This window comes from Chlorocebus sabaeus, chromosome 6 (genome assembly GCF_047675955.1).
Source record: "Chlorocebus sabaeus isolate Y175 chromosome 6, mChlSab1.0.hap1, whole genome shotgun sequence".
Classification (NCBI taxonomy): domain Eukaryota; kingdom Metazoa; phylum Chordata; class Mammalia; order Primates; family Cercopithecidae; genus Chlorocebus; species Chlorocebus sabaeus.
Window position 1 is genome coordinate 3,594,579 of NC_132909.1, and position 67,026 is coordinate 3,661,604.

Sequence of the window (67,026 nt, forward strand, 5' to 3'; positions counted from 1 at the left end):
ACTTGTTCATCTCATTCACGATCCTTGGAACCTCCTATGTGCTGCATTTTTGGATGAAATTGGAGTCCTGGAGACGAATCAGGCTCCACCTGCTTCCAGAAGCTCAGAGTCCAGGGGTGAGAACCCAGTGGAGAACAGATGGGGTTACATGGACACAGTAATGATAACACCGGAAACTTCCGGCAAGAAAAGAGTCACATTACTGAAATCATGAGGGTAGACATGTTTATTTGAAGAAGAGGCAACTACATTGAAATTATTTTTAAAAATTTGTAAGTTTCACTGCTGACAGAAGGCTGAAAGATAGTCTGGGGGGAGGTGGAACAGCATGAGGGAAGGTGGAACAGCATGAGGGAAGGTGGAACAGCATGAGTCTAAGTGCCGTGTTAAGAGGGAGCCTCTCGTATGTTTGGAATTGTGAGTTCCTCAGTGTGACTGCAGCCTCCAGTAGGACTAGGAAGTAAGCCAGTAGGTTGGAGAGGTGGGCAGGGGTCAAGTGAAGTGGAGAATTGTGGGCTTAGCAAAGGAGTGTGTTTTCTCTGCAGCAGGCAGTGGGGACCTTAGACATTGGAAAGCAAGAGAGAGGCATGTTCAGATTCGTGGTGTGAGGAAGAGCGATGCCCTAAGATGCAGAGTCACGCCTTAAGATTCCTGCTGCTTGTACATTGGAACTGGCAAGCTGGGTTTGAGACAGGGCTGTTGTCTCCCTGGAGGACCCCCTCAAGGCCTGACTGTGGTCAACTTTAGATCTGGGCTCAGCATCTGGAAGCTCTATGTACACTCTGGTATCTGTTGGGGGTGTCTTGGGCCTCTGAGAAGGGCGAGTGATTTTTTCCTGTGTGGAAACGCAGTGATCCAACTGTGCGTATGTCACCTCCTGAGGGTCTGGTTCATCAGAGTCCTGGAGAGAGGGAAATGTTGAGTGAGGGAGAGGCTCACATTCTTCAGGACTATTAGGGAATAAGACTATATCCATGAGGCTGGGGTGAGGAGGACCTACCTCCCTGTTCACTGTTCTTTCCACTCCAGGCTCTTGGTCCATTACAGCAGCATCTGTAGGAGACAAAAGTCATCAAAACAGCTGGGAGGGCACTTCTGGGTCCTCGTTTCATGTTCAGACTCCAACACACAGGGGGAGGCCATAGGTGCCCGAGGTCCCTCAGTTGCCAACAGCCAGACTCAGACATTCTATCTCTCTGAGTTCAAGGACCCATCTCATGAATAGCTCTCAATTTCCATCCCAGTGATTCTGCCTCCCACTTTCTGCCTGTCATGGAACCTTCTCCTGGATGTCAGTGGCTGCAGGGACATGAGGATACAGTTGAGAATCAGGCAATGGTCTGTGAGCTGAAGGCAGGGACAGGGTGTCTGGTGCTCTCTCTAGAAAGCCCTGCATCTGTGGCTCCTGCCTTGGGCCAGAGACCATCCTGCCGGTGAGGAACACACACCTACGTGCTCCCATCCTGATTCCCCACTCGGCCCGGAGGTCTGTGGCCTCTGCTTCGTGAGACTTACCCTTTTCGTTGGAGCACCAGCGATGTAGGAGAAAGAAGAAGAGGATGGTGAAGAGGATCATGACCACTGAGGTCCCAATCAGAACATGCAGGTGTCTGGGGATACCTGGAGGAAGACGAGGCACCAACAAGTAGCTAATCATAGCAGTTCCTCTCTATGGATTGTCTTGCATTTCTTGATTGACAGGTAGCCATATACAACGTCTCTTTAGGACATGCACCCACATGGTGGGAGACCCCGCTTTCTCCTGCTTTCTCAGTTATAGCTCTCATAGTAACCATAGAATGTGCTGAAGATACAACTGCTTTAGTTTAGATGTTTGACCCCTTCAAACAGCACATTGAAATTTAACCCCCAATGTGGGAGGTTGGGGCTATTGGGACATATTTGGGTCATGGAGGTGGATCCATCATGAATAGATTAATGCTGTCCCATACGACGGGGTTAGCAAGTTCTCCCTCTATTAGTTCCTGGAGAGCTGGTTGTTAAACAGAGCTTGGAAGCTCCATTGCGCCCCTTCCCCTTGCTCCCTCTCTTGCCGTGTGATCTCTCTGGTCTCTGCACACACAGACCCTCCTTCCCTTCTGCCAGAATGGGAGCAGCCTGAGGTCATTACAAGAAATAGATGCTGGTGCCATGCTTCTAGTACAGCCTGCGGAACTGTGAGGCAAATAAATCGCTTATCTTTAGAAGTTACCCAGGCTCAAGTGTTCTTTTATAGCAACAAAAATGGACTAAGACATTAGCGTCGTGAGATCAGGAGGAACGTCCCAGAACAGCCTGGGCTGTCTTCCTGTTCTTCCTAGAGGAGGACGTCATGCAGTGCTTTAGCTCAGTGCTTCCTGTGGCTCCAGGGGACAAAATCCAGGCTGGGCTGATTTTCGGGTTCCCCCAGATACACTGCATATGGGGTGATTCTATATGTCCTGAGCAGCTTTTCTGAGCCTTGGGGGACTGGCTCACATTGAAATATACCCTTCAGTTGTCACTTGCTGCTTTTGTGTTAGTAATGAACCTGCTTATGTCACATATTCTCTGTGTGTTCTGTCTCCCTGGAGTGACGGTGAGTGATAGGAATTGGCACAGCCCCAGGTGCAGTACAGGATGTGTTAAGAGTCTTCTCTGGGAAGACTGAACTCGGATTCATGCACAGTGAATGTGCTTTAGGATTTCTACATGCACAGCACTCTTGACTCAAACAACTTACATTCTCCAAGAAAAGGAAAGAAAAGTGAAATCAAGATCAAAAACGCGAAGCAGAATTCTCTTACGTCAAACAGCCAGGAAATAGCGTTGAAGCCCATTGGAAACGTGCTACTCTTTGTGATCTCGGGAGTCATATATTAGGTTGCTCTTCTACACGAGAGGCTGGGGGAAGGATAATACCCTCCACCATCTATTGCTTCAAAACAACCTGTCCTTCCATGGATTAGTAGGAAAGGGGACCAGGAGCTAGTGCTGGTGCTGATCTCTGATTCCAAGATCTGAACTCACTCTAAGGAGTATTAGTGTTTACTTCCCCATGGTCTATCTGAATCTCCACAGGTGATATTGGAAGTAGGGGTGAGGTGGGGGATTTGGGTGAGGGGGCCAGCATTTTGCGATGAGCAGAGCACTTCCTCTATTCCAGGACCTGTGCTGGTGGGTTCAGGGAGCTTTCATATTTTCTATATGATCTCACGCTCACAGAAAGCAAATGGGGAAGAGGTTTTAGGTTGATTGCCTAATGGATAAGATAAAGGATCAAAGAAGTAATTATAGAGAAATAGAAAAATGATGATGGTAATCCAGGTGCCATTGTCATTCATGTATGTTACATTATATTTATGCATTTCTTAATTTTATTCTTTGAGACAGAGTCTCCTTGAGTCACCCAGGTTGGAGTGCAGTGATGTGATCTCAACTCACTGCAACCTCCACCTCCTGGGTTGAAGTCATTCTCCTGCTTCCTCCTCCAGAGTAGGAGCTGGGATTACAGGCATGCACCACCATGCTCAGCTAATATTTGTATTTTTATTAGAGATAGGGTTTCACCATGTTGGCCAGTCTGGTCTTGAACTCGTGACTTCATGGAATCCACCTGCCTTGGCCTCCTGCAGTGCTGGGTTAGAGGCATGAGCAACCGTTCACAGCCTTGTATATTATGTTGTAATTAGGTCCCTTCATTTCCACCACCCCTCATCTATCTGTCACTCCTCTGCCAGGTATTGATTTACATGCAGGAGGAATAAATCTCAGAAAGAATTTAATTAAGCAAGGATTAAACAACTAGGAAAATCAAACCCAGCGAGTCCTCCCTGCAAATGATTCTACCTCACAAACATATCTTATATCCATGTCCTTCATTCATTTAGTGTCTAAATCAGCACCACGTTTCACCAGTGGGGCGGGAATCGCGTTTTCCACGGTCTCCTAGATTCCAGTTACGCACCTGGGCCTCCCTTATGTTCATGTCAGTCACTATTAATCATGTAGGGATTCCTAGTTACGCTGAGGTGAATATAATGGCTGTGAGTGTAAAACACACACTCCTTGTCCTCCTTAGTTTCCTGTGTGCCCAGTGTGCTCTTCTCTCTCTCCAGTGGTCTTGTAATTCTCCCCATCTCATTCCCAGCGTTTCAGGCAGGGCCTCTTCCTTCCACATAAGATTGTTTTCACCTTTGTGCCTTCAAGGCTGACAGCTGTGTGTGGAAAATCCTTCTGCCAGTCTTTCAGGGATTCAATCCATTTTTTTCATTAATGTCACAAATATCCGATTAGAGAGACCTCTGTCACCCAAAATTATATACTCAGCATTATCTATTATTTATTTTAAATTCTGGCTGGGCACAGTGGCTCACACCTGTAATCCCAGTACTTTGGGAGGCTGAGACGGTCAGATCACTTGAGGTTGGGAGTTTCAGACAAGCTTGGCCAACATGGTAAAACATCCTCTCTACAAAAAATATGCAAACAGAATTAGCCGGGTGTGGTAGTGGTTGCCTGTAATCCCATCTACTCGAGAGGCTGAGGCAGGAGAATCACTTGAATCCAGGAGGCACAGGTTGCAGTGAGCCGAGATCTTGCCACTGCACTGTAGCCTGGAAGACAGAGGGAGACTCCGTCTCGATAAACAAACGAACAAGCAAATAGATTTCTTGCACAGATGCTTTCCAATGGATCATTCATTTATTGGTCCACTTGTGCCTTCATTTTCTGCCCTCCCATTTGACCATCTGCAATATCAGTGTCCCAAGAGCAGAGGCCAAATGCATCTTGTTTCCTGTTTATGGAAGGCAGGAGAATGCTGTCCCACTCCAAAATGTCCCTGTCCTAGCCTCCATAGCTTGTGAATACGTTATTTTACACGGAAAGGAGGAATGACGATTGCAGACAGAATTACGGTTGCTAATCAGCTGAACTTAAGACAAGGGTATCCTGGATGATTTCAGGGAGATTATGATGGATTTTCATCTTGGTGAACCCAATAGAATTCCCAAGTTTTCCAAAGATGAAGAAGAAGGAAGAGCAGCATTCACGGAAAGAAGTCTGGTAAGGAAGAAGGGTCTGAGTGATGCCATGTGAGATGTGACCAGTCTTTGTGAGTTTTGAGGAAGGAGGAAGGGCACCAGGAGCCAAGGAATGTGGGAGCCTTTAGAAGCTGGGACAAGTGAGAAGCAAATTCTTGCCTGGAACCTTCAGAAGGAAGGCAGCCTTGCTGTCACCTGATTTTGGCCCAGTGAGATGCATTTCATTCTTTGAGCTACAGCACTGTAAGATAGTTAAAAAACCATTTTGTTTTCACCCACGAATCTTGTGGAAATTTGTTATGGCAACAGTAGGAAAGGATTCCAACTGCAGAGCCTGAGCATGGGGCCATGACTGAATGAGTCAGTGAGTTGAAGTGTGCATGCATGAGCTCTGTTCTCTGTTACTGCAAGGCTCTTGCTCTGCTGAGTCAGCCAGGGTTGCCTCATGACCAACAGGAGCTCATTCCTTGACAAGTGGAGCTTCTCTAAAACCCCTTGCCCTCATCAGATGTTCCCTTCCCTTCCCTCTGTCAAGCCCCAGGAATTTATCCTCCAGTTAGGAATGCAGGGAGAACAAGCACTGCATTTTTCCTGAGAAGGATGTCAGATTGGTAGTCATTCTTCTAACTTGTAGGAGGGCTCATCTCCATAAAACTAGAGATTAAGAGATTTAACTGAGCCCTGTGTTGGGCCCAGATCCCTTTCACTGTTGGAGTATCTGCAGTTCGGAGATAGTGGAAGACAGGCGCACAATGTCAGAGTTGCGAGATGCTGAGTCAACGCCTGAATCCAAGGCTTCCAACTCCCCAGGTTCCCAAAAGCAGATATAAGAGGGTTCTGTACTCACCAGTTTTGGAACTTGGTTCAGTGGGTGAAGGCCAACCATTTGAAGGGTTTCCTAGAACACGAGAAAGGAGAGAGGTGAGGAAATGAGGCTACATGTCCTCTACTCAAGGGAAATCTTTGAGGTTGGTTCATGGCCAACACTCTGTTATTTAATATTGGGCCCTGGGAATCCTGGGATCCTTTTCTCCATAATGATTGTATGTGACGCCCACTGTCTTGAGAGTTCAAGGTATAAAAAGAACACAGGAGCGTCACTCTACCTGATCTAAAAATATGTTACAGAGCTATAGTAAGCAAAACAGCATGGCATTGGCATAAAGAAAGGCACATAGAACAACGGAGCAGAATGAAGAACACAGATATAATCCATACATTTACATCCAATGGTTTTTTTTTTTTTTTCTCTTTTGAGATAGAATCTCGCTCTGTCACCCGGGCTGGAGTACAGAGGTGCAATCTCAGTTCACTGCAACCTCAGCCTCCTGGGTTCAATCAATTCTTTTGCCTCAAACTCCTGAGTAGTGGTATTACAGGCGCCGACCACCATGCTCAGCTAATTTTTGTATTTTTAGTACAGACGATGTTTCACCATGATGGCCAGGCTGATCTTGAACTCCAGGCCTCAGGTGATCCACCTGCCTCAGCCTCCCAAAGTGCTGGAATTGCAGGTGTGAACCACCATGCCCAGTCCATCTGATGGACTTTGACAAAGGTGCCAAGAACTTACAATCAGGAAAGGACAGACTTTTTAATAAACTGTGCAGGGAAAACTGGATATCTACATGCAGAGGAATGAAACTGCACCTCTACCTCTCACCATACACAAAAATAGGGATTGCATTGGGAGTTACACCTGATGTAAATGACGAGTTAATGGGTGCTGACGAGTTGATGGGTGCAGCACACCAACATGGCACAAGTATACATATGTAACAAACCTGCACGTTATGCACATGTACCCTAGAACTTAAAGTATAATAATAATAAAAAAAATGGATTAAAGATGTGAGTCTAAGGCTGAACCTATGAAACACGTAGAAGAAAGTCTTGGGGAAATGCTCCAGGACATTTGTCTGAGGAAAGACATTTTGTTTAAAACCTTAAAAACACAAGTAATCAAAGCAAAAAACAGACCAACCATTATGCAGAAAGTATGGAAGTTCTTTAAGAAACTAAAAAGAGGCTGGGCATGGTGGCTCATGCCTGTAATCCCAACACTTTGGGAGAGCGAGACGGGCACCTCGCTTGAGGTCATGAGTTTGAGAGCAGCCTGGCCAACATGGGGAAACCCCATCTGTACTAAAAAGTACAAAAAGTAGCCAGGCATAGTGGCATGCACCTGTAATCTCAGCTACTAGGGAGGCTGAGGCAGGAAAATCGTTTGAACCCAGGAGGTGGAGGTTGCAAGATCGCATCACGTGAACTCCAGCCTGGGCACAGAGGGAAACGGTCTCAAAAACCAAGGCAAAAACAACAAACGAAAAACTAAAAAGAGAACTTTCATAGTATCCAGCAATTTCACTACTGGGTTTATATCCAAAGGAAAGGAAATCAGTACATCGAAGTGATATCTGCACTCGTATGATTGGTCCAGCACAGTTCACAGTAGCCAAGATGTGGAGACAACCTACCTGCCCCTCAGTGGGTGAATGGATAGAGAGAATGTAGTACATACACACAGTGGAGACTACTCATCTATAGAGACAATAACATCCTGACATTTGCAGCCACATGGATGGAACTGGAGCTCATTACAAACATTTCCATTTCTCACCCATAGGCGGGAGCTAAAAGGTGGATCTCATGAAGGTAGAGAGTAGAATGGTGGCTACCAGAGGCCAGGAAGAAAAGGGAGGAAGGTTAAAAAATATATATATACACACACACACATATATATACACACATATATATACACACACACACACATAAATGTATAAATGTATTTATGACCACTAGACTTTACACTTAAAAATGGTAAAGGTGGCTTGGCATGGTGGCTTACACCTGTAATCCCAGCACTTCGGGAGGCTGAGGCAGGCGGATCACGTGGTCAGGAGTTCGAGACCAACCCGACCAATATAGTGAAACCCTGTCTCTACTAAAAATACAAAAATTAGCCTGGCGTGGTGGTGCATGCCTGTAGTACCGGCTACTCAGGTGGCTGAGGCAGGATAATTGCTTGAACCCAGGAGGCGGAGGTTGCAGTGAGCCGAGATTGCACCACTGTACTCCAGCATAGGGGACAGAGCAAGAGACTCCGCCTCAAAAAAAAAAAAAAAAATGTTAAAAGTGGTAAACTATATAGGTATATTTAACCTCAATAAATAATTTTTCAAACAAAGAGAAAATGGCCCTAGGGGTTGCTGGTGATGACATCTCTCTGTGGGTGAGAGGCCAGGAAGGGCTTCTGGGAAATGGGTAAGGTTGAGGGGCTGAGGGAACCTCTGATCTCCCCAAACTGAGCCCAGTCTCCCTCCTCTGGGTCTGTCCTGACCAGTTTCTCCATCTGCCTGGGTGCCTCGAGCCCTGACCGTGGACCACCACGCCGGCCATGCAGGAGGGTTTGGAGGTGCCCTCTCTGCCATCCTGCGTCCTGATCCCACCCTCACACTGAGGCTTGGTCTTCTCTCTGAACCTGTCCATGCTTCTCTCCATCATCAGCAGGAAGCTCCTCAGCTATGGCTCTGGGATCATAAGACATGGGACAGGCATGGCGTTTCCTCAGCTGTGAAAGAAATGGGCAGTGGGTCACTCGGGTCTGACCACTTGAAGGGTGGGGCACAGAAAGAGCTGAAGCATCTGTAGGTCCCTCCATGGGTCCCAGAGGGAAGTTGGCCTGGAACGTTCCATGGACACTGGGCACTGCAAGGAGCCTAAGTTCACGGGTCTCCCCCTCCCTGGACAGATGGTACATGTCAAATGAGCTCTGGGAACTGCAGGACAAGGTCACGTTCTCTCCTGCGCGAACCGTGGGGCCCGGCTGGGCTGAGAGAGAAGGTTTCCTATATAGACCTGGAAGGAGAAGAGGCAGTTTCCTCAGGGAGGTTCTTCCTTGTCACTGCTCCCTTCACATCTGAGCTGAGAACTCACTGCACCTGCTCTATGACCTAATGCTCTCTCTGTCTCTCATCCTCCACCCCGTCTCCCTTCATGTCTGTTTCCTCCTTCCACCTTCTCTGTGTCTCTAGGTCTCTGACCTCACTTCCCCAGCCCGAGGTGTGGTTTCCCTTTTTGTATTGTTTTCTTCTCTCTGACTCTCCTTGGATTTGTTGACTTGATGTTACTTTTTATTAATTCTAAGTTTCTCACTTTGTGTCCTGTTCATAACTTTCTGTATATTTCTATATGTTATCTACTGATCTATTGATCTATTCAGGGTCTATCTATAAATTATCTGTCATCTATATCTATGTATCATCTATTTATCTCTCTATCAATTGTCTATCTATCCATCCATCACCTGTTATCTGTATCAATGTACCATCTCTCTCTCTCTGATTTCTCTCTCTGTCTGCCTCTCTCTCTCTCTCGATGTATCATATATTTATCTATCTATCTTGATCATCATCATCTCTATGTATCATCTATTAATCAATGAAACAAGCAATCATCATCTATGTATCTATAACCTATCTATTATCTATCACCTAACTATTTATCATCTCTCTATATCTATCTATCCATCTATCATCTGTCTTTCTCTGCCTCTTGGTCTCTCTAGTTCTCTTTGGAATCTCTGTAATTCATCCCCACATCTCCAGCTTTCTCTGTCCTTGTGCCTCTCCCTCAGGACTCTAATTTTGGAGCTTTTCTCTGCTCCCTTCCATCATTCTCTCCACTTCTCTGCCCTCTTTTCTCTTTATGTGTCTGTGAGTCTCTCAATCCCCTTCTACTGGCTCATTCTGTGTGTTTACACCTTTGCTTTTTGATGTCCCTGATTTCTCTCTATGTCTCTCAGCAATCCTATCATATGTGGGGTTATTTGGAATATGAGCCTCAGAATCCAGTGTGGGGACCCCAAGTTCACACAGCATACAGGGGTTGGTGTTCTGGGGCCATGATATCCTGGAATGATGACTCTCTCCTGCACACAAGGCAGAGGTGTCAGAATCAACACGGCATCTGTAGGTGCCACAAGGCCTGAGGCCACAGGGGCTGACTCAGGTCAGAAATGTGGGTGTCTTTGGGTTCTCCTGGTAGAGAACACATTGTGGAGGTAACACAGAAATGAAACTTCTAACCTGTGCCAGGTCTCTGAACAAAGTCAGCACGGAAGGACGCCTCTCTCTGGGACATGTCTGTCTGTCTGGGTGTCCCCTTTAACTCTTTCTCTGTTTTCTACCTCCCTGTATGGCCCCTGTGTCTGTCCTCTGTTACGACACCTGGTCTGTGCTTGTGTCTCCTGCTTCTCTGTCTCTGTTGGTACAGACCTCACCAAGTCAGTCTCTCTCCATAAGAATCCCATGCACATTTTCCTTACAACCACCTGGGCCTCCAAGTCCAGGATCATTCACTCTGTGTCCCAGTGACAATGAGAAGAAGGTCCGGACACTCTCACCTGTGATCACGATGTCCAGGGGGTCACTGGGGGCTGACCATTCATAGGGGGAGTGAGTAAAAGAACCGTAGCATTGGTAGGTCCCTGCCAGGGCAGGTGTCACTGGACTGATGGAGACATTGGCCTTGGAGCCCCCGTCATGGAGCTCTCCGATGAGACGCAAGGGCTCCTCAAGCTTCCCCACTCGGTGCAGAAGGAAGTGCTCAAACTTGATATCTGACCAGCACTGCAGGATGACTGTCTCTTCTGATTTCACCAGGGGACCTGGGAGGGCCAGGAGGGAAGGTTTTCTGTGGACTCCTAGAAAGAGAATTTGTGAGTTTAGAAGGCGTCTCTCTTTTTTTATCTCATCCACAGGATCCAGAATGAGGGAGGGTTCCCCTCCCTGGTGTCTGTCTCTCTCCTTCCTCTCTGTGTCTCCATGTTCTTTTCTGTGCCCTTAACTCCCGGTGCAGGTCCTTCCATCTGTCTCCCTCCCTCTTCTCTGTCTCTCTGTCTCTAGTAGCCCATGATTCCCTTCCCACTGGGCTCAGCCTCATCTCTTGGGCTGCTGTATCTATTTCGCACTAATCTCTTTCCGGCTGTCTACGTGGGGGTGGAAGAGGAACCAAGACAGGCTGCATGTCCAGGCTCTTAGCAGCCCGGTTCAATCTCTTTTGGACACATTGGAGTCCTTGGCAGGAAGTATGAACTGATCAGTAAGGCAGGCACCAGTGTCCACACTCCCTGTTTCTGGTGGGGATTGGGAGCCGCTCTTGCCATCTCTGTGCCTTCTCCATGGTGACAGCTTCCATAGGGTGGTTCCTGGTGCTGGTTCGAGGACTATCAGCCCCTCCCTATGTGGATCGAACCTGGTGATGGTATCAGCGTCCTGCCCTTGCTGATCTCGGGGTTGAAAACCTTTTCCTTGTTTGGCTTCTTTAATTAATTAATTTTGGAGACAGAGTCACTCCTTTGCCCAGGCTGGAGTGAAGAGGTGTGGTCTCGGTTTACTGCAACCTCTGCCTCCTGGGTTTAAGCGATTCTCCTGCCTCAGCCTCCCGAGTCACTAGGATTACATGTGCCTGCGACCACGCCCGGCTATCCTTGGGCCACTTCTTAACTTGTCCATGACCTGGATTCCAGTGTTGGTTTCCTGTTGCCGCTGTAGAAAATTATCAGAAGCAAGGCAGCAGGAGAGAACACACTGACCCCTTCCACTTCTGGAGACAGAAATCGGACCCTGTTTTTCCTGGGCTAAAATCAAGGCATCTGCAGGGCTGCGTTCCCTCTGGAGTCTCAGGGGAGAATCAGTTCCTTGACTTTTTCAGCCTCTATAGGTCACCTGCATTGGTGGCCCATGGGCTTCCTACACCTTCAGAGCAGATGGAGTCTCCCACTATGCTGCTCTAATCCCCACTGCCCTCCTCCTTCTCCTCTCGTGTGGTCCCTTGTGATTCCACTGAGCCCAGCGGGACAGTTCAGGCCATCTCCCCATCTCAAGGTTAACTCATCAACAACCAGAGCTCCGTCTTCTCCTTCAGTCCCCTGCCCTATAGCATAAATAGTCACAGGCTCCAGGGATTAGAATGTAGCCATCATTGGGGACAGTTATTCTTCCCATCACAGCACCGATCTCCATGTATTCAATCCCCCTTCACCCCAAATAAAGTCAGGGCCTGGGTGACCAAATCCTGACGGACACCCCCAGCAGAAGCTCTGGGGTTCGGGAGGTGGGACAAGGAGAAGCCCAGACAGGAGCCCTCTGACCTGTGACCATGATCACCAGGGGGTTGCTGGGAGGCGACCACCCTTTGGGGGATTGTGGGTGTGAACCCGGACATCTGTAGGTCCCTGCATGTGTGGGATCAAAGTGCCCATGAGGAAGCTGTTCCAGAATATTCTGTTGTAGGGCTCAGGAACAGGCACCCCATCTTCCTTGTACAGACTGACGTTGTTAAACCCAAGATAAGAGTGACACCAAAGAGTCACGTCCTGGAGACATCACAGGGCTGGTCCAGGCCAACAGCAAGGGCTTGTCCTGACCACCTTGGGGAGAAGGAGGTGCCACCTTAGAGAGGAGGAGCCGCCCCACCCTCCGTGTGCTCAGAAGATTCTCCTCGCTTTCCACGTTTCTATGGCTCCTACCTCACCTGGGTGCCCAGGGCTAAAGGAAGGACCCATCCCGCAAAGACATGGCATCTCCCTGCAACAAACTGTTAGCTGAGAACTTTGAGCAAGTGCTGAGTAAGCGACTCTTAGATTTTAATACTGCAAGATCACTCACATAAAACAACACAAGGCAGACACGGGGTGGAGGGCATGTCCTTTGTGAATGGAATATCAGCCGATTCCTGAACGAAAATAAACAGCTGAGCCCCCATCAGCAGATTTGGAATGTCAGGGCCATGGCTGTGGTTTCCCCACCTCTTCTGGTAGAATGGCAGCAGCCACACTGCAGGCCCTACCGTCATGGAAACACTCAAGTGTGTGAGTAACACCTATGTCCTCAGAGGTCCTGCTGTTCCTAGCACTTCCCCCCTCCACACCCCAGCTTTGAGCACCCCAGTCTCACCCTGGTCCCCACAGAACTTGACTCTGCCAAGGGAAAGAAAGGCTGGGGAGGGCGAGGTCAGAACTGTGGGCTGAGTATCCGAGCGTCCCCTCTTCCTAATTGATGAGAGACTCCTGGACAGGACTTCCCTCCTGTTTCAGGAAAATCTTCTTACATGGAGAGAGGACACCCTAACGTTTGGGTAAGGACTCACCCTCATGTGGACAGGCCCTCTGCAGCAAGAAGAACCCTGGAAAGAAAGATCATGATGGACGATCCATCTGCAGGAAAACTAAGCCTCCCTTGCTGCCCCCACTGGGCTGTGAGTCTTGGCAGCCAGGCTTTTCCTGGGCTGAAGGTAAACTCACACTCACTGCCTACCTGTCCCCAAGAACAGGGCTCTCAGCTGTGCAGAGACCCAGCCTCCAGGCCCATATCTCCACTCCAGGCCTATATCTCCACTCCAGGCCCATACCTCCACCTCTAGACCCATACCTCCACCTCTAGGCCCATATCTCCACCTCTAGACCCATATCTCCACCTCTAGGCCCTTATCTCCACGTCTAGGCCCATATCTCCACTTCAGGCCCATATCTCCACCTCTAGACCCATATCTCCACTCCAGGCCCAGATCTCCACTCCAGGCCCATATCTCCACTCCAGGCCCATACCTCCACCTCTAGACCCATATCTCCACCTCTAGGCCCATATCTCCACCTCTAGGCCCATATCTCAACTCCGGGCCCATATCTCCACTCCAGGCCCATATCTCCACTCCAGACCCATATCTCCACTCCAGGCCCAGATCTCCACTCCAGGCCGAGATCTCCACTCCAGGCCCATATCTCCACTCCAGGCCCGTACCTCCACCTCTAGACCCATATCTCCACCTCTAGGCCCATATCTCAACTCCGGGCCCATATCTCCACTCCAGGCCCAGATCTCCACTCCAGGCCCAGATCTCCACTCCAGGCCCATATCTCCACTCCAGGCCCATATCTCCACCTCTAGGCCCATATCTCCACCTCTAGACCCATATCTCCACCTCTAGGCCCATATCTCCACCTCTAGGCCCATATCTCAACTCCGGGCCCAGATCTCCACTCAGCGCTCCCTCTGTGAATTCCCTTCCAGGACTCACCAACACACGCCACGCTGATGACCATGAGCGGCATGGTGCTGCCGGTGCAGACAGGCGGCCGCGCCCCAGCTCAGCTCAGCAGCGCACAGGATGTTATCTGGCGCCCTGCCCATGCAGTTGACGTGCTGACCACATCATGGGAGGGTGACGTACACAGGCTCTTCCTACCTTGCATGACGCCCAGCGGGCCTCCAGCCAAGAGCAGAAAATGGCTTCCTGGAAATTGTTGTGACTACAATTGCCACCTTGCTTCATTCACTATGACCAGCTCAAAACACGTCTCAGATCCAATCTTTCCAACACAAGATGATGGAATTCTGGGTTACATTAAAGACTTTTGATGTATTTTTGTTGTTTTTATCTGAGATTCAAACTCTTCTTCATGTGTAATGTGCAAAATATCTAACAGATACTATTAACATTATCAGAGTAATTGCGACAAAAAGTCAGTCTAATCTTCCTTCTTGAATTTCTAGTACTAAACCAGAAAGAGTGAAAATGATTTAAATTCCCAGTGAAGGATTATGCAGTTATTTATGCTCTTAGAATCCTACTTTATTAGCAAAAAACACAACATGTAAATTCTGGATTTTGTCGTTTTATCTAGAATTTGCCTCATGACCCAAGATTCCAGATTCCAGACTCATGGTTTGCTCTCTCTCTGTCTCTCTCCCTCCCTGGTTCGCTCTCTCTCTGTCTCTCTCCCTCCCTGGTTCGCTCTCTCTCTGTCTCTCTCCCTCTCTCATTTTAAATTTTACAGGAATATCCAGTAACAATACGATAGAAAATCAAGTTTCCCCCAGCACTTTGGGAGGCTGAGGTGGGTGGATCACTTGAGGTCGTCAGTTCAAGACCAGCCTGGCCAACATGGTGCAACCCTGTCTCTGCTAAAAATACAAAAGTTAGTGGGGCTCAGTGGCGGGCATCTGTACTCCCAGCTACTCAAGAGGCCTAGGCACGAGAATTGCTTGAACCTGGGATGCGGAGGTTGCAGTGAGCTGAGCTTGTGCCACTGAAATCCAGCTTGGGTGACAGAGGAAGAGTCTGTCTCAAGGAAAAAAAAAAAAAAAAAAAAAAAAGCAAACTAAGTAACCTATAATAACAAATCAGAGGGCTTAGGTTACCAAATTTTAAGGGGTTGTATAAGGTTACATAAAGTGTAGCATCCTCATCAGAGGGGATACAGAGAACCACTGGGCAGAAAAGAGTGTCTAAAATACACCCGTGGATGCACAGTCCCTTTACAGTTGACACAGGCTGCCATGTGGTTTAAGGTGGAATAAAATTCTCAACGAATAACACAGGGCCACAGGCTTACATCTAAATTATCCTCACACTATAAAAACACTTCTCATTTTTTATTTTATTGTTGTAAATTGTTTATGCTTTATTTTTAAAATTGACAAATAAGAATTATATACAGTCGTCCTTCACTATTCCTGGGTGATTGGTTCCAGGATCCCCATTCAGAGGCCAAAATCTGCAGATCCTCAAGCCTCTTGCATGAAATGGCACAGTGAAGCTGGGCGCAGTGGCTCATGCCTGTAATCCCAGCACTCTGTGAGGCTGAGTTGGGTGGATCACGAGGTCAGGAGTTCGAGACCAGCTTGTCCAACATACGGAAACCACGTCTCTACTAAAAATACAAAAAAGATTATCTGTGCATGGTGGCACATGCCTGTAATCCTAGCTACTGGGGAGGCTGAGGCAAAAGAATCGCTTGAACCTGGGAGGCGGAGGTTGCAGTGAGCTGAGATTGCGCCACTGCACTCCAGCCTGGGTGACAGAGTGAGATTCTGTCTTTAAAAAAAAAAAAAAAAAAAAAGGGCATCCTAATTGCATATAACCCATGCACATCCTCCTGTATACATGAAATCATCTCTGGATTACTTATAATTCCTGACACAGCCTACACCCCACTCCATTTGTGTCCATTCAACATGGTTTTTTGGTTTTTGAACTTCGGGGATTTTTTTTCTCAAAATGTTTTTGATTTATAGTTGGTTCAATAAACACCTGTAAACCCCACAGGTCTGGAGAAGCGACTGTGTATTTATAGTATGAAGATGATGTGTGGACATGTGTCCCTGTGGAGATGAGACTAACAAGGCCTATGACTCTACAAATGTGTCATCTTGAAATGGCTCTGCCAGCTTTCCAGGTCTGCAGAGAGTAAGAATATCACTTGTTCCTCTGATTCACGATCCTTGCAACCTCCTATGAGCTGCATCTGTGGATGGAAATTGGAGTCCCAGAGACAAATCAGGCTCCACCTGCTTCCAGAAGCTCAGAGTCTAGGGGTGAGAATCCAGTGGAGAACATATGGGGTTACATGGACATAGTAATGATAACACCGGAAACTTTCAGCAAGAAAAGAGTCACATTACTGAAACCATGAGGATAGACATGTTTATTTGAAGAAGAGGTAACTACATTGAAATTATTTTTAAAAATTTATAAGTTTTACTGCTGACAGAAGGCTGAAAGATAGTCTGAGGGGAGGTGGAACAACATGAGGGAAGGTGGAACAGCACATGTCTAAGTGCTGTGTTAAGAGGGAGTCTCTTGTATGTTTGGAATTGTGAGTTCCTCAGTGTGACTGCAGCCTCCAGTAGGACTAGGAAGTAAGCCAGTAGGTTGGAGAGGTGGGCAGGGGTCAAGTGAAATGGAGAATTGTGGGCTAAGCAAAGGAGTGTGTTTTCTCTGCAGCAGGCAGTGGGGACCTTAGACATTTGTAAGCAAGAGAGAGGCACGTTCAGATTCGTGGTGTGAGGAAGAGCGATGCCCTAAGATGCAGACTCACACCTTCGGATTCCTGCTGCTGGTACATTGGAGCTGTCAAGCCAGTTTTGAGACAGGACTGTTGTCTCCATAGAAGACCCCTGCAAGGCCTGACGGTGGTGCTCATGGGTAGAAGACAACTTTCGATCTGGATTCAGCATTTGGAAGTTCCGTGTACACGCTGGTATCTGTTGGGGGTGTCTTGGGCCTCTGAGAAGGGCGAGTGATTTTTCCCTGTGTGAGAACGCAGTGATCCAACTGTGCGTATGTCACCTCCTGAGGGTCTGGTTCATCAGAGTCCTGGAGAGAGGGAAATGTTAGTGAGGGAGGGGGTTCCTATTTTTCAGGCCTCTTAGGGAATAAGACTATCCACGAGACTGGGGCGAGGAGGACCTACCTCCCTGTTCACTGTTCTGTCCCCTGCAGGCTCTTGGTCCATTACAGCAGCATCTGTAGGAGACAAAAGTCATCAAAACAGCTGGGAAGGCACTTCTGGGTCCTCATTTCATAAGCAGATACCAAGATACAGGGGAGGCCATAGGTGCCTGAGGTCCCTCAGTTGCCAACAGCCAGACTCAGACATTCTATCTCTCTGAGCTCAAGGACTCATCCGATGAATAGCTCTGAGTTCCCATCCCATTGATTCTGTCTCCCACTTTCTGCCTGTCATGGAACCTTCTCCTGGATGTCAGTGGCTGCAGGGACATGAGGATACAGTTGAGAATCAGGCAATGGTCTGTGAGCTGAAGGCAGGGACAGGGTGTCTGGTGCTCTCTCTAGAAAGCCCTGCCTCTGTGGCTCCTGCCTTGGGCCAGAGACCATCCTGCCGGTGAGGAACACACACCTGCGTGCTCCCATCCCGCTTCCCCACAGGGCCCTGAGGTCTCTGGCCTCTGCTTCGTGAGACTTACTCTTTTTTTTGGAGCACCAGCGATGAAGGAGAAAGAAGAGGAGGATGGTGAAGGGGATGATGACCACTGAGGACACAATCAGAACATGCGAGTGTCTGGGGTTACCTGGGGGAAGACGAGACACCAATAAGAAGCTAATCACAGCAGTTCCTCCTTATGGATTGTCTCGAATTTCTTGATTGACAGGTAGCCATATACAACGTCTCTTTAGGACAAACAGCCAGATGGCGGGAGACCCAGCTTTCTCCTCCTCTCTCAGTTATAGCTCTCATAGTAACCATAGAACGTGCTGAGGATACCACTGCTTTAGTTTAGATGTTTGACCCCTTGAAACCTCACATTGAAATTTAACCCCCAGTGTGGGAGGTTGGGCCTCTTGGGAGGTGTTGGGGTCATGGAGGTGGATCCATCGTGAATAGATCAATGCTGTCCCAAGGAGACAGGGTTAGCAAGTTCTCCCTCTATCAGTTCCTGGAGAGCTGGTTGTTAAAAAGAGCTTGGAAGCTCCATTGCTCCCCCTCCCCCTTGCTCCCTCTCTTGCCGTGTGATCTCTGTGGTCTCTGCACACACAGACCCCCCTTCCTTTCTGCCAGAATGGGAGCAGCCTGAGGCCATCACAAGAAATAGATGCTGGTTCCGTGCTTCCAGTACAGCCTGCAGAACTGTGAGGCAAACAAATCTCGTTTCTTTAGAAGTTACCCAGGCTCAAGTGTTCTTTTATAGCCTCAAAAAGGGACTAAGACGGCAACATCCTGAGATCAGGAGGAACGTCCCAGAACAGCCTGGGCTGTCTTCCTATTCTTCCTAGAGGAGGACGTCATGCAGTGCTTTAGCTCAGTGTTTCCTGTGGCTCCAGGGTACAAAACCCAGGCCGGGCTGCTTTGTGGGTTCCCCCAGCTGCACTGCAAATGGGGTGACTCCATATGTCCCAAGCAGCTTTTCTGAGCCTTGGGGGACTGGCTCACATAGAAATATAGGCTTCTGTTGTCACTTGCTGGTTATCTGTTAGTAATGAACCTGCCTATGTCATGTATTCTCTGTGTGTTCTGTCTCCCTGAAATGATGGTGAGTGACAGAAACTGGCATAGCCCCAGGTGCAGTACAGGAGGTGTTTAGAGTCTTCTCTGGGAAGACTGGACTGGGATTGATGCACAGTGAATGTGCTTTACAATTTCTACAGCCACAACCCTCTTGACTCAAAAGAATTACATTCTCCAAGAAAAGAAATAAAGAGTGAAATCAAGATCAAAAAAGGTGAAGTAAACCTGACTTAAATCAAACAACCATGAAATAATGATGCAGCCCAGGAGCAACGTGCTACTTTTTGTGATCTCCCGAGACACATATTAAGCTGTTGTTCTACCTAAGAGTCCGGGGGAAGCACAACCACCTCCATCATCTATTGTTTCAATACACCCTGTTCTTCTGTGAGTTAGTACGAAATGTGATCAGGAGATAGTGCTAGCACTGGTCTCTGAGTCCAAGATCTGAGCTCACTCCAAAGAGTATTGGTTTTTATCTCCCCATGATCTATCTGTATCTCCACAGGTGATTGGAAGTAGGAGTGAGGTGGGGGATTTGGGTGACAGGGCAAGTTTTATACCATGAACAGAGCACATTCTCTATTCCAGAGCCTGCGTTGGTGGGTTCAAGGGGCTTCCACATTTTCCGTATGATCTCAAGCTCACAGAAAGCCAAATAAGAAAGAGGTTTTAGCCTGATTGTTTAATGGATAAGATAAAGGGTCAAAGAATTAAAAGACAGAGAAGTAGAAAAATGATGGTTGGTATTCAGGTGCCTTTGTAATTTGTGTGTGTTATATCATACTTACGTATTTTTTATTTTTATTTTTTGAGAGAGTCCCCCTGTGTTGCCCAGGCTGGAGTGCAGTGGCGCCATCTCAGCTCACTGAAACCTCTGCCTCCAGGGTTGAAGCCATTCTCCTGCTTCAGCCTCCCTAGTAACTGTGATTACAGGCACGTGCCAATGCACCGGGCTAATTTTTGTATTTTTAGTACACACGGGGTTTCACCATGTTGGCCAGGCTGGTCTCAAGCTCCTACCCTCAAGGGATGCACCCGCCTTGGCATCCAAAAGTGTTGGGTTACAGGTGTGAGCCCCCATGCACAGTCTCACATATTATGTTATTATACTAGGTCCTTTCATTTACACCACCTCTCGTGTGTCCATTGCTCCTCTGCCAGGTATTGATTTAGATGTAGAAAAAAAGTACATCTCAGAAAGAAATTAATGAAACAAGGATTAAACTACTAGGAAAAATCAAACCCAGCAAGACCTCCCTGCAAATGATTCTACCTCACAAACACATCTTATATCCATCTTTCATTCATTTAGTGTGTAAATCAACTCTACATTTCACCAGTGGGATGTGAATTGCCTTTTCGACAATCTTCTAGATTCCAGTTACGCACCGGGGCCCCCCTTATTTTCACATCAGTCACTATTAATCACTTAGGGATTCCTAGTTAGCCCTGAGTTGAATCCAAGGGCGGCGAGTATAAAACACATACTCCTTGTTCCTTCTTAGTTTCCTGTGTGCCCAGTGTGCTCTTCTTTCTCTCCAGTGGTCTTGTAATTCTCGCCATCTCATTCCCAGCATTTTGGGCAGAGCCTCTTCCTTGAACATAAGAATGTTTCCACCTTTTTGCCTTCACGGCTGAGGGCTCAGTGTGGAAAATCTTTCTGCCAATCTTCCAAGGGTTGAATCCATTTTTTTCATTAAGGTCACAAATATTATCTGATCAGTGAGACCTTCTCTGTCACCTGAAATTATACACTCAGCATTATCTATTATTTATTTTAAATCCTGACTGGGCACAGTGGCTCACGCCTATAATCCTTGCACTTAGGGAGGCCAAGGCGGTCAGATTACTCGAGATTGGGAGTTTGAGACAGACTGCACAACACGGTGAAACCTCATCTCTACTAAAAAATATACCAAAAAAAATTAGCCGAGTGTGGTGGTGCGCGGCTGTAATCCCAGCTACTCGGTAGGCTGAGGCAGAAGAATTGCATGAACCCAGGAGGCAGAGGTTGCAGTGAGTTGAGATTGTGTCACTGCACTCCAGCCTGTGGGACAGAGTGAGACTCTACCTCAAAACAAAACACAAACCAAAAAAACAGATTTGGTGCACAGATGCTTCCCAATGGATCATTCATTTGTGGATCCACTTGTGCATTCATTTTCTGCCCTCGTTTTTAACCATCTGCAATATCAGTGTCCCAAGAGCAGAGGCCAAATGCACCCTGTTTACCATTTGTGGAAGGCAGGAGAATGCTGCCCCACCCCAAAATGTCCCTGTCCTAGCCTCCATGGCTTGTGACTATGTCATTTTACATGAAAGGAGGAATGAAGATTGCAGATGGAATTACGGTTGCTAATCAGCTGAACTGAAAAGGAGGGTATCCTAGATGATTTTAGGGAGATTATGATGGATTATCTTGATGACCCCAATAGAATCCCAAAGTCCCTAAAGATGAGGAAGAAGGCAGAGTAGCATTCAGAGAAAGAGGTGTGGGTGAAGAAGAAGAGTCTGAATGATGCCATGTGAGACGTGACCAGCCTTTGTGGGCTTTGAGGAAGGAGGAAGGGGACCAGGGGCCAAAGAACGTGGGAGCCTCTAGGAGTTGGGAAATGTAAGGAGCAGATTCTTACTTGGAACCTTAAAAAGAAGCTCAGCCTTGTTGTCCCTTTGATATCAGCCCAGTGAGATGCATTTCATACTTCTGAGCTACAGCACTGTGAGATAATTAAGAAAAACATGCTTTCATCCACAAAGCTTGTGGCAATTTGTTATGGCAACAATAGGAAAAGATTCCACACTGCACAGCCAGAGCATGGGGCATTGGCTGAACAAGTGAGTGTCATGTGCATAAATGAACTAAATTCTCTGTTACTACAAGTTTCTTGCTCTGCTGAGTCAACCAGGGTTGCGTCATGAGAGACAGGAGCTCATTCCTTGGCAAGTAGAACTTTTCTAAAAACATCCCACCCTCATCAGATGTTCTTTTCACTTCCCTTTCTCAAGCCCCAGGCATTTATCCTGTAGTTAGGAATGCAGGCAGAAAAAATACTGCATTTTTTTTTTTTTTTTTCTGAGAAGGGTGTCAGATTTGCACTCATCCTTCTGGCTTGGAGGTCTCAGGTGCAGAAAATTAGAGATTAAGAGACTTCACTGAGCCTTGTGTTGGCCCCAGATCCCTTGTGCTGTTGGAGTGTCTAGAGTTCAGAGACAGCAGAAGACAGGCCCACAATCCCAGAAGGAGCTGAGCTAATGCTTGAATCCAAGGCTTCCACCTCTCCAGGTTTCCAAAAGCAGAGACAAGAGGGGTTCTTTACTCACCAATGTTGGAGCTTGGTTCTGTGGGTGAAGACCAAGTACTTGAAGAGTTTCCTAGAACACAGGACAAGAGAGAGGTGTGGAAATGAAGATGCCTGTCTTCTACTCAATGGAAACCTTTAAGGTTGGTTCATGCCCAAACATTCTGTTATCTGATGTTGGGCCCTGGAAGTCCTGGTGTACCCTTCTCCATAATCATTGTATGTGATGCTCACTGTCTTGAGACTTCAAGGTATGAGGAGAAAACAGGAGCATCACACTACCTGACTTAAAAATATGTTACAGAGCTGTAGTAAGCAAAACAGCATGACATTGGCATAAAGAAAGACCCATAGAACAATGGAGCAAAATGAAGAACACAGATGTAATCCACCCATTTATATCCAATAGAGTTTGACAAAGGCTCTAAAGGTCTAAAATCAGGAAGGGACTGTCATTTCAAAAAATGGTGCAGGGAAAACTGTACATCTACATGCAGAGGGATGAAACTGCACCTCTAACTCTCACCATACACAAAAATCAAATGAAAATGAATTAAAGACTTAAGGCCTAAACCCATCAAACGTTTAAAAGGAAACATTGGGGAAATGCTCCAGGACATTTGTCTGAGGAAAGACATTTTGTTTAAAATCTCAAAAACACAAACAATCAAAACAAAAATAGACGATTGGGATTACACCAAACTAAGCAGCTTCTGCACCGCAAAGGAAGCAACAAACAAAGTGAAGAGACAACCCACAGAATATTTGTAAAGTATGCACTTGGAGGGGATTAACAACTAGAATATATAAGAAGCTTAAACACCTCAATAAAACAAATAATTTAATTATAAAATTAATAAAAGATCTGAACAGACATTTCTCAACGAACAAAACATGCAAATGGATATTGTATATATGAAAAAATGCTTAGTATCAACTAATCAGAGAAATGCAAACTGAATTCACAGTGAGCTATCATCTTACCCCATTACAATGGCTTTTTATCAGAAAGACAGACAAAACAAATGCTGGTAAGGTGGTAGAGAAAGGAGAGCAGCAAGAATGTTCTCATCCAAGAAGCTTCTGGAAATTTGTTATGGCAACAATAGGAAAAGATTCCACACTGCACAGCCAGAGCATGGGGTATTGGCTGAACGAGTCAGTGAGTGGAAGTGTCGTGTGCATAAATGAACTAAATTCTCTCTGACTGCAAGTCTCTTGCTCTGCTGTGTCAACCAGGGTTTCATCTGGTACACTGTTGATATAAATGTAAATTAGTACAACCATTACAGAGGAGAAGAGTATGGAAGTTCCTCAAAAAATAAAATGAGGTTGGGCACGGTGGTTCATGCCTGTAATCCCAGCACATTGGGAGGCCGAGGTGGGTAGATCACTTGAGGTCAGGACTTGAAGAGCAGCCTGGCCAATATAGAGAAACCCCGTCTCTACTAAAAATATTAGCCAAGTGTGGTGGTGGGAGCCAGAAATCTCAGCTACTCGGGAGGCTGAGGCTGGGAAATCTCTTGAATCCTAGAGGTGCAAGTTGCAGTGAGCCCAGATGGTGCCACGGCACTCCAGGCTGGGCAACAAGAATGAAACTCTGTCTTAAAAAAAAACAAAAACCATAAAACAAAACGTAAAAAGTCAACTTACCCAGGATCTAGCAATTCCACGACTGGGTGTAAACCAAAAGGAAAGGACTTCAGTGTATTGAAGTGACATCTGCACTCCCATGATTGTTCTAGCACAGTTCACAGTAGCCAAGATGTGGAGACAACCTACCTGCCCCTCAGTGGATGACTGGATAGAGAGAATGTAGTACATACACACAGTGGAGACTACTCATCCATAGAGACAATAACATCCTGACATTTGCAGCCACATGGATGGAACTGGAGGTCATTACAAGTATTTCCATTTCTCACTCATATGCAGGAGCTAAAAGGTGGATCTCATGAAGGTAGAGAGTAGAATGGTGGCTACCAGAGGCCAGGAAGGGAAGCGTGGAGGGTAAAAAAAAGAATACTAATTAATTAATTTTGAGAGAGTGTCTCTCTCTGTCTCCCAGGCTCTAGTGCAGTGGCATGATCTTGGCTCACTGCAACCTCTGCCTCCTGCAACTAAGTGCATCTCCTGCCTAACCCTTCCAAGTAGCTGAGACTACAGGCATGTGCCACCACGCTCGGCTAATTATTATTATTATTATTATTATTATTATTATTTTGTATTTTTAGTACAGATGGATTTTCCCCACGTTGGCCAGGGTGGTCTTGAGTCCCTGATCTCAAAAGATCCACCTGCCTTAGCCTCTCAAAGTGTTGGGATTACAACCGTGAGTCACAGTGCCCGGCCTATAAATGTATTTATGAACAGTAGACTTCACACTTAAAAATGGTAAAGGTGGTAAATTATATAGGTATATTTCACCTCAATAAATACTTTTCCAAATGAAAAGAAAAGGGTGTAGGGGTTGCTGGTGATGACATCTCTCTGTGGGTGAGAGGCCGGGATGGGCTTCTGGGAAATGAGTAAGGTTGAGGGGCTGAGGGAACCTCTGATCTCCCCAAACTGAGCCCAGTCTGCCCTCCTCTGGGTCTGTCCTGACAGCTTTCTCCATCTGCCTGGGTGCCGACAGCCCTGAACGCGGGCCTCCATGTGGGCCGTGAAGGAGGATTTGGAGGTGCCCTGTCTGCCATCCTGTGCCATGACCCCACCCTCACACCCAGGCTTTGTCTTCTCTCTGCATCTGTTCACGCTTCTCTCCATCATCAAAAGGAAGTTCCTCAGCTATGGCTCTAGGATTACAAGACGTGGAACAGGCATGGACTTTCCTCACCTGTGACAGAAACGGGCAGTGGGTCACTCGGGTCTGACCACTCGTAGGGTGCGGTACGGAAAGAACCGAAGCATCTGTAGTTCCCTCCGTTGGTCGCAGGGCCCAGAGGGAAGTCGGCCTGGAATGTTCCACTGACCCTCGGCACTGCAGGGAGCCTAAGTCTATGGGCCTCCCCATCCCTGGATAGATGGTAAATGTCAAACGAGCTCTGGGAGCTGCAGGACAAGGTCACGTTCTCGCCTGCCTGAACCATGGGGCCTGGCTGGACTGAGAGACAAGGTTTCCCATATAGACCTGGAAGGAGAAGAGGCAGTTTCCTCAGGGAGGTTCTTCCTTGTCACAGCTCCCCTCACACCTGAGCTGAGAGCTCACTCCCCTGCTCTATGACCTAATGCTCTCTCTGCCTCTCACCCTCCACCCCATCTCTCTTCATGTCTGTTTCCTCCTTCCACCTTCTCTGTCTCTCTAGGTCTCTGACCTCACTTCCCCATCGCAAGCTATGTTTTCTTTTTTGTACCATTTTATTATTTCTGACCCTACTTGGATTGGTTGACTTGATCTTCCTCTTTCTTTAATTCTGAGTCTCTCATTTTCTGTCTTATTCATAACTTTCTGCATATTTCTATCTATTATCTATTGATCGATCTATCAATTATCTATGTATGTATGTATCTATCATCTATCATCATCTGTGTATCTATGACCTCTCTCTCTGTTATCTATCATCTATCAATCAATGTATGTATGTATCTATCCATCTATCTATCATCACGTGTCTATCCGTCTTTCTGTCTCACTATGTCTATTTATGTATCATCTATCTACTTATCTATCTATATCATCTATCAGTCATTCATCATTTATCTATCACCTATCTCTCTGTTATCTATCATCTATCTCTTATCTTTCATCCATTTATATCTATCGCTCATCTGTCTTTCTCCATCTCCTTTTCTCTGCCTCTCAGTCTCTCTAGTTCTCTTTTGGCATCTCTGCAATCCATTCCCACATCTTTATCTTTCCCTGTTTTTGTGCCTCTCCTTCAGGGCTCTGATTTTAGGGCATTTCTCTGCTCCCTTCCGTCATATGCTTACTGCTCTGCCCTCTTTTTCTATCTCTTTATATGTCTGTGAGTCTCTCAATTCCCTTCTTGTGGCTCATTCTGTGTGTGTGTTCATGTCTTCGCTTTTTGGTTTCCCTGATTTCACTCCGTGTCTCTCTGTGGGCTTTTGTTCTCAGTAATCCTATCACGTGTGGTGTTATTTGAATATGAGCCTCAGAATCCAGTCTGGGGACTCCAGGAACTCACAGCATACAGGGGTTGGTGTTCTGCTCCCTCACCTGGGGCCATGGTGTCCTGGGACGATGACAGCTCCACTGCATGGAAGGCAGAGGTTTAAGAATAAACACGGCATCTGTAGGTGCCACAAGCCTGGGGCCACAGGGCCCAACTCAGGCCAGATAGACGTGTCTCTTTGGGTTCTCCTGGTAGAGAACACTTTGTGGAGGTAAAACAGAATGGAACCTTCTAACCTGTGCCTGGTCTCTGAACAAAGTCAGCATGGAAGGACATCTCTCTCTGGGACATGTCTGTCTCTCTGTGCGTCTTCTTTTACCTCTTTATCTCTTTTCCTAACACCCTGTATGGCCCCTGTGTCTGCCTTCTATGTTATGACGTGCAGTCTGTACCTATGTCTCCTGTTTCTCTACCTCTGTTGGTACAGACCTCATGAAGTCACTTTCTCTCCATGAGAATCCCACACTCATCTTCCTCATGACCACCTGGGGCTTCCAGTCCTAGATCATTCACTCCCTGTCCCTGCAAGGTGAGAGGCAGGTCTGGATTCTCTCACCTATGATCACGATGTCCAGAGGGTCACTGGGAGCCGACCACTCATAGGGGGAGTAAGCGACAGAACCAAAACATCTGTAGGTCCCTGCAAGGGCAGGTATCATGGGACCCACGGAATAGTTGGCCTGGGAACCCCCATCATGGAGCTGTCCAACGAGGTGCAAGGGGTCCTTAGTGATCCCCTCTCTGTGCAGAAGGAAACGCTCAAACCTCATATCTGACCAACATTGCAGGATGACCGTCTCTCCTGATTTCACCAGGGGACCTGGGTGGGCCAGGAGGGAAGGTTTTCTGTAGACTCCTAAGAAGAGAGGTTGTGAGTTCAGATGGCGTCTCCCTTTCTCATCCCATTCATGGGAACTGGAATAAGTGAGGCTTCCCCTCCATGGTGTCTATCTCTCTCCTCCCTGTCTGTGTCTCCGTGTTCTTTTCTGTGCCCATAACCCCTGGTGCAGGTCCCTCCATCTGTCTCCCTCCCTCTTCCCTGTCTCTCTGTCTCTAGGACCCCTGATTCCCTTCCCACTGGGCTCAGTGTCATCTCTTAGGCTGTTGTATCTGTTTTCCACTAATCTCTTTGCTGGTGTTTATGTGGGGCTGGAAGAGGAACCATGACAGGCTGCACGTCCAGGCTCTCAGCAGCCTGACTCAATCTCTTTTGGACAAATTGGAATGGCTGGCGGGAGGTGTGAACTCATCAGTAAGGCAGGCATCAATGTCCCTGTTCCTGATGGGGGTTGGGATCCTCTCCTGCCATGTCTGTGCCTTTTCCATGGTCCCAGCTGCCATAGGGTGGCCCCTGGTGCTGGTTCCAGGAGAATCAACCCCTCCCTGTGTGGATCGAGCCTGGTGGTAGCATCAGTATTCCGCCTGTGCTGAAATCAGTGTAGCCAACCTTCTCCTTGTTTGGTTTCTTAACTTGTCCTTGACTTGAGTTCCTGTGTTGGTTTCCTGTTGCTGCTGTAGAAAATTATCACAAACACGGTGGCAGGAGAGAATACAATAACCCCTTCCACTAAAGGAGAACAGAAATCTGACCCAGTTCTCTCTGGGCTAAAATCAAGGAATCTGCAGGGCTGTGCTTCCACTGGAGACTCAGGGAGAATCAGTTCCCTTGAATTCTCTAGCCCTTAGAGGCCACCTGCCTTCATGGCTCGTGGCCTTCCTTCACCTTCAAAGCCTGTAGTGAGTCTCCCTCCCACTGTGCTGCTCTAATCCCCACTCTCCTCATCCTCCTCCTCTCATGTGGTCCCTTGTGATTCCACTGAGCCCAGCGGGACAGTCCAGGCCGTCTCCCCATCTCAAGGTCAACTTATCAACAACCTGAGCTCCATCTTCCCCTTTAGTCCTCTGCCCTATAACATAAATAGTCATAGGGTCCACGGATTACCATGTAGCCATAACTAGGGACAATTATTCTTCCCATCACAGTACCTATTTCTCTGTACTGAATCCCCCTTTACCCCAAATACAGTCAGGTCCTGGGTGATGGGACCCTGGTGGATACCCCCAGCAGAAGCTCTGGGATTCAGGAGATGGGACAAGGAGAAGCCCAGACAGGAGCCCTCTGACCTGTGACCGTGATCACCAGGGGGTTGCTGGGAGCCGACCACTCAGTGGGGGAGTTCAGGTGTGAACCCTGACATCTGTAGGTCCCTGCGTGTGCTGGGGTCACAGGGCCCAGGAGGATGTCCTTCCAGAATCTTCTGTTGTAGAGCTCAGGGGCAGGCACCCCATCTTCCTTGTACAGACTGAAGATGGTAAACCCAAGATGAGAGTGACACTGAAGACTCACGTGTTCTCCTTGAGGCACCACAGCACTGGGCCAGGCAGAGAGGAAGGGCTTGTCCTGACCATCTGGGGGAGAAGGAGTCACCGCCTTTAGAGAGGAGGATGTGGAGCAGCCCCTCCCTCCCTGTGCTCAGAAGATTCTCCCCACTTTCCACATTTCTAAGGCTCCTACCACACCTGGGTGCCCAGGGCTACAGGAAGAACCCATCCCACATAGACATGGCGTCTCCCTATAAGAAAAGTGTCAGCTGAGAACTTTGAGCAAGTGCTAAATAAGCCACTCTTACTAGATTTTAATACTGCAAGATTACTCACATAAAACAACACAAAGTAGACACAGGATGGAGGGCATGACCTTTGTGAATGGAATATCAGCTAATGCACGAACCATAATAAACAACTGAGCCCTCATTAGAAGATCTGAAATGTCAGGGTCATGACTGTGGTTCCCCACCCCGCTTCTGGTAGAATGACAGCGGCAACACTGCAGCCCCGACCATCATGGAAACGCTGGAGGGTGTGAGTTACGCTCTTGTCCTCAGAGGCCTGCTGTTCTTGCACTGCTTCCCTCCCTTCCTCTGCCGGTGACATCACTTCTTCCCCGCACACCGCTGCTTTGAGCACTCCAGTCTCCCCCAGGGTCCCCACAGACTCGGCCAAGGGAAAGAAAGAACAAGGAGGGCTAGGACAGAACTGTGGGCCAAGCTTCCCATGGCTTCCTTTTCCTAGTTCATGAGAGATTCCCACATAGCTTCCCATCGTCATCCCATCAGTCAACCCCTTGTGCTGCCTGCCTCGTGTTTCAAGAAAATCATCTTATGTGGGGAGATGACAACCTAAGGTTTGTGGAAGGACTCACCCACATGTGACCAGGCCCTCTGCAGCAAGAAGAACCCTATAAAGAAAGATCATGATGGATGATCCATCTGTACATCACCTCCAGGCCCATATCTCCACTCCAGACCCATATCTACAGTTCCAGGCCCATATCTATACTCTAGGCCCATATCTCCACCTCCAGGCCCATATCTACAGTTCCAGGCCCATATCTCCACTCCAGGCCCATATCTACAGTTCCAGGCCCATATCTCCACCTCCAGGCCCGTATCTCCATTCCAGGTACATATTTGCACTCCAAGACAATATCTCCACTCCAGGCCCATATCTCTATCTCCAGGCCCATATCTCCATTCCAGGCCCATATCTAAAGCTCCAGGCCCATGTCTCCACTCCAGGCTCATATCTCCACCCCAGGCCCATATCTCCACTCCAGGCCTATATCTCCACCTCAGGCCTATACCTTTACCTCCAGGCCCAGATATCCACCCCAGTGCTCCCTCCCTCGATTCCCTTCCGGGACTCACCAACACACGCCATGCTGATGACCATGAGCGACATGGTGCTGCCGGTGCAGACAGGCGGCCGCGCCCCAGCTCAGCTCAGCAGCACACAGGATGTTGTGAGGGGCTCATGCAGTTGACATGCTGACCACATCATGAGAGGATGACGTACACAGGCTCTTTCTGCCTTGCACGAGGCCCAGTGGGTGTTTGCTCAAGAGTGGAACATGGCTTCCTGGAAATTGTTCCGACTAGAATTGACACCTTGCATCCTTCACTATTACCAACTCAAAACACGTCTCAGATCCAATCTCTCATACAGGAGAGGATTGAATTTTGTGCTGACATGAAAGACTTTTGACGTATTTTTGTTGTTTTCTTCTGAGATTCAAACTCTTCTCCATGTGCTATTTTTTGCCCATTCAATATGATGTTGGCTGTGGATTTGTCATAGATGGCTCTTCATATTCACTTGGAAACAAGTTGTTAAATTTCCATGTTTTTCTGTCGTTTTGAGAGATGATCTTGGTATTTTTTCCCATTTTTATTGTGTGCCTTGTTATGATTTCGATTCTTTGAATTTATTGAGACTTGCTTTGTGGCCAATCTTAGAATATGATATTTTTTGTGTGTGTGCAGATAAGAAGAATCTATATTCTGCAGTTGTTGGGTGGAATACTCTGTAGATATCTCTTAGGTTCAGTTGGTCAAGTGTTGTCTTTAAGACCAGAATTTCTTTGTTAGTTTTCTGTTTTAGTGATCCATCTTATGTTGTCAGTGGGATGTTGAAGTCCCTTACTATTATTATGTGGCTGTCTAACTCTTTTCATAGGTGAAGAATAACTTGTTTTAGGAATCTGCGTGCTCCAAAGTTGGGCACATATATATTTAGAATAGTTAAGTCTTCTTGTCAAATTGAACCCTGTATCATTTTGTAATGCCCTTCTTTGTCCTTCCTGATTGCTGTTGATTTAAAGTGTGTTTCATGTGATATAAGGATAGGAATGCCTTCTCTTTTTTTGTTTCCTGGTTGCCTAGTAAATATGTCTCCATCCTTCTACTTTGAGCTGCCTGTGGGTGTCATTTCATGTGAGATGTGTCTCTTGAAGACAGCAGGCAGTTGGCTCTTGGCTTTTTATCCATGTTGCCACTCTATGCCTTTTACGTGGGGAATTTAGGCCATTTACATGCAGGGTTCATATTGATATATGAAATTTTGGTCCTGTCGTTATGTTGTTGGCTGTTTTATAGACTTGATAGTGTAATTGCTTTGTATTATTTGTGAGCTATGGCTTGAGTGTGTTTTTGTGGTAGCAGGTTTTTATCTTGTTTCCTATTGAGCGCTCCACTAAGGATCTCTTGTAATGGTGGTCATGGTGGTCTAGTGCTAACAAATTCTTTTAGTGCTTCCTTGTCAGAGAAAGATTTTATTTCTCTTTTGCTTATGAAGCTTAGTTTGATGGGATATGATATTCTTGGTTGGATTTTCTTTTCTTTAATAATGCTGAAAACAGGTTCCTAATCTCTTTGGCTTATACGATTTCCACTGAGAGTTCTGCGGTTAGCCTGATTGGGTTCCTTCTGTAGGTGACCTGCTCCTTCTCTTTAGCTGCCTTTAAGATTTTTTTCTGTTGTGTTGACCTTGGAGGATCTGATAACTGTGTGTATTGGGGATGGTCACCTTGTGTTATATCCCACATGGGTTTTCTGCATTTTTTTTTAATTTATATGTCTTCCTCTCTAGCAAGATTGGGAAAATTTTCATGGACTATGTCCTCAAATATGTTTTCTACGTTGCTTACTCTTTCTCCTTCTCTTTCAATAATTCCAATGAACCATATATTTTGTGTCTCTACTTAATCCTATATTTCTCAGATATTTCATTTAGTTTTTAAAAATCTTTTTAAAAATTTTTGTCTGACTGAGTTGATTCAAAGATCTATTTTTCAAGCTCTGAGATTATTTCCCTAGCTTGATCTCTTCTGCTTTTGTTGCTTCTGATTGTATTGTGAAATTCTTGAAGTGAAGTCTTCAGTTTCAGGAGTTCAGTTTGGTTCTTTCTTAAAATGGATATTTCATGTGTCAGCTCCTAGATCATTTTGCTGGATTCTTTGGATTGGTCTTCAACTTTCTCCAAGATTTTGGTGAGTTTCCTTAGTATCCAGATTCTGAATTCTGTGTCTGTCATTTCAATCATCTTAGTATGGCTAACAATTGGATTTCTGGGGAACTATCGAGTTGCCAGAGTTCTTGTATTGATTCTTTTTCATGTGTGAGGGCTGGTGTTCCTTTAACTATGATGTAAGTTAAGCCTAGTCAGTTGTCTTTATTTCTGGGTATTTTGAGAGGACTGGGACTCATATAGAACCTTTATTTGTGGCTGAGTCTTTGCCTTAGTTTTCACAGGTGCTGTATACTGGCACAATATTTTGGTGTTGTGTTTTGGTCTGTGATTCAGTGGGTGGTGCTTAAGAATGTTGGCTGGCAGATAGTTTGTTACTCAGCCACATGGCTCCTTCGTATTTTTGTGCAGCTCTCCCCAGCACTCTGTGGTGAGGGCGGAGAAATGACCCCCTCACCTAGTCCACTCCTGAGCTTTTGAGGAGCCCCCTTTAATGACCAGCTTCACGACTGTATTTCCTTTGTTAGGTGTTCTAGTCAAAGGTGTGGATGTGATGTCAAAATCACCTCACACCACAAGACGCCCAGCTAATTTTTGAATTTTTAGTAGAGACAGAGTTTTGCCATATTGGACAGGCTGGTCTCAAACTCCTGACCTCAAGTGATCCACCTGCCTCGGCCTCCCAAAGTGCTGGGATTACAGGTGTGAGCCCCTGCACCCTGCCAGGGGTTCTTGAGTTGCCACATCAATCATCCACTTGGACTGGTGATTGGTAATTCTGATATTGGTCCTTTTCCTAGGGTGGAATTCTCATCCTCCTTCCACGGCCCTGACTTCAAATTGTAGGGAGCAATGAGTTGGAGTATTGCTCTGATTTTGAAGGGGAAGCTGATTTGTATTTAAATATTCATTTTTTAATTTTCTTAAATTTTTTTGACCAATTAAAAAATTTGTTTTCAGCTAAGTTTATATGAGAAACTAACTCATATAAAACTCAGAGATGGTCTTCTCCTGATATATCCATTTTATATTTTTATGATTGCCTTTTAAATTATATTGAATGGTTGTAATTCCAGGGACATGTCTTTCAGAACAGTATTTATTCTTATCTACGTGTTTTGGAGAGTGCACTAAGGGACATTGAAGTTTATTTCCTGAAAAGAGTTTAATTTTAAAATGTATTTTATTTAATAACTCAATGATTTGGAATGTCTAGGTATTTCAGAGATGGTTTTAGACAATTGGTTTTCTTGTGATATGTGACCACTTCATCTAAGCTGAATAATGTCTTCATAATGTCCACTTAGAATCTTTTGAATTCTGTAGGATCTGTACTAATGTCATTGTTTCCTTTCTGATATTGGTAACTTTCCTGGGGTAGGATTCTTATCTCCCCCTGAGGTTCTGCCTCTAAAATTCAGGGAACAATGAGTTGGATTAGTACTCTGATTTCAAAGGGAAAGCTGATCATCTACCATTTTTTTGTTTATGTAAATGAACACATTAACATCCCTTGCCTGAACCTTAGTTTCCTTGTTTGGAGCATTTTGCTATAAATCTCACTTCTCAGAGTGATTGTGGGGCTTGATGTGGCTGGGGTATGGGATGAGCTCAAATATAATTTATTTCCAGATCAGGTTAAGGCATGAAGGGGTTGGGACTTGTTAGAATCCTGTTGTTGGACTCCACAGTAAGGGTAGACATTTGAGGCACTCAATCGAAAACCTCAGTTGTTCCTAGCACTGAGAAATTTAATAGAAAGTTTCTAAAACATTATTCATGGTCTTATGCACGAAAAGTAAAGTGATAGCACTGGAAGTAGACAGGGAATCATAAGAAAAAAGAGCAAAGCTCAGTGGTCACCAGTGCCTGGGACCATCAAGGGGTTATTAAGGAGGAAGTTTCCAGTTCTGTGTGGAACAGAAGAGGCTCCCTAGGGTCCTCACAGACAGGAAGTGAGTCAAGACTCTGGGCGTGGCTGGAAACTCTGACTCTCCTTGAGATTTTTTTTTTTTTTTTTTTTTTTTTTTTTTTTTTTTTTTTTGAGACAGAATCTTACTCTGTCCCCCAGGCTAGAGTGCAATGGCATGATCTCGGCTCACTGCAACCTCTGCCTTCTGGGTTCAAGCGATTTTCCTGCCTCAGCCTCCCAAGTAGCTGGGACTAAAGGTACCTGCCACCATGCTCAGCTAATTTTTATAATTTTATTAGAGATGGGGGTTTCACCATGTTTGCCAGGCTAGTCTTGAACTCTTGACCTCAGGTGATCCACCTGCCTTAGCCTCCCAGAGTGCTGGGATTGCAGGCGTGAGCCACCACGCCTTCTCTGAGATTTTACAGATGGGCTCTGGGACATCTCTGCTCACTGACCGGAGCCCCTGGTCAGCACTGAGCCACCTCCTCCGTGTGTGTGAAACAGTTTCATTGCAGTATTGTATGAGGCTCCCGTTGGATCCGTCATTGCGCCCACACAACTGTGGGCAGACACTGAGTTTGGGAAACTGGATGCCATGTGGAAGTAGATGATGGGTTAGACCTCCCTTTTCAGCTCTCAACTCCAAAGAAAGCCATGAGAGAAACCTTAGGTGGAAGACAAAGTGTGAGAGGTGAGCAGTCCAACAAAAAGGACCAAGGAAGTATATTTTTTATTTTTATTTTTTGAGATGGAGTCTCGTTCTGTTGCCCAGGCTGGAGTGTAGTGGCCCGATCTCGGGTCACTGCAGCCTCCGCCTCCCGGGTTCAAGCGATTCTCCTGCCATAGCTTCCCAAATAACTAGGATTACAGGCATGCCCCACCATGCCCAGCTAATTTTTAAAATTTTTAGTAGAGATGGGGTTTCACCGTATTGACCAGGTTGGCCTAGAACTCCTGACCTCAGGTGATCTGCCCACCTCAGCCTCCCAAAGTGCTGGTATTACAGGCATGAGCCACTGTGCCTGGCCTCAGACTCATGTTTCAAAGTCCCAAATGCACATTTGCCCACCTATTCCAGTTATTTTATGCTCAGAACTGAAGAGATGGAGAATCAATAGTTCACTTCAGGGAATGTGGCAGTTGGAAACAAAGAAAAATGCATTACATGACAGTGGACCAGAGCACGCGATCACAGGGGTGTGGACGCAAACCCACCACGGGGGATGTGCCCTCACGTCACAGGGAGCAAAAGGAAGGGAGGGGCAGTCCCGGAGGGTCCACAACAGCAGGATGGAAAGCACCGCCATTTAATGGAGGTTTAATAGAGGAAGCATTCTCTACAGGCACCCGGACATCTTCCTACACCTGACCCATGCCCCCGCTTCTCGACCTTCTCAGTAGACAGTTTCCCGAATGATGGTCCAGACTTTCTTTCAGAACCTTTTGGGACCATCAGATTCATTGCCAAGGCTCTAGCACTCTGACGGGTGCATTGTTCTCTCTTGTGTTTACCTCCTGGCTGCATCTTGGGAGTTTCTCTGGCTGTGCCAATCCTAAAACAGCAGAATCCCAAGGACCACCAGGACCAAGCCAGCCACAGCCATGCGGATGAGATTCTCCACGGTGTAATCCTGGGGGTGTGAGGCTGGGGATGGTGGACAAAGAGGTCACAGAGGTCAGGGTAGATCATCATGACCCAGGACCCCTGGATGTCCACCCAGGATGCCCACCTCCCCTTCACAGGACCTGACCCTCTGTGCCAGCCCCATAACGGAGAGCATCTCCTCACTCACTAGTCTTGGAGTCTGTCTGGTTTTGTGACGGGCTGAGGGTCTCAGCTCCTCCTGAGAATCAATCAAAAAAAGGGGGGAGGTGTGTGAGGAGTTGAAGAGACTTAAGCCAACATGTCCCTCAGTTTCTGCATTCCTTTGTGTCTACATTTCTCCTAACTGTTCTGTAGTTATGTGATAGAACCTTTTCCTGATGCGGCAGAGGTGCGTACATACATATATGCACAGGAATAAATATGTGTATATACATAATTGAGATATAATAGTGTGTGTATGTAAATATATAATGCTTATGTATTATAAGATATATAATAGTGTGTGTATATACAAATATGTAATACATAATATATATTATGAGATATATAATATGTGTGCATGTAAATATATAATGCATAATATGTATTATAAGATATATAAGTGTGTGTATAAATAAATATATAATACATAATATGTAATAATATATATAATAGTGTGTGTATACATATAAATATGTAATAAGATATATAATAGTGTATATATCTAAATATATAATATATAAAATATAATAAGACATCTAATAGTGTGTGTATATCTAAATATATAATGCATTATATATTATAAGATATACAATAGTGTGTGTATATAAATATATAACACATAATATATGATATATAATAGTGTGTATATAAATACATGATGTATAATATATAATAAGATGTATGATAGTATGTGTATCTCTAAATATATAATACATAATATATAATACAATATATAATAGTGTGTTAATATATGTTATATATAAATTATATATGTTATATATAGATATATAATATATGTATACATTATATAATATAGAAATATCATATATTATATTTATTTAGTATAATATATCAAATATATTTATTAATATAGAAATATATTTATTATATTCATTATATTAATGATACAGTTATTTAATATAATATATAAAATATATCAAATATTTATATTTTATATATTATATATTAATATGTAATATAAATATATAATATAAATATATACTTTATGTATTTATATATTGTATATAAATATATTTATATATTTATATATTATATATAACATATACATTAATATATAAATATATAATACATAATATATAAGATATATAATAGTATATATATGTAATGCATAATATATATTATAAGATATATAATACTGTGTGGGTGTATATACATAAATATATAATACATAATATATAATAAGATATACAATTGTGTATACATAAATATATAATACACAGTGTATATTAAGATAGATAATAGTGTGTGGGTATATATAAATATATAATACATAATATATATTATAGGATAGATAATAGTGTGTAGGTATATATAAATATATAATACATAGTATACATTATAAGATAGATAATGGTGTGTGGGGTATGTACAAACACATACATACATATTTGAAGTGAGAAGAGTATTATAAAATTTAGAAACAAGTTTGTCCTCCATTTTCTTGTGGTTAATGTAATTATTATCAATAAATCAGAAGAGATCATTTGGGAAAGGATTGAAAGGGTGTGTGTCGGGGTAAGTTAATGGGAACTAAAATTAGCATACTCAAACCAAGAACTTTCTCATCTATACTTAACTAATTTTAGAAGATAGAAAGGAATCAAAGCCTTTCAAATTATTCAAGTAGTAAAACAATCCTTAAAATTCACAATGTCCACAGTTGTTATGAATATAACTTCAAAAGCCTGCTGATATAAATGTATACAGTTTAATTTTAAATGTGTTGGATAAACAGACATTATTCATAAGAAGTTATTCTCCATCATGAATGCACATATTTAATTTAATCCCAAAGAAAATCAGAGCACAGTCACTTTACATCATAACGCTACCTACCAAATTAAATGTGTAAATTATAAATGCCAGCATTGCTTTGAAATCTTCAGAAACAGAAAGAGAAACAATAGATACGTGGACATAAAAAATAAAGGACAGAAAGGAATTGCGCACGAGGTTTGCTGTTGAATATTTGCCTGCATTGCTGCAGTGAGCAGGTGCACAATCGCCCCTTAGTCTCAGGTATGCACTGAGTGTTCCGGGGCCGCCGGGGGAGCCCAGGTGGGGAGTGGGTGGAGCCTCCATCTTCTATCCTCAGTCTAAGTATGATTCCTCCGAGGTTCCTCCATATCTCATTTCAGTCCTCCCTGGCCTTTAGCCCCATCTGAGGTCTCTGGGGTGGGAGCCCAGGCTTAGGAGGTCCCTGACAATTTCCACCCTCTTATGGGCTGGGCCCTCTCCCTTTACTCCCCTCTTTCCTTAGCGTCCTGAGCTCTGCTGGGGGCAGGGCCTGAGCTGAGCCTTTGAGCTCAGAGAGGACAAGGTCAGGGCCCTCACCTGAGACCACGAGCTCCAGGGCGTCACTGGGGTGAGACAGCAGGTAGGGGAAGAATCTGTGTGAGCTGTAGCACCTGTAGGTCCCCGCATGGGCTGAGGTCACAGGACCCATGGGGAATTCAGCCTGGTGCTGGTGAGCTCGGTGCTCTGATCTCAGACGCAGCAGGTGATGGGCTGCTCCCTCCTTGGTCAGAAGGAAAGTGTCCATCGGGCTCCGTGACTGACACAGCAGGGTCACGTTCTTTCCTGAGGCTACTGTGGGGCCCGGCTGCACTGAGAGGAAGGGTCTGTCAGGGATCTGTCCTGGAGAGAAGAAGGATGGGTGAGGGGCTGCCCCACCTTGTTCTGAGCTGAGACTTCCCCAGGCCTCTCCCTGGGGCCCTCAGTCTCTCTGTCTCTGTTTTCTCTGAGTCTCCCCCTCCCCACCCATCCCCTGTCTCTCTGTGTCTTTCTCCCTTAGGACCCCCACCCCTCATCCCGGCCATCACCACCTGGGCTCCCCCAGCAGGGCCTGAGCAGAGCCTGGATCCCTGACTGAACCCGCTGGGCTCCTCACCTGAGATCAGGATGTCCAGGGGGTCACTGGGGGCCGACCACTCGGAGGAGAGGTTGTGTGCACCGTAGCATCTGTACTGGCCCGCGTGGGACACCCTCACAGGGCCCACGGTGAAGTTGGCCTGGGAGAGCCCAGCCTGGGGCTGCTGGCCAGAGCCCTGGAGGAGATCATGTCCCTGCTCCTTGTACAGAGCGAATCTGTTGTAGCCGACATCAGAGCCACACTGCAGGGTCAGGTTCTCTCCAGGGGCCACGACAGGACCCTGCGGGGTCAGGAGGGAGGGCTTCCTAGACACGCCTGGAGGAAAACAAGAGTTGGGACTAGGAGGACTGGTTCCTCCCATGCCCCTTCCTTCTCCCGTTCTGGCCCTGCGGGTCTCACTGTCTCTCACACTCAGTCTCTCTGGGCTCAGGAGTCCCAAACTTCCCTTGTTCCACCCTCCTACGTGGGACTCCCTGAGAGTGAGTTCTCGGGCAAGGAGCAGACGTCTGTACCTGAGACCAGGATCTCAATGGTGTCACTGGGTTCCGACCACACCCGGGTGATGTTCCTGTAATATCCATGGCATCTGAACATCCACCGGTGACTGGGGGCCACAGGGCCCACAGGGAACAGGGCCAGGAACAGCCCGTTGGAGAGTTCCTGTGAGTCCAGCATCCAGGAGAGCTTGTTTTCTCCTTCCTCAATCAAAATGAATCTTTGAAATCCCAGCCTTGAGCTACACTGGATGGTGACGTTCTCTCCTGAGGTCACCACAGGGCTTGGCAGGGCTGAGAGGGTGGGTTTCCTGTAGGCTCCTAGGAAAGAAGGAGGCACTGTCTTAAACGGGACTCACGCCTCCCACATCATCCCCCAGGGCTGAGTTATTAGAACGAAGATGCCCCTGAGAGCTGACCTCCTTCCTGACCCTGGGACCCCTGAGTGTCCTCTTACCTGTCACCACCAGTTCCAGCGGGTCACTGAGCTCTGACCAGCCTGCAGAGCTGAGATAGTGACAGCGGTATGCCCCTGCATAGTGCTCTCTCATGGATGGGATGAAGAAGTTGGTCTTGTTCCTGGGCCCTGGTGGGCTCTGTTGGTGCCAGGTCATCGGGCTTCCTTCCTTGGTGAGATGGTAACCCTGGGTATCCAGGGTACCCTGGCACCAGAGGGTCACGGAGCTCCCCCAGCTGATCACAGAGCCTGGCTCAGCCCAGAGGCTGGGTTTGGGGAGGATCCCTGGAAGAAACCACAGGCTGGAGTCCACAGACCTCCCCCACCCCTCATTCCCAGCTCAGGCCATGGACCTTCTTGGTTTTCTCACCCTCCGTTCAGAAGGCCCTGAGATGAGAGTCCGGCTGCTGAGTGTGAGGTAGGGCGTGGGAGCTTAGCAGAGACTCACCTGCAGGTGCTCGGGTTTTCTGGCCCAGACTCAGCCATGGAGGAGAGTTTCCTGTGGGGGATTTGGAAGACAGAGGTGTGTCTTCCCTTCCTGCTGGAGCACCAGTAGCCACTGGACCCCTGAGGGTCTCCAGTGAACAAGTCTGCTGTGGGACACCCCTCACCCCAGCCCAGTGCCCCTCCTGTCCCTCGTCTCTCCACCACTGACTGAGGCACAGAAGAACAGGGAGGATGGACACCATGATGCCTGCTCTTCGTGCTCCAGCTGTGGGACAGGAGACCACACGACCCACCAGGACAGACAGACGCGCGGATGTGGTTAAGGCAGAGCCTGCTGCCGCCTGTCTGGGTCCCCACAGCTGTCAACCCACAGGAAGTGGACACAGCCTCTTGCTGGGCCTGTCTCTGATTCCCCCCAGTGTGGGGGCTCAGGAGGACCCAGGCCCTCTGCACACATCTCAGCCCAAAGCTGAGGTGTTCCCTGATGGCCAGGGCTCCTCTGTCTGAAAACCTGCCCGCGGAGGGTAAACCTAACATCACGTCTAGGTCAGCTACCAACTGGGCGGGAGTCTAAACTGAAAACCCAGCCCTTACTTTCTCAGAGCCTCCACTCATGACATCGACTTTCCTTTTCCCCACCGATGCGGAGACAAACATTTCCCGACGAGACAGTCATCCTGATCTGAAGAGACCCACTTCCTGCTTTCAGTAAACACAGTCGATTTCATTAGGGGAGGCTCTGGGAAACTTAGGGGATGCAATTTAGCAGAAGATGAACATTCAGCAACTTGTTTCTCAATTAATTAATTTATTGCCAAAGAGAGAGAAGTGGAAATATGAGAATAGGGACCACAACTAGAATGTGGTTGAGGGAACGGTTTCTATCTTATTCCCTGGCAGAGAACTAAGGGATACGAACAAGAAAGCTGGCTGGGTGTGGTGGCTCACGCCTGTAATCCGAGCACTTTGGGAGGCCGAGGCAGGTGGATCACAAGGTCAGGAGTTCGAGACCAACCTGACCAACATGGTGAAACCCTGTCTTTACTAAAAATACAAAAATTAGCCGGGTGTGATGGCATGCATCCGTAATCCCAGCTACTCGGGAGGCTGAGGTGAGAGAATCACTCGAACCCAGGAGGCGGAGGTTGCAGTGAGCCAAGATCACGCCACTGCACTCCAGCCTGGTCAAGAGAGCCAGACTCTGTCGAAAAAAAAAAAAAGAACAAGAAAACCCAGTGAGAGGTGGTTGTGAGAACACTCTAAAGAGGAAAGATCACTCAGGACTGGGAGTGGTGACTCATGCCTGTACTCCCAGCACTTTGGGAGGCTGAGGCGGGTGGATTACCTGAGGGCAGAAGTTCGAGACCAGCCTGGCCAACATGGTGAAACCTCATCTCTACTAAAAATACAAAAATTAGCCAGGCGTGGTGGCATGCACCTGTAATCTCAGCTACTCAAGAGCCTGAGTCAGGAGAATCTCTTGAACCCAGGAGGCAGAGGTTGCAGTGAGCCGAGATTGCGCCACTGCACTCCAGCCTGGGCAACAGAGCAAGGCTCTGTCTCCAAAAATAAAAACTGAAAAGAAAAAAGGAGAAGGAGAAGAGGAAGGAGACGGAAAGGAAAGGAAACACGCCTGAGTTGGAACATTACATGTAACATGGAGTAGGCAGGGAATCCGATAGAGCACTGAAACTCTTACTGGGTGCAGTGGCTCACGTCTGTAATCCCAGCACTTTGGGTGGCCCAGGTGGGCAGATCACATCACATGAGGTCAGGAGTTTGAGACCAGTCTGGCCAAGATGACGAAATCCCGTCTTGACTCAAAATACAAACGCTACCTGGCTGTGGTGGCAGGCGCCTGTAATCCTGGCTACGTTGGAGGATGAGGCAGGAGAATCGCTTGAACCCGGGAGGCGGAGGTTGTAGTGAGTCAAGATTGCACCATTGCACTCTAGCCTGGCCAACAAGAGCAAAACTCCATCTCAAAATATAAAATAAAATAAAATAAAATAAAATAAAATAAAATAAAATAAAATAATAAATAAAAAGAGGACTGGACATCTCCTGTGGGTTGTCAGTGAATGGAACCAAGCAAACCACCACCCTTTCCCTTTTGTTCTACAAGGTGTCTTTCTTGGCCTTCAGGAAGTGAGTTCCATTGTCAGACCCCATGTTTGTTGCTGCTGGGTTCATCGAGTCTCCTCCCTTTCCACCTGTGGCTCCCCATGGGTTCCCAGGCCCCAGCCAGCATTGTGAATAGAGCCAGGAAGACCAGTCCTATCACACCCCTCCTGATGGAATTCCCACAGTGTCATCCTGGAGAACAGGGGCTGGGGGCTGGGATAGGATCAGAGACCTCTTCATGTGGGCCAGGCCCCTCCCTCCACAGGAGTTCTGACATGGAGCCCATCACCACCCGTTTCACCCTGACGATATTCTTCCTGCCCAGACACCCCCATTCTCCCTATATCATCATGGGCACCTCAGTGAAATCCACGGTTGAGGGTCTCTGTCACTTACTCTTCCCTCTTCTTGGAAACTTTCCTTGGATCCTTCCAGAGCCCTTCCTGAGTGTGCTGCAGGATCTCTGCCACACGGCACACTCTCAGGAGCCCTCATCCTCTCCCTCACCTACTGCGCCCACACAGCCAGGTGCAGGCTTCGTTTCTTCATCTTCCCTTCCCCACAGGCCCTGATGGAGAGTGGATTAGACTCGCTCCTGAGTAGGGGCTCAGGTCACTGACCCCTTCCTCCCTGTGGACGAGGCCTCCGTCCCAGAGCATTGGAGGCTGAAGGGTCTCACGGATTCCCACACTGACCACAGTCTCAGATGCGGATGGGGAACCTGGGGACTCAGGAGGGGCTGCCTAGCCCAAGGTTCCACAGCTGGAGGTGGCACAGCCTTCACTCACACGGGGGCCTTCCGTCTCCCCAGGGACTTCACACTGGAGGCTAAGAGCACCACTTTGCACACCACATTCAGGGGTGGATTCTGTGGGTGACTAACAAGTTCTCCTAGGGTTCCAAGGTGACAGGACAGCACATGGGTGAGGGAGAGCCTCCCTCGCCCCACCGAAGTAGGACTATTCTCTATGGAGGGTTGGTCCCCTGCCTTCCTCTACTCTGTCATCTCGCTAGTGACTGATAGGGGTCCTGGGGTGTCTTCCCTAGAATCCCATGAGGGACAATTCCTTTCCTGAGAGGGAAGGTATGGAGAGGACTAGCAGGTGCCTGGTGATGGAAAGTGCCCATAATCAAGAGACATTGCCTCCGCCCAGGATAATAAATATCCGAGTTTCCAAATGGGAAATCTCTCTGTGGTGAGAGCTCAGGAGGGGCTTCCGGAAGGGTGCCTAATTGCTCTGGCTAGGACTTCAGTAGAGGTTGATTAATAGTGGTGAAAGTGGGCACCCTTGTCTTGGTCCAGTCCTTAGAGGAAAGACTTTCAGCTTTTCCCCACTCAGGATAAATGTCAGCTGTTTGTTTGTCATATGTGACCTTTATTGTGTTGATGTACATTCCTTCCGTATCCAGTGTGTTCAAAGTTTTTATTATGAAGGGATGTCGAATCTTATCAAATGCTTTTTAATGCATTTGTGATGATCATGGGATTTTGGTCTTTCATTCAGTTGATATGATGCGTTACATGTACTGATTAGCATATATTTAATCATGGGTTCAGTTCTGCAAGGAACTGATGGACCACTTTCCACACCACTGGGTTGTGACTTAAAATGCCAGTGTGATGATTCCAAGCGGTGATATTTCAGGAGAAACTACACAGATAGCATCTAATAAGGAGGGAAGGGCTGGTAGGGTAGCATCTGATAAGGAGGTGAGAAACTACACAGATAGCATCTGATAAGGAGGGAAGGGCTAGTAGGGTAGCATCTGATAAGGAGGTGAGAAACTACACAGATAGCATCTGATAAGGAGATGAAGGCATCATGGTGCATTTATCTTTTCCTGGTGGAAATCTGATCTTCTCCCATTGAATTAGCTCCTAAACCAGGTGTGGAACTCTGAACGGAAGACATGAAGACCCAATAAAGTACACCAGGAAGTGTCGCAATGAGAAATGAAGAGGACTGTGTGACATGCCATGGACCAGAGCACGCAGGTGTGCGGAGGTGTGGACCCAAGACAGTTGTGTGGGATGTAGCCGCATGTCCAAGGGTGGGAAAAGAAGCGGATCCAACCAAGGAAAGTCAACATTAATGGAGAGGAAAGGTATCACATTTTAATGGTTCTCCATGGATCACCCCAGAAAATGTCCCTGCACTCAAACATTGGTTCCTTCCTCTAGAAATGACCAGCAGACAGTCCAGATAGCTTTGGCCCTAGATTTTCTTCCAGAATCTCCTGGGATCATCAGATCTGTTCCTGAGGCTTCACGACTCCGAAAGGTCCATTATCCTCTCTGTTGTTCACCTCCCAGCTGCATCTTGGGAAGCTTCTCCAGCTATGCCAAGCCTCAAATAACAGAATCCCGAGGACCACCAGGATCAAGCCAGCCACGCCCATGCGGATGAGATTCTCCACTGTGTAATCCTGGGGGTGCGAGGCTGGGGATGGTGGGCAAAGAAGTCACAGAGGTCAAGGTGGATCAGAATCAGCCTAGGAGCCCTGGATGTCCCCCCAGGTCACCCACCTCCCCTTCACAGGACCCAATCATCTGTGCCAGCCCCATAACTGAGAGCATCTCCTCACACATCAGTCTCAGAGTCAGACTCGTTTTGTGATGGGCTGAGTGTATCAGCAGCTCCTGAGAACCAAAACAGAGGGAAAGAGGCTTGAGCTGAGCCTTTGAGCTCAGAGAGGACAGGGTCAGGGCCCTCACCTGAGACCACGAGCTCCAGTGGGTCACTGGGGGGAGACAGCAGATGGGGGTTGGAGCTGCATGAGCCGTAGCACCTGTAGGTTCCCGCGTGGGCTGACGTCACAGGACTCATGGGGAATTCAGCCTGGTACACAGGAGCTTCGTGCTTTGATCTCAGATGCAGCGGGGGATGCGCTGCCCCCTCCTTGGTCAGAAGGAAAGTGTCCATCCACTCTTGTGATTGACACAGCAGGGTCACCTTCTCTCCTGACACCACCGTGGGCCACAACTGCACCGAGAGGGAGGGTCTGCCAGGGATCTGTCCTGGAGAGAAGACGGATGGGTGAGGGGCTGCCCCACCTTGTTCTGAGCTGAGACCTCCCCAGGCCTCTCTCTGGGACCCTCAGTCTCTGTCTCTGTTTTCTCTGAGTGTCCCCCTCCCCGCACATCCACTGTCTCTATCTATCTCTCCTTCCCCTCCATCCCGGCCATCACCACCTGGGCTCCCCCAGCAGGGCCTGTGCAGAGCCTGGATCCCTGATTGAACCCACTGGGCTCCTCACCTGCTATCAGGATGTCCAGGGGGTCACTGGGGGCCGACCACTCGAAGGAGAGGTTGTGTGCACCGTAGCATCTGTACTGGCCCCCGTGGTAGCCCCTCACAGGGCCCAGGGTGAAATTGGCCTGGGAGAGCCCGGCCTGGGGCTGCTGAGCAGGGCGCTGGAGAAAGGTACGTTGCCCCGCCTTGTGCAGAGTGAATCTGTCGTAGCCGACATCAGAGCGACACTGGAGGGTCAGATTCTCTCCAGGGGCCACGACAGGGCCCTGCAGCATCAGGAGGGAGGGCTTCCTAGACACGCCTGGCGGGAAAGAGGAGCCGGGACTCAGAGGGCTGGTTCCTCCCACGCTGGTTCCTCTCCCGTCCTGGCCCTGCAGGTCTCACTGTCTCTCACACTCTGAGTCTCTGACCCCAGGACCTCCTTCTCACCCGGGCTGTCTTGGAGTCATTTCTGAGGAGTGGGGTCTCCCTAGCCCTGGCCCCTGTGCCTGATCCTTCCTCCTCTCCCTGAGAGCCGGGACCTCACAGCAAACACACCGGTGCCTTCCGGAGTCCTCCCCTTCCAGGTGAGGGTGGCCAAGGCCTCCTCCTCCCACGTCAGAGCCTCCCCATGGGGTCTCCCTCACGCCTGCAGCCCGTCCATCCACACATCACTCTGGGTCCTTTCCAGAGTCAGTCACCAGCCAAACTCCCCACAGCCTGTCAGCTGCCCCGAAAGTGGATTAGAGAAGGCCGTGGTCCCTCACCTGAGGCCAGAATCTCCAGGGGGTCACTGCGGTGGGACCACACCTGGGAGGTGTTGCTGTAGTATCCATAGCATCTGAACGTCCACCTGTGGCTGGGGGTCACGGGGCCCACAGGGAACAGGGCCTGGTACCACCCACTGTGGAGCTGCTGTGAGTCCAGGGTCCGGGGGAGCCTGTGTTCTCCTTCCTCAATCAGAACAAAATGCTGATATCCCTTCGGTGAACCACATCGGAGGGTCACGTTCCCTCCTGAGGCCACCACAGGGCCGGGCAGGGCTGAGAGGGTGGGTTTGCTGTAGGCTCCTAGGAGAGAAGGAGGCACCGTGTTTAATGGGCTCCCACCTCCCGCATCATCCCCAGGGCTGGGCTGTGAGAGGGAGACGCCCCTGAGAGCCGACCCCCTTCCTGAGGACAGAGTCTGGGGCTGGGACCCCTGAGTGTCCTCTCACCTGTCACCACCAGCTCCAGGGGATCGCTGTGCTCTGACCAGCCTTCAGGGCTGTGATAGCAACAGTGATATGTCCTTGCATGGTGCTCTGTCATGGATGGGATGGAGAATCTGGCCTTGTTCCTTGTCTCCAGTGGGTTCATTCTGTCCCAGGGATCTGTGCTTCCCTCTTTATCCAGACGGTACTCCTGGGCCTCCAGGGTCCCCCGACACCAGATGGTCACGGGGCTCCCCCGGATGATCACAGAGCCTGGCTCAGCCCAGAGGGCGGGTTTGGGGAGGGGCCCTGGAAGGAAATCAGAGCCTGGATCCCAGGACCTTCCCCACCCGTCAGATCATCCCAGCTCCCTGCCCAGATCTGCTGTCTCCATCCCCAGCTGTCCAGGGTGAGGAGGTGGGACCTGGGAGAGCTGGGGACAGACTCACCTGCCTGCACGTGGGTCCTGGGGCCCAGACTCAGCCCTGGAAGAGAGTTCCCTGTGAGAGATTTGCCCCCGAAGCCTGAGCAGGTCCTCCCCTACCTGGGAGCTGCCTAAAGCCCTGGGATCTCTTGATAGGCCAGGGCCTGTGGGATTTCCTCTCTCCTCTTCAAATCTCACCAAAGCAGAGCAAGGCTGTGAGGGTGGGGGTCATGGCGTCTCCTCTGTCTCCTTTCAGCTTTGTAAATGGATGAGACCTCGGTGCTGGCAGGACAGAGAGACACACAGGGTGTGGCCCCTCAGAGGCTGGGTCCTTCTTATCGGGGGGGTGTCTCATCCTCAGCCCACAGGAACAGAAACTGCCCTCCCCCGGAGCCTGGCTCTCATTTCCCCAGGGCTGAGGTGGGGCGGGCACCAGGCTCTCTGCAGACATTTCAGAGAGAAATGGGGTCTCCCTGTCCCTGGGTCACTGTCTGCCTGATTTATCTTTATCTCACTGAGGGCCGGGACACAGCAGCAAATAGACCCGGTGACTTCCTGAGTCAGCCCCTTTCAGGCGAGGGCGACCATGGGCTCCTCTTCCCTCTCAGAGCCTCCCCATGGGGTCTCCCTCCCTCCTTCAGCCCGTCCATTGGCTCAGCATCGCGGGGTCCTTACCATGGCAGTCGTCTCTCCAGCCCTGGAGATGCTTCAGGGAAGATGCAGGTCCATGCTGCAGGCAGACCCAGGTCAGCAGAGACGCACCTGACACCGGGTTGTGCAGCCCAGGCTGAGCTGTGAGTGGCAGTGAGAACACAGGAGAAACGCAGGGAATAAAGATAATAAAACGTATGTTTTTCTGTCCCTGGAGTGTGTGTTTTTTTTCTCCCAAACAGTCCCTTTCTTTTCCCTTCAAGAACAATCCCTTCCTTTCTACCAAACTTCCCTTCTCTCTTTTTTTTCCTGCCCTCCTTTCTTCCCTCCTTCCCTCCTTCCTTCCCTCCTTCCCTCCTTCCTTCCTTCCTTCCTTCCCTCCTTCCTCCTTTCCTTCCCTCTTTCCTTTCCTCCTTCCCTCCTTCCTTCCCTCCTTCCCTCCTTCCTTCCTTCCCTCCTTCCTTCCCTCCTTCCCTCCTTCCTTCCCTCCTTCCCTCCTTCCTTCCTTCCCTCCTTCCTTCCCTCCTTCCCTCCTTCCTTCCTTCCCTCCTTCCTTCCCTCCTTCCCTCCTTCCCTCCTTCCTTCCCTCCTTCCCTCCTTCCTTCCCTCCTTCCCTCCTTCCTTCCCTCCTTCCCTCCTTCCTTCCCTCCTTCCCTCCTTCCTTCCCTCCTTCCCTCCTTCCTTCCCTCCTTCCCTCCTTCCTTCCTTCCCTCCTTCCCTCCTTCCTTCCTTCCCTCCTTCCTTCCCTCCTTCCCTCCTTCCTTCCTCTCCTCTTTCCTCTCCTCTTTCCTTCCTTCCCTCCTTCCTTCCTTCCCTCCTTCTTTCCTTCTTCCTCTTCCTCTCTCCCTCCCTCTCTCCCTCCTCCCTCCCTCCCTCCTTCCCTCCTTCTTTCCTTCCTTTCTTTTTGCAGCAGCCTTCACCCCCACCCATCCCTGAGAACAAACTTCTAAGTCATTCCTGCCTCCTCAGTGCCCCTCACTTCCTGGGCCATCCTCTGTGCCTTAATCCACGTTTGAGGTTTTTGGAGCAATTACATTAGGTTTAAGCTCTGATTTTGGACGCTGGGTTGGGAGATTACTTTTATTTAGTTCCTGATTATCATCCCCTGCCTGTGTGACCTTGGGCAGTAATATCCCATCCTTGAGCCTCAGTTTCCTCGTTTGGAGCCTGTTGTCATGAACCCCACTCATCACAGTGGCCGTGGAGGGCAGCGGTGCCCAGGACAAGGGAGAGGCTCAGCCTCAGCCATGGTGAATTTCCAGACGAGTTAAGACAGGAGGGTTAGGACGGGAGAGGATCCTGATATTGGGCTCCACCGTGGAGCATTGATGCTGCCATCAAGAGCCCACATTGGCTTTGAACACCGAGAAACCTACATACGATGTTTCCGAATCATGTAGTCACGGTCTTACGTAGAAAAAGTTAAATAACAAATTCCTGAAATAGACAGGGTGCCATAAGACAGATCATAGACCAGAGCTGAGGGACCACTGATGCCTGGGACCACCCAGGGCTCATTAGCGGGGGAGATTTCCACCTCTGTGTGTCACAGAAGAGGAACCCCAGGTCCTCACAGGCACAAAGGAGTCAGGGCTCTGGGTGAGGCTGGAAACTGTGGTTCCTCCTCCCCTGTGTGCGTGGACAGGCACTGGAATATCTCTGCTCATTGACCTGGGTCCAGGGTCCACACTGGATCATCTCCCTTTTTTGTGTGAAACAGATTCACTGTAACATGGTCAGATATGGGCGTCTGTCCCACGTGTGAGTGTGAGGTTCACACTAGACCCTCCCGTGCTGGGCAAGACCCTAAGCAGATGACATATTTGGAGAAGTAGAGGTCATGCAGCAGGGACAGCCGGAACAATCCCCTCTTTTTCAGTCTGACTCCCAGGAGAGCACTAAGAACTACCTTGCATGGACAGTTAGGTGTGTAAGAAATGAACCATTCGACAAACACGGACAGCAAAGAGTAACCCCCGTAATGATGAGAAGCACCACCAACGGCAACCTATTGACTCATTAAGGTTTATTATGTATTTTCAGATAGCTAGAAAAGAGGATTTTGAATGTTTTCAACACAAAGAAACGATAAATGTTTGAAATGGCGGATATGTTAATTACCCTTATATAACCATTACATTATATACATGTGTTGCAATATCAACTCTATACCCTACAAATATATACGATTATTGTGTGTCAATTAAAAGTTATAATAAAAAGACACACTTCATCCCAGCACTCTGGGAGGCCAAGGCAAGCGGATCACCTGAGCCCAGGAGTTCTAGCTATTTGAAAATATACAATAAACTCAAAACCACGATGAGATACCATCTCATGCCAGTTAGAATGACGATCATTAAAAAGTCAGGAAACAACAGGTGCTGGAGAGGATGTGGAGAAATAGGAACACTTTTACACTGTTGGTGGGAGTCTAAATTAGTTCAACCATTGTGGAAGACAGTGTGGTGATTCCTCAAGGATCTGGAACTAGAAATACCATTTGACCCAGCCATCCCATTCCTGGGTATATACCCAAAGGATTATAAATCATGCTGCTATAAAGACACATGCACACGTATGTTTATTGCGGCCCTATTCACAATAGCAAAGACTTGGAATCAACCCAAATGTCCATCAATGACAGACTGGATTAGGAAAATGTGGCACATACACACCATGGAATACTATGCAGCCATAAAAAAGGAAAAGTTTATGTCCTTTGCAGGGACATGGATGAAGTTGGAAACCATAATTCTCAGCAAACTATCGCAAGGACAGGAAACCAAACACTGCATGTTCTCACTAATATGTGGGAGGTGAATCATGAGAACACTTGGACACAGGGTGGGGAACATCACACACTGGGGCCTGTCGGGGGTGAGGGGCTGGGTGAGAGAGAGTATTAGGAGAAATACCTAATGTAAATCACGAGTTGATAGGTGCAGCAAACCAACATGGCACGTGCATACCTATGTAACAAACCTGCACGTTCTACACATGTACCCTAGAACTTAAAGTCTAATAACAAATAAAATTGAAAAAAGAAAATATACAATAAGCTATTGTTAATTATAGTCACCTTACAGTGCTATAGGATACAAGAACTTATTTCCTCCATCTAGTTGTAACTCTGTATCCTTTAACCAGCCTTTCCCTCCCCACCTCCCCACCGTTCCCAGCCTCTAGTTACCACGACTCTGCTCTCTACTTCTGAGATCGACTGTTTTAACTCCCCCAGATGAGTAAGAACATGCTACCTTTGTCTTTCTATGCTTGGCTTGTCTCACTTAATAGAATGGTCCTCCAGGCTCATCCACGTTGCCACAAAGGACAGGATTTCATTCTTTTTAATGACTGGATAATATTCCATTGTGTAGATGTCCCACATTTTCCTTGTCCACTCCTCTGTACATGGACACTTAGGTTGTTTCCAAATCTTGGTTATTGTGAATAGTGCTGCAATAAACACAGGGGTGAAGCTATCCTTTCAATATACTGACTTCCTTTCCTTTCGCTCTATACCCAGAACTGGGATGGCTGGGTCATAGGGTGGTTCTCTTTTTAGTTTTATGAGGAACCTATGTACTGTTTCCTGTAATGACCACACTCCTTCTCGTTCCCTTCAACAGTGGACGAGAGTCCCCTTTTCTCCGCGTCCTAGCCACCACTGGTTATTTTTTGTCTTTTTGATAACAGCCATTCTAAGTGGTGATAAGGAAGTGCTGGGAAGGGAAGGGTGGAGTCCCTTTAAATCATACAGAAGGGGGAAGGGAAGTGCTGGTCAGAGGAGGGAGTGGTCCCTGACTAAGGCTCCACCCTCACAGACCTTGGGCATTTCCTGCCCAAATGTTGCATTGCCCAAGACCACCCTGGGCTGCCACAGCCCCATCCTGTGCCTAGAAACCACCCCCCCCCCTCCGAGACCCTAGCACGCAGACACACAGATGGCTGCACGTTGACAGGAGTACCTCGGTGGAGGAACACATGGGTGGCTGGACGTGGAGAGGAAGGCGCTGGCAGGCACCGGCACACCATCAGGCCACTGACCAGCAGAACGACAGGAGTTTGGCGAGGGCAGTGGGAGGGGAGCCTGGGCAGTGGGAGGGGAGCCTGGGCTGCTGGACAGCCTGACTCCAGGGAAAACCATCTCCCTTCTGGCTCCCCCATCTGCTGAGAGCTTCTACCGCTCAGGAAAACCTTGCACTCGTTCTCCCAACCCACATGTGATCTGATTCTGGTACACCAAGGCAAGCAGCCTTGGATACAGAAAGCCTTCTGTGCTTGCAATAAGGTGGGGGGTCTGACTGAGCTGATTAACACAAGCTGTCTGCGGACGGCTGAACTGAAAGAGCACACGGTAACACTCGCCCACTGGAGCTTCAGGAGCTGCGAACACTCACCCCTCGCCACTGCCGTGGGGTCAGAGCCTCACAGCCTGCCCTTCTGTGTGCTCCCCTGGAGGTTTGAGCAGCAGGGTACTGAAGGAGCCAGTTACACTCCCATTGCATGCCCTGTGAGGGGGACAAGGGACACAGGTTAAACCAAATGAGAGGCTCTGGCCCCCTAGTCGTTCGCAGGGCAATTTTCTGACCTAATCTGAGTAGGGAAACGCTTCTGACCCTATAAGTGGGGTGGAGACACCAACACATCCCAGCCCATGGTTGACTTGGGGCTCTCTTGATGTGAGTAAGTGTGTGCTCAAGTGCACGTGCCTCTGTGAGTGTGTGCAAATGTATGCATGTGTGAGTGTATGCGTGTAGATTACTGTGTGCGTGTGTGTGCATGTGTTTGTAGGTGTGATAAGTGGAGTCAGCTCTCTGCCTTCACCCAGCCACACTTTTCCCAGTCATCTCCCTCATTTATCTCAGACACACACACTCCTTCAGAAAACACTGGCACCCGTCAGGAAGCTGCTCTGCCACCCGGGCCATAGAGTCCAGCAGATCTGATGGTGCTTAAAGTGTCGACAGCAGTTAGAGATCCTGTATGGTCCCTTTGGCAGAAACCTATAGGTGGATTGCAGCAGAAGGCCTTAGGATTTTGTAGCAAACCTCTATCATTCTTCAGAGATAACTAGTCTCTCTGGAAAAACAGCTTTTCATCTGTTACTGAGCCTTGGTAGAGAGTGAACACTTAAGAATGGGTCACCAAGTTACCATGCAACAAGAAATGGGTGTTAACTGACCCACCAAACCATGAACTTGGATGTGCACAGTGACACTCAATTATCAGCTGTATCAGGTACTGTGAGCGCTCACCTGACTTTTGATTCTTATGAGGGTGCTTTATTCGTGTAGATAGCTGCTACACTGCTGTCTGTGTATGTGTGTGGTGGGGTGGGGAATTAAAACATTCTTTTTTATGTATTCATTTATTTTTTGAGACAGGGTCTCGTTCTGTCACCCGGGTTGGAGTGCAGTGGCATGATCTCAGCTCACTGCAAGCTCCACCTCCCAGGTTCAAGTGATTCTCCCTCCTCAGCCTCCTAAGGCATGCACCACTATGCCTGGCTAATTTTTTGTATTTTTAGTAGAGATGGGGTTTCCCCATGTTGACCAGGCTGGTCTTGAAGTACTAGCCTTAAGTGCTCCGCCCACCTCAGCCTTCCAAAGGGTTGGGATTACAGGCATAAGCCACCTGTTACATTTCTACCCCACCTGTTGTTTAGCAATTCATCCCTCCATGGATATTTGGGCAGTTTCCACTTTTAATTATTGTAAACAATGATGATATGAACATGTGTCTGCGAATATCGCTTCGAGTCCATGTTTTGATTTCCTTTTTATACATACCCAGAAATTAAATCGAAGATCATACAGTAATTCTATGCTTCAATTTTTCAGAAACTGTTATACATTTGGGCAATTATTTACAGCATGTTCATTGTTTGGTAGTTTAATAAGCAATATGGGCGGGGCACAGTGGCTCATGCCTGTAATCCCAGCACTTTGGGAGGCCGAGGCAGGCGGATCTCCTGAGGTCAGGAGTTCAAGACCAGCCTGGCCAACATGGTGAAACCCTGTCTCTACTAAAAATACAAAAATTAGCTGGCATGGTGGTGTATGCCTGTAATCCCAGCTACTCAGGAGGCTGAGGCAGGAGAATCACTTGAACCCGGCAGTCAGAGGTTGCAGTGAGCTGAGATCACGCCATTGCACTCCAGCCTGGGCAACAAGAGAGAGACTTCGTCTCAAAAAAAAAAAAAAAAAAAAAGCAGTATGAAGCCAAAGTCCTGTCACGCTGACTGGCATAATGCAAGAGGCTACATATATTGAGAGAGAAAGCGATTAAATAAATGATGCAATGTTTTGGAGGAAACTTAGAGCCCAGGTACCATATCTGGAGCCTTTGTCTTCCTTGTCCAGTAGGCAAAGCAGAACTGTGAGACTCGAGTGTCTGTGACAATGAACGTAAAGGGGCTGAATGTCGGGAATCCTCCAGACAGCAGGAAAGAGATGCTCCTTAGCCAATGGCTTGGGTTCTGAATCTGGGTTATCAAATATGATAAGATAGAAGTGAGAGCATGAAAGGAGACAAACATACTCACCCAGATCAGAATAATGTCTGTGGCTCTAGTTTCATGAGAAGTTCTGGGAAAGAGGCTGTGGCTGCGAATATGTTGGACTCTGCTTACACTGATACAGAACAAAAATCACAGAGCAGCTGGTCCAGACCATGAAGACCAAAGACATACCATCCATGAGAGAGAAAATGACTGCAATTCCTGAGAATATAAATGTCCTTGAAGCGGGTGTGAAACAGTAGCTTTATATATTTTTCATACTTATGTTTTTGCTATTTGTTGGGACAGTTACATACTTTGCAATATTGATATTTAACATGAGATGCAAGATCCAGCAGATAAAACAGCTGAAAAGAATAAACTCTGGGGATCCAATTTGGAGTTCCACCTTCCCAGAGATACTGCGATGAAGCTTCATGGTCTGGAAGCCACTGAGGAGGCAGGTGGTGCTGAGGGAAACCCCTCTGGCCACTCTGTGTAGATAGAAGACAAGTTTACATCCAGCCTCACCCAGGAAGGATTTCAATCCAAAAGCCGCCATGGTCTGAGGGAGCCCCTTTGGAGAAAAGAGCCATAAGACCAGCTGGGTAAGAATCAGGTCGCTGGGTCTCACTATCTGTGCAGTGATACAAGTAAAACTAAAAAAGTAAAAGACTGAAGAATTTCCAAGGATTCCAGCAGCAGTCTGAAAGAGAAAGGCAATACCCCGATTTACGTTAACAGAGACCAATCCATCCATTCCGAGACGATGATGATGTTTGACTTTATTTGAATCTGAGGAATTGACAGATTGAAAAAGAAAATTTGGTTATGCTCATTGCATTCAGAAAATTCCTTTTCTCACAAAACCCATTATTCAGAATAAATGTAAACATGAAGAACAAGTCTTTTTACAAGTACAGAACTGTTTCTTGTAGAATTATTGTCTGTAACACTGTAATGACTGCAACCCACTCAACTTCAGTCAAAGGCCCCTGTGCAGCCTCACAGTGGAGCACTGGGCAGATGTGGACATGATGAGGAATTTTTATTGATGATTGACAAGGACATGTAATTATAAGACGTTTGGAAAGAAAAAAAGAGTCAGAAGGTCATGTGAAATTAGCTTTACTTTTCTAAGAACCAGAGATAAATTGTACATTGGGATGCATCTGTGTGATTGTGTGTCTATGTCTATATTTTTATATAGATAATTGAAAAAGAATGAAAGGAGTAGCATAGGATCAAAAGTATACAATGTGGGCCGGGCGTGGTGGCTCACGCCTGTAATCTCAGCACTTTGGGAGGCCGAGGGTGGCGGATCACGAGGTCAGGAGATCGAGATCATCCTGGCTAACATGGTGAAACCCCGTCTCTACTAAAAAAATACAAAAAAATTAGCCGGGCGAGGTGGCAGGCGCCTGTAGTCCTACCTACTCGGGAGGCTGAGGCAGGAGAATGGCGTGAACCTGGGAGGTGGAGCTTGCAGTGAACCGAGATCGCGCCGCTGCACTCCAGCCTGGGCGACAGAGAGAGACCCCATCTTGGGGGAAAAAAAAAAAAATTGCCTGTATTGGATCAATATTATAGTTGAGAAAGATGGATATTAGACAATAACAAAAATTACAAAAATTAATAGAATATCCGATATGTTATAGGATGATACATGCCTTGTGAGCAAAATAATAATAAAATAATAGCAGAGAGCTCCCCCGAGCAAGAAGAAATTCTTCCAGCAGATTGTCTTCGGATTTTTTAGTTTCCTACAACTCTTTCCTAAGTCTCCAGGATACTCTCCTGTCTTGCAGATTGTGAACTCAGCAAGCTCCTACAATCACATGAGCCAATTCCTAGATAAATGAATAGATAAACAAATAGATAGGTAGATAGATAGATAGAAACAGATACATAGATAGATATGTAGATATACAGACAGACACATAAATAAACATTCTGCTGCTTCGATTTCTCTGGAGAATGCTTGAAAAACATCATTTTGGTCCCAGAGATGATTCCAAAGGAACAGCATTTTTAAGGATGAGTTTTCTGAATTGGATCCAAAGTTTCTGAAATCGGCTTTCTAACTCGATTTGATTTAAAAACACTAACAACTCCATTTCTAGTAGCATTGACAGTCCATAACATGATGTGGCTGTAGGGATACACCAAATGTCATCATGGGAAACTCCTGACAAACAGAAGAATCTGAGTGATCACGTACATAATACCTTTGAATGTTTTTGAGAACTCATACGCATAGTGAAATGGGCTGGGTTGTCACTGGACAAAGTTGGGAAAAGAAGAGTATGAGTTAAAAGATGTGGATCTTCAGTTCAAGTGCAAACATAAATGACGTAAGTCTTCTCTATCTACCCTAAAAGATACTCATAATTTGTAGCCACAGGGCTGAGGCTTTTGAAAAATCAAATCCATGGCCGGGCGTGGTGGCTCAAGCCTGTAATCCCAGCACTTTGGGAGGCCGAGATGGGCGGATCACAAGGTCAGGAGATCGAGACCATCCTGGCTAACACGGTGAAACCCCGTCTCTACTAAAAATACAAAAAAAAATTAGCCGGGCGAGGTGGCGGGCGCCTGTAGTCCCAGCTACTCGGGAGGCTGAGGCAAGAGAATGGCGTAAACCCGGGAGGCGGAGCTTGCAGTGAGCTGACATTCGGCCACTGCACTCCAGCCCGGGTGACAGAGCAAGACTCCGTCTCAAAAAAAAAAAAAAAAAAAAAAAGAAAAATCAAATCCAGGGCCAGGCACAGTGGCTCACACCTGTCATCCCAGCACTTTGGGAGGCCAAGGTGGACAGATCACCTGAGGTCAGGAGTTTGAGACAAGCCTGGCCAAGTTGGCGAAACCTCGACTCTACTAAAACTACAAAAATTAACCAGGTGTGGTGGCAGGTGCCTGTAATCCCAGCTACTCAAGAGGCTGAGGCAGGAGAATCGCTTAAACTCGGGAGGCGGAGGTTGCAGTGAGTCAAAATCGCACCACTGCACTCCAGCCTGGGGGGACAAGAGTGAGACCCTGTCTCAAAAAAAAAAAAAAAAAAAAAAAGAAAGAAAGAAAGAAAGAAAGAAAGAAAGAAAGAAAGAAAGAAAAAGAAAAAGAAAAATCAAACCCAGAAACTCATGCTTCAAGTGGCTAAATTACATTACAAATGGAATTCCCAGTCTCAAAGGGTGTCTACTTCAAGGGCCTTGATTGGGAAGGTGTGGAATCTTGGCATTTGGAATAGGGATGTGTGAAAGACTCTGATGAAGGTAAAGACAGTGAGCTCCTTAATTCTGCTCTCTGCTCCTTGACAATGGAAGTGTTCTCTCCCCCTGCATCTGAGGAGATTAACCCTGCACTGTCTGAGAAAACAGTAATGGCCTCCCTGGAGGCAGCTGCCATGCAAGCCAGTGCTAGTTTTCCTCAGGATCTGCCCCCACTACCCATCTTTTCTTCTAAGCCATAGGTTCAATGTGTGATCCATGAGGAAATGTGCTACACTCCAAAGTGATTACTAAGTTTTTCTGATTTATGCACATGGAAATCTAGGGAACATGTGTGCAAATGGACATTAAGGGTGTTGGACAATGGCGAAAGGAAGATAAAGTTGAGTGAGGCCAGTGTTATTAATATGGACCTACTAAGGAGAGATCCTGCATTTAATGTTGTGTCTCAGGGAGCCAGACATGGCTCTAACAGTTTGTCTGGTTCATTGGCTAAAACATGGAACAAAAGTTGGCCCACAGTAAGGGGGCCATATTGCACTCATAAGGTACACTCCTAGAGAAATAAATAAATAGATACATAGATAGATGATAGGTATATACATAAACAAACAGCTGGTTAGTTCCATTTCTCCGAAGAACTCTTGCAAAAACAGATTTTAGTTTAAGGGATAATCGCACTCAAACCTTATTGCACTCATAATATACACTCATAAGCAACCGAGGAAACTCAGTATTCTGTGTGACCAAGAAAGTTCCAGGATGCTTCCATCTTGGCTTCCTCTCTGCCTACCCTGGTGTAGAGTACAAAAATAATTGCCTATCTAGATAGCAACATTCCATGGTCCTTCTAGACGTCATCTACCTCTTGAGCTTCCCCACATCCTGTTCAATTTTGGCTCCTACTCAAGGTCTTCAACACACCTGGCCCTGTATCTAGACACCCTTGCTGTTTCTTCTGTCAGGACCCAGCCACGGGAGAGTGGCTCTTGTGGTCGCTGTCCACAGCACTGACTGGGATGCTGCCTTGAACTCTAGTTTCAGCACCATGGTCAGAGTCCAGGAGGCAACACGGCTTCCCACTGTTTTCTGGTGTTAGCTGATAACGTTTGTATAAGCTGGGCCCCCTTTTAGAGACTTCTAAATAGAGATTCCCCGAAGGAGTCTAATAAATATTTAGCGAATGCATCAGAATAAATTGGAAAAAGACACATCCACTCCATGGATTCTGAATAGGAATGGAATTCAGAAGCTTAAGATATTGGCCGCTCACCCAGCAGGACAGTCACTAGCATGGCCCAGGGTGGCATCTAGAGTTGGCTCTTCCTCATCCACCTCAGGTCATCTCTTTCCAGATCAGGTTCAGAAAACCAGTTTATAGAGTATTGACTAACAAGCAACAGGCTTGGGGCCGGACACAGTGGCTCACACCTGTAATCCCAGCACTTTGGGAAGCTGAGGCGGGCAGATCACGAGGTCAGGAGATCAAGACCATCCTGGCTAATACGGTGAAACCCTGTCTCCACTAAAAAAAAAAAAAAAAAAAAAAAAAAAAAAAAAAAAAAAAAAAAAAAAAAAAGTCAGGCGTGGTGGTGGGCGCCTGTAGTCCCAGCTACTTGGGAGGCTGAGGCAGGAGAATGCCGTGAACCCGGGAGACAGAGCTTGTAGTGAGCTGAGATCGCGCCACTGCACTTTACAAAAGATAAACATAGACAAAATTGGGCGGGGGAACGATCCGATATGCATTTGAGTCTGATGAGCCAGGGAGACTGTACCTGGAAAGATAAGTTGTCAATATACATTGCCGTGGTGAAATTTTAACAGCTCACTAGGAATCTTCTTGTGGGCAAAATGTGGGGGAGGCGTGTAGCTTTTCATCTTGTAGCCGTCTTATTTAGGAAACAAAATGGGGAGGCAGGTTTGTGTGACCCAGTTCCCAGCCTGACTTTCCCCCTTAGCTAAATGAGTTTGGGGTCCCCAGATTTAATTTCCTTTCACAATATCTACTCTCAGTCATTTTTTTGAATTGTGGTAAGAAGAGTTGGTTATCTTACCAATTTTTAACTTCATGATGCAGTATTGTTAACTAAAGATAAAATGTTGTAGGGTACATTGATAAACTTTACTCATCTTCTAGAACCCAAACTTTTAGTCATATACCTAGAAGTGGAATTTCTAGATCATATAGTAATTCTAGATTTATCTTTTATTTTATTTTATTTTATATTCAAAAGGTACCTGTGTTTGGTAAATATATATATATATATTATATGGTACATATATATATATATGGTACATATATATATATATATATATATTTTTTTTTTCTCTCTCTCTCTCTTTTTTGAGATGGAGTTTCACTCTTGTTGCCCAGGCTGGAGTGCAATGGTGCGATCTTGGCTCACTGCAACCTCCACCTCCTGGGTTCAAGTGATTCTCCTGCCTCAGCCTCCCAAGTAGCTGGGATTACAGGCATGAGCCACCATGCCCGGCTAATTTTCTATTTTTAGTAGAGATGGAGTTTCTCCACGTTGGTCAGGCTGGTCTCGAACTCCTGACCTCAGGCGATCTGCCTGCCTTGGCCTCCCAAAGTGCTGGGATTACAAGCATGAGCCACCGTGCCCGGCCTCCAAACCACTTTTCACAGTCACCGAAAAATTTCACAATCGTGCCAACAGTGTATGAAAGTTCTCTCTTCCACACACCCTTCCTGACATTTGCTATTTTTAAGAATATGGCCAATCCAGTGTTTGAAGTAGCGTCTCATTGTGGATTTATATAAATTTTTGTAATAAGTAATGGTTTGGGCATCTTTTTACGTGCCCACAGTTATTCCTATATCTTGGGAGGATGTCGATAGAGGGGTCCAAAATTTCAGTTTGACAGAATAACTTCCAGATCTATGGTACCACATGGTGACGATAGTTAATAACGATATATTCTGTTCTTGAAAATCAATGTGAGAGTATGTTTAAGTGTTCTCATCACAAGGAATGATAAGTATGTGAAGTAATGTGTATGTTTACTAGATCCATTTTAGCCAATCCATAAATAGGAATGTTGCAATTCAATGTTCTATACACATATTGTATACAGTAAAAATATACAATTTAGGGAAACATTTAAAAAGCTGTGTTACTAACATGAAATTTTGCATTCACACATGACTCATGCCAGCTTCAATGGACACGGGTTGGAGGTTTCTTACCTGAGACCGTGAGCTTCAGTGATACGGCTTTGGTGACTAGGGTTTTTGGTCTCATGCTGGTTTAGATAAAACAATGAGGACACACGTGGAGTGGTTTTAAGGAGAGAAAAGTTTAATAGGCAAGAGAGAAGAAAGAAAGAAGAGCCACTCCCCAAGGGAGGGGAGTTTGGAACAAAGAGGAACCCACTGTGTGGTGGAAAAGTGGTTGGTTACATTGGGAGGCTGGAGGAGGCAGTGTCTGGTTTGCACAGGGCCCAGGGGATTGGTTAGACCAGGTGTGTCTTTTGCATAGCCCTGGAAAGACTTGTTCCTCCCACCTTAGCCCTTTAATATGCAAATGTGGACCACCATGAAGTTTTGTGTTATTTGGAGGTGGCCATGGCACTTGGCATAGGTGGTGACAAGGAGAAGATGGCGGATATCACCATATTGCATGAACCTATGTTTTAATGGCCAGTATTTGCATATAAAGCTTGCCGACCAGGTCCTTTAAGACAGCTTCTGTGTTGGAAAAGAGATGGTTCAGGGGTTGTATCTTATTACAGGAAAATGTCCACCAAGAACCTTTATCCTTACTACCTGCTTCAAATAATTTCTTAATAACTCCTGTATTATTCCTCCTCTTAAAGAGAGGCAAAGCTAACTGCTATTAGTGGGTGTTGGATCACAATTCTTTCTAGCTACTTCTTGCTGTAAAGGGGTGTTGCGTGGGGGAACAGCAGTTGGGCCTTTTCCTGAGGTTGATTTAAGGTTTCTCAGAAGAATGGCATGTCCATGTGTGACTTTGCTTGCAACACCGTTTGGAGTTTAATTACTTTTAGGCAAAAAGAGATACATTGTACAAGAAGGTTTAAAATATAGGGTTAGAATATGAGTATTAAGATTACCATCATTGGGGCTGAGTGCAGTGGCTCACACCTGTAATCTCACCACTGTGGGAGGCCGAGGCGGGCAGATCACCTGAGGTCAGGAGTTCGAGACCAGCCTGGCCAACATAACGAAACTCCGTCTCTACGAAAAATACAAAAATTAGCCGGGCATGACGGTGAGTGCCTGTAATCCCAGCTACTCAATAGGCAGGAGAATCACTTGAACCCGGGAGGTTACAGTGAACTGAGATTGTGCCACTGCAGTCCAGCCTGGGCAACAGAGCAAGACTTCGTTTCAAAAAAGGAAAAATACCGTCGTTAGTGTGAGTCCTACAGACCCTAAGTGACAGTGGAATTTGACACCTGTTGGTTACATCAATGGATTGCAATACAGGTTTTCCTCCACTAGGTGTTGCTGTGCGTTACCAGAAACGTTACTATAAAAGCAACTTTTTCCTAGAGAAAAGCATACATCTCCCCATTAACGTGCCATTAGAGAATAACTTTAGGCCTAGGCCATTTTTACAACTTGCAATATGATTGGGAGAAATATATTATTGGGTGGTTAAAATAACTTTAGGGTTAATTCTGACTTTTTTTAATTATTAATTTTTTAATGACTTTCACAGACTCTCTTACAACATACTGAAACTTTTAGACTTGTCCTAAACTTTCTTCCTTTAAACAACCAGTTATTTTCTTTTAGGACAAGTATTCACCATACAAAATCCTTTTTTATGTAAAATTTTTCTAACCTTCTTATAGCTTAGAGTGCATTATATTACCAACCTTTGGTAAAAAGTTTTATTAAACTTAATGCTAGTAAAACTTGAATGCATGCTTTTTATTCATTACTGTTACTTCTGCTATAAGCAAAACAACCTTGATTACATTTTTCTGCAATTATTCATTTTGTTATAATGATGATAATCAGGCAAAATATTACCACAATTAGAATTTTACAACCAGAATTCTACATTGTGGGTGCCACAGTGTATAGTTTTGTTGCAAATAGTAGCATGACTACACCAATTTTCACAAGAGTGTTTTTTTTAAATTTAATTTTATTAATTTTATTTATTTTTTGGAGACAGAGTCTCACTCTTTAGCCCAGGCTGGAGTACAATGGTGGGGTCTTGGTTCACGGCAACCTCTGCCTTCCGGGTTCAAGCAATTCTCTGCCTCAGCCTCCCGAGTAGCTGGGATTACAGACGCCTGCCACCATGCCTGGCTCATTTTTATATTTTTAATAGAGACGGGGTTTCACCATCTTCTCCAGGGTGTTCTTGAACTCCTGACTTCATGATCCACCCGCCTTGGCCTCCCAAAGTGCTGGGATTACAGGCGTGAGCTACCACGCCTGGCCAATAATTTTTGTTTAAAACTTTAGTTGCCAAGATATAACATTTCCCTTTGGGGATTTACAAAGTTACAAATGTGATTCCATGAATACTTAAATTTCCCTGCAAATGTGAGTTAAAAAGAAGTTTTGATATTTGGCCGTGAACTTTGTGAGGAAAGGTTAGAAATAATAAAAGGTATTTGGTGAGGTAGGAGTGGGATTCAGTTACTCAAGTTACTTCTTTTTTATGATTTTTAGCTTAAGATTTTTTATTTTTTTTTTTTTACATTGATATTTAGAATTTTTTTCTTTTTTTTTTTTTTAGACTGCTAAGGGTTGCCTTTTTAGCTTTTTAGGTTTTGACTTAAGTGTGACGCATTTAGAAGTTGATTCCTGTAACTTTTACTGCCGAGGGGGTTGAAAGAAGAACAGTGTAGGACCCTTTTTAGCTTGGTTTAGGGAAGGAGACAGAGATGAGAGTTTTTACTAATACTAAATTTCCTGGGTTAAATAAAGGTGGTTTTATTTCCTGGGGCTGGGCGTCTGCTAGTTGTGTTCATTTTTGTTGGAAGTGAGCTAGAGAGGTTACATGTTAAACATTTCAGAGGTTTCCTGTCTGAAAACAATGTTTGAGCACTGTTTTGCTCAAAACAAAGTAAGTCTTATCTTTTCCTAAGTGAAAAGCTTTGTGAAGGATTTTAAGGACTTTCTACTGGCTGGAGACTGACCAACAGAGTTTGCCATCCTGACCGTAGCCATCCTGAGGGCTGAAAAGCATGCCTTTGAGAAGTGGCTTATTTTATTTTTTCAGGGAAATACTGAGTTTTAATTTCTCTTATGGAGCCTTTTTAGATTAGAAGGGGCTTGAAGTGCATTAATGCCTTGAAGCTTTTATGCCTTTGACTTAGTTGCCTGATTGGCTAATTTATTTCCTTCAGCTACCTTGTTTCCTTTTGATGTTCTTTAAAATGCATCCCTGCTACTTTTTTGTGGAAGAAAAACTGAGGATAATAACCTGCCAATTTTTTGGTGATATTTTTATAGGAGATTTATTAGCATAAGAAAATGTTTTTTTGTTTTCAATGGCAGCATGAGCATGGAGAACCAAGAAAGCATACTTGGAGTTAGTGTAAATGTTAGCTACCTTTTCCTTGCTTAATTTAAGTGCTTTTGTAAGAGTTATTAACTCAGCTAACTGAGTGCTTGTGCCTGGGGAGAGCGACTACTGCTTATTCTGTCTTATGTACTTTTTGCTTTACCAGCTGTTTACCAGCTAAGAGCTCCCCCTAGAGGACAGAGATTCTGCTACATTATGTGGGCAGTAAACAGGTAAATTATTTTTATTTTCTAGGGTTAACTTAGAGGCTTTTCTGATTAGTAGAGCTAATCAGGACAATGGCTTGAAAGCATTTTATTTTTTTTTATTTTATTTTATTTTTGAGGCAGAATCTCGCTCTGTTGCCCAGGCTGGAGTGCAGCTCACTTCTAGCTCCACCTCCCAGGTTCACACCATTCTCCTGCCTCAGCCTCCCAAGTAGCTGGGACTACAGGCACTGGCCAATTTTTTGTATTTTTAGTAGAGATGGGGTTTCACTGTGTTCGCCAGGATGGTCTCGATCTCCTGACCTCGTGATCTGCCCACCTCGGCCTCCCAAAGTGCTGAGATTACAGGCGTGAGCCACTATGCCCGGCTGCATTTTATTTTTTTTTAGACGGAATTTCGTTCTTGTTGCCCAGGCTGGAGTGCAATAGAGCAATCTCAGCTCACTGCAATCTCTGCCTCTTGGGTTCAAGCAATTCTCCTGCCTCAGCCTCCCAAGTAGCTTGCATTACAAGCATGTGCCACCACGCCTGGCTAATTTTTTGTATTTTTAGTAGAAACGGGGTTTCTCCATGTTGGTCAGGCTGGTCTCGAACTCCCGACCTCAGGTGATCCACCCACCTCGGCCTCCCAAAGTGCTGGGATTACAGGAGTGAGCCACCACACCTGACCAAAAGCATGTGTTAACTAAGGTTGAGAAAATATTGGATTATACTTTTCCTGAGATGCCCCTTACAGTTGTGCTATGGGAAGAAGGGAGGCCTGGATTAGAGAAGAGGAAAGAGAGAGAGAGACTGGTTTTAGTGTTTAGAAGGAGGTCTACTTTCCTTCCTTTAATTTCCAGAATTATCCAGGGCTCTTGTGCTATAATGGCAGTTTGAGCCACTGGAGCCAAGGTTCAAGCACCGGGATCCATCAGTTTTGCTGGACCATCTGTGAGACTGGTTTTGAACTCAGTAACCTCCACCTCCGGGAGCAGCTCCGTTTTCAGTGGTTTTTGCCACAGGCTGGACAGGGTTGAGGTTGCTTCATTTTACTGACCGGACATTCCTTTTTAAAATGCCCTGGCCTGATACACCAATAGCAACTAGAGGATGCACCTTGGTGATCCTGGACTTTGTGAGCTTTTGTTCACAAAGCAGTTCACTGCTGCTAGAGTCTTTGTCCTTCTCTTGAGCTTTATTTCTTTCTTTTGGGACTCCTCCTGGTCCCTATTATAAAAGACCGAAGTGGCCACCTTCAGGAAGTTTTCTAAGATGCTATTTGGTCCTATAGCTTGCTTTTGTAGATTTTTTTTTCTTTTCTTTTTTTTTTTTTTTAAATATTGAGAGCTGTCTGTGTAATAAATTTGTCCTTCAGAATGAGCTGTTCCTTAACCGAATTAGGGAATAAAAGATATACTTTATTAGTGCCTCTTTTAGCCTTTTAATAAAGGCTACAGGATTTTTATTTGGCTTTTGTTCCATTATAGACAGTTTAGAGCAATTGAGAGATTTGGCCATGGTTTTCCATAGGCCTTTTAAAATGCATATTAAAAGGTGCTTTTTCTTCCATTCATTTTCTGAGCTGGGGGGTTTTAGTTAAGGTTGTTTACCTGAACTGCCTCCTTCCCTCTTGGGAAAGGTGTTTCTGCTATTTCTTTGCTTTCCCTATTGGTTTTACTTTCCTTTTGGTGTATTATAGGAGACACATTGCTTATTTTTAAAATTATTTGCTGCTTGCAGACTTACCTGCATTTTAGCTGCTGTTAGGGTTTGGTTTAGGAGCAACATAACATTCCTTCATGTGAGGTTAAACACCTGAGTAAAATTTTGGCTTCTATATGTCTATCAAGGGTTTTAGAAAATTGGCCTAAGTTTCCCTTTATTTATCTAAGGTTCTGTAATGGAAGGGAACTTGAGGGAGCCCCAAATAAGGGGGATCATTTAATGGTTCCCCTGAAAGTTGCTTTTCTAATTTTGGAGAACTCTTTTCCCTGAGCTTGCCTAATATGATTGCTAAAAGAGCTGGGTTGATTTTACAACACTTGCAAAAGTTTAGTAAAGTTGCCATGCCCTCGTGCATAAGAAAATGAGTCACTTCTTTTCAAAGTTTTGAGGTTAAAGAAGTTCCAGGGTGTAGAGTGCACTCTGGAGGGGTGCAAGCTGAGGATAATTTATTACCCATTCAGAAAAAGAATTGAGAATAAAAACGTTCTTTTAGTTTCCTTCCTTTCTGTATGACCCAGAGTGGAGGAGAAGACAGGGAGTCTCCTCCGACTTTTCCCTTTCCTGATTTCTGGATCCCGAAACCATGTTAAACGTGTCTGAATTTGTTGACGTGGTTTCTGTATGCTATGGAACCGGATGAACCAAGTGGTGGGACTAATCACGCTTACCCATGCAACCTTAGCTTATTTGCCTTGTGTGACTTTCCTTTGACTTTGTAAACCTTTGTGATTTGCCTGGTTTCCCGAAAAATGGATTTCTGGAGAGACTGTGTTGCCTTTGGGCAAGACTCCTTTAACAGTGGCAATGAGCTAGACTGCCTGTTATTACAGCCCTTGCCAAAGCATTTACCCTTAGAAAAACGGTTTTGGTTAACTTTTGAACTTAAAATTCCTTTGCTAATTAAGTATTGTCTTAATTGAAGACAGAATAGGTGCCTTAAAAGAACGTAGGCACGGGAACTGAACAATGAGATCACTTGGACTCGGGAAGGGGAACATCACACACCGGGGCCTATCATGGGGAGGGGGGAGGGGGGAGGGATTGCATTGGGAGTTATACCTGATGTAAATGACGAGTTGATGGGTGCAGCACACCAACATGGCACAAGTATACATATGTAGCAAACCTGCACATTGT

At 46.5% G+C, this 67,026-nt stretch overlaps 4 protein-coding genes across 4 annotated transcripts; all 4 read right to left on the reverse strand.

Annotated features, from left to right (window-relative positions):
- Positions 1–256: 256 nt before the first annotated feature.
- Positions 257–14,136, reverse strand: LOC103235276 (killer cell immunoglobulin-like receptor 3DL3). The gene is given in 12 exon segments (XM_037992046.2): positions 257–901; positions 1,001–1,053; positions 1,516–1,620; positions 5,872–5,924; positions 8,598–8,688; positions 8,691–8,882; positions 10,429–10,728; positions 12,178–12,279; positions 12,282–12,400; positions 12,402–12,456; positions 13,176–13,211; positions 14,103–14,136. Coding segments are annotated over 12 exon segments (1,419 nt in total). The 3' UTR covers positions 257–622.
- A 2,459-nt stretch (positions 14,137–16,595) lies between these two features.
- Positions 16,596–30,010, reverse strand: LOC103235277 (killer cell immunoglobulin-like receptor 3DL3). Its single transcript, XM_007998077.3, is given in 10 exon segments — positions 16,596–17,032; positions 17,034–17,183; positions 17,281–17,333; positions 17,795–17,899; positions 22,159–22,209; positions 24,973–25,266; positions 26,826–27,125; positions 28,394–28,678; positions 29,472–29,507; positions 29,977–30,010. Coding segments are annotated over 10 exon segments (1,452 nt in total). The 3' UTR covers positions 16,596–16,888.
- A 5,437-nt stretch (positions 30,011–35,447) lies between these two features.
- LOC103235275 (leukocyte immunoglobulin-like receptor subfamily A member 4) lies at positions 35,448–45,222 on the reverse strand. Its single transcript, XM_073015942.1, is given in 8 exon segments — positions 35,448–35,521; positions 35,524–35,634; positions 35,783–35,833; positions 38,152–38,454; positions 38,708–39,004; positions 39,202–39,501; positions 39,641–39,925; positions 44,928–45,222. Coding segments are annotated over 8 exon segments (1,629 nt in total). The 5' UTR covers positions 45,136–45,222.
- Positions 45,223–45,791: 569 nt separating this feature from the next.
- Positions 45,792–47,401, reverse strand: LOC103235274 (leukocyte immunoglobulin-like receptor subfamily A member 6). Its single transcript, XM_073015941.1, has 4 exons — positions 47,259–47,401; positions 47,086–47,121; positions 46,661–46,945; positions 45,792–46,514 (listed from the first exon to the last, which is right to left on the reverse strand). Exons 1-4 carry the CDS (start codon positions 47,290–47,292, stop codon positions 46,168–46,170), a joined length of 702 nt encoding a protein of 233 aa, XP_072872042.1. The 5' UTR covers positions 47,293–47,401; the 3' UTR covers positions 45,792–46,167.
- Between the last annotated feature and the right edge of the window lie 19,625 nt (positions 47,402–67,026).

Coding starts and splice junctions, on each gene's coding strand:
- LOC103235274 (XM_073015941.1), bottom strand. CDS start 47,292: ATGACCCCCACCCTCACAGCCTTGCTCTGCTTTG. Junction 47,122..47,258: donor CACAGCCTTGCTCTGCTTTG/GTGAGATTTGAA, acceptor ACTCTCTTCCAG/GGCTGAGTCTGGGCCCCAGG. Junction 46,515..46,660: donor CCTGGAGCTGGTGGTGACAG/GTGAGAGGACAC, acceptor CTTCTCTCCTAG/GAGCCTACAGCAAACCCACC.